Source organism: Papaver somniferum, chromosome 7 (assembly GCF_003573695.1).
Source record: "Papaver somniferum cultivar HN1 chromosome 7, ASM357369v1, whole genome shotgun sequence".
Lineage (NCBI taxonomy): Eukaryota > Viridiplantae > Streptophyta > Magnoliopsida > Ranunculales > Papaveraceae > Papaver > Papaver somniferum.
In genome coordinates, this window is record NC_039364.1 from 7,645,014 (window position 1) to 7,717,102 (window position 72,089).

Genomic DNA, 72,089 nt, shown 5'->3' on the forward strand with positions numbered 1-72,089 from the left:
GTGGAACTGTGGTTCTACCGCAGATTCGGAACTATTCAACATGTTTACTTCCTGTGGATAAAGAGATATACTCATATAAAGATCTTGTTAGCAATTCGGCGAACTATTCGCAAACAGGGACGATACCAATTGAACGATCCAACAGTCTGGATCTGATAAAACTTGTTTGTCTTATATGAAATGTTATCCCCAAATAATAATGGTATCCCTTTTATAAATCGTGTTAATCTCGTCTTCTAGATGAGTCATGAAAGGCAAAGCCCATCGGTACCATGAAAGGTAAATAACGAATTCGTATTATTGCATTAGACGGATTAACCACAAAAACAGTAAATACATTCATAGGCCTTACGGTAATATACTGGTGCTTTACAGCATTTTTGGTTAATATTATAAAATTGAGCTTAGAAAAATATAAAATAAACGTACGTCTACTTGGCCTGATCTGAAAATGTATCTAGACTTGTTTCACATCAATATTCATTTTGATTGGACGCATAAAGGTGAGGAAAAGTGGACGTTACCCATCTGCATCTAAGTATAAATGGGCTTGGAATCTTTGGACTGATAAGGGCACACGTCCGAAGAATTCATTTGGATGACAAACTGTAACACAATCATCTTATTTTGTTTTTGACAAGCACACTCTGCCCAGTGGGTGAAGGGAAATGAATTGAAAGGACTAGCGAGGATAGATATCATGTCATTATAACCATGTCAATGTTGAAGGATCCGTTGACATGGTTATCATTTTTCTACCAATTCTAACCGGCGATGAATTTAAAGCTAATAATTTGGTGATATGGTCCTCGTATAAAACTCTACATTCATATTAAAATTGAGAGTATTCTGAAATACGAAACTTCATCATCCACAAATTTTAATTTCGACCGTTAATCTAAACGGTCGATAATCAAAATGGTATATGGTATTCTTATACATCTCGGAATTCTCTCATTTTAGTTGGGAGTGTAGAGACTTATAAGAAGAATATGTCAACGGATAGAGAAAATGGTGCGATCCTATCCCAAATTTATACTAGTTTTATTCTTGTTATATCAGAATACAAATCGAATACTGTATTATATTTTCTTAGGAACTGGCTTGAATATGAATCTAGACTTGGTCTGCATGCCGATTCATTCTATGTCTTCATATTTTAATTTTTAATATTATGGTTTATAAATATAAATGAAATATGACAAAATTCAGTCTGGACAATATTGTATTCTGCATCAAGCCACGCAAAGTTAAGATATATAAAAACAAAAAAAAGAGAGAATAAAAAAAGAAAGAACAAAAGATCTTTAACATCAAGCCAAACAAAGTTGTTCAATAATCCCAGTAGCATTCCACGTTGTCAATCAGCTTGATCTAAAACCTCCATTCTAGAGGAAAAAGAACACCAAATGTGCCAGTTTACCAAATAAATAAACGAACAGAATACTGTATCCAATTGGTCTCAAATACTTTTATGTTCTCCTAAGAGCATCCACAGTGGGCGAGTATAACCAAATTTATGGGATGAGATCTTAACACAGTGGGACGGAGTAAAGATCAAATTTGGACCAAAGATCAAATTCCAGACCAAATATGGTCGCGACCAAATCCCAAATTCTGATATAGTCGGGCGTAAATTTAAAGTACGTTTGATGCTGGGCGTAACATAAATTTACGCTTGTTAACGGGCGGAGATTTAAATTACGCCCGATGAAAATTGAAATTAAATAAAAAAGAAAAAGAATGGGCGGACTTTTAAAGTCCGCCTGATGGAGTTTTACAAAAAACGGGCGGACTTATAAAGTCCGCCTGATGGAGTTTTACAAAAAACGGGCGGACTTTTAAAGTCCGCCTGATGGAATATAAATGGGGCGGACTTTTAAAGTCCGCCTAATGAAAAAAAAAAGGGGCGGACTTTTAAAGTCTGCCTGACGAAATTTTAATCCTGTACCGTTGCGTCACAACACGGACTAAACCCAAAATTTGGTCTTTTTTTTGATCTTTGATCTTTGGTTTTGATCGCACCACTGCAGTTGCCCTAAAACTGAATCCCAAAGAAAAATAATCATAGACCTCTTTCCTTTCTTACATTTGCGTCTCTGGAAACCATCCTTTTACATAAAGAAAGTTGGAGCATTGAAAAGGTGTTCATCGTTTAATCATACGATGAAAAGATAAAGCCCGCTATGTGGATGCCATGTTAATGCTAATGCAGTATCAAAATCCCCATTTCTTCTCAACTACTACTGCAAAAACCCTGAATCACAACTAAGAAAAGTTCAACTACCCACTCTGTCAACATATCCCAGTTACCAACATCATGTTCCAGATTTCCAACACCAACAAGCACTTGAAGCCAAAATACTAGTCAAATTCAGAGATGAGAATCAAAGTATAAAACCCTTTCAACAAAACTTTACCTCTGACAACTAAATTCAATGAGTTTTCACCAAAACTAGGGCCTTAATCTCAATCTTCACTTCCTAGAGACTCATTTTACCTCACCAGCACAGCATTGAGTTGATCAGCCTCCACAACTTGTATGTTCAAATAATAAGCAGTACAGCTATAGCCTATAGGACCTTGTAACACGGGACAGTATAACATCAAAAATCTGCTCAACAACAACAACAGAACACTAATCTCCTTTGTCAGAATCATAAAGATGCTCAGATGCAACGGTGTATCCCCAATTCAAGTTCCAAATCTAAAATTTCCCAAATTTCAATACAAACAAGCACTAAAAACCATCTAATACAGAAGAGTAATTCTAAGATACTCAGCAATTTGCAATATCTGACAAGTGCAGTGCTAATTTCGATATAAACTTTATTGAAAAGAAAACAGACAACAAATTTATTTGTTTATATGATATAATCAGACCATTCAGATATAAAAGAGGTATGATCCATAGACTCCGCAGGAACATCTACATGCCTAGATGGTTTTTCTTTCCCACCCACCAATCTAGCAGGATTACCAACAGCGGTAGTTCTTGCAGGCACATCAATTAGCACAACAGACCCAGCACCAATCTTAGCCCCCTCACCAATCTTAATATTTCCTAAAATTGTTGCTCCAGCACCAATCAACACCCCATCACTAATCTTCGGGTGCCTATCGCCACCCGATTTCCCCGTCCCACCTAGCGTTACATGATGCAAAATCGACACGTTATTGCCAATCACTGCCGTTTCTCCTACCACAACCCCAGTAGCATGATCAAACAATATCCCTTTCCCAATCTTTGCCGCAGGATGTATATCCACGGCAAAAACATCCGCAATCCTAGAGTGTAAGGCTAAGGCTAATGGGCGACGAGATTCAATCCATAATTTGTGTGCAACCCTATGTGCCTGACAAGCTAAAAAACCCTTGTAATTCAATAAACAATGGGAGTAAGATACACAAGCAGGGTCACGAGCGCGTACAGCTCTTAAATCGGCCACAGTTGCAGAACGTAAATCGGAATCGGTGGAGAACGAGTTCAAGAACAAATCATACTGAAGCGTTGATAACAAGGTTGAAGAACAGAGTTTTTGTTACCTAAATGGAATGACAATGATCTTTCAAGAGAAGAGTGTGAGAGGATGGTGGAGTACAACTGTACAAGTATGATGCCAAAGCAGGTTCCGGTTCTGCATCACGCCGTGCTTCTGCTTTGATTTGAGACCAAACCCATGTTTCATCTTCTAGTAATTCTGATGTTGCTGTTGTTATGATTGTAGGATGTGGTTGCTGCGGTGAAGGATAAAGGAGTTCACCGCCTGGCATGGTGGTGGCGTATGTTAGCAGAGGAAGATGATGATTTCAATGGTGGAGGAAAATGAAAGGATATGATGAGGTTCTTCTGGGTTTCTTCAATTTCCTGTAAGTACCCTTGAAATTTCTTACTTATTGCATTTATGACACGAAAAATCCTTGGGAGAAGGAATCTTCTGAATGGATTTAATGATCACATCGACGATTGTCCAAGCCCAATTTCTTCTTTATTTTTTAAATTTGTGGCCCAATTATTTAGATTTTTTTCTTCTTTTTTATAAATTTGTTTTCGGATTATTCAGTTAATAAATCATAATTAACTGTTGGGAGAGTTTATGTGTACGTCTGGATTTGTGGAGTCAAAGTTGGAAAAACAAATCCACGGAATATCTAATTGCGATGCCATTGTCGTCTAAATATATAATAAATCTAAGTCCCAGATAATTTTCAACATTCAGAAGTGACCAAAATTTTAATACCCTCTCCGTTCCATTTTAGATGATGTTTTAAGATTTCTATTTTGTTCCAGAATAGATGATGGTTTAGCTATTTTTTCCATATTCTCACTGATTTACATCCATGCTTTGGAATCACAACATAATATTTATTTTCTTAGAAATCAGTGAGAGGTAATTAATTCAATTTAAAACTTATATTCATTCCATATTTTTATGAGAATATATATTCTATCTTAAAATATTTGGTTTATCCCAAGTAAAATACTATGAGGTTTAAATTTTAAGGAAGTCATTAATGTGGGTAGATCTGGAAAAAATTTATTCTTTTAATGTTTCTTAATCTGCGTGAAAATCCCTACAACATCATCTAAAATGGAACGGAGGGAGTATCTATTAACAATGTTGATTTTGGACAATGTGTGATCCATAAAAAGCAATTTCATCATTTCCCTTTGCTTTCCTTTGGGAAGTGGAAGAGTTTTTTAAAACAATTAGGTATTATTGGATGCTTCAAAAAGAAAAATTAATTATTGGAGTTGACATGAAAATTTTTCTCACCTCATATGGTATGGATAAATGGAGGTAGTCATTCTTATTTATTAACAGGTTCTCAAAATTTATTTATATATATTTTTATAAAAAATTTATTAAATTTCTTTTTATCGTTATTTGTCTTTATAAAGCGAGTTTGTGCCCCTATTATTTCGAATCCCAATTCCACCACTGTGTCAGCTCTGTTAATTAACTTTTAAGAAAATCAACGAACATAGTAAAGGGAATTATTTTTAACCCCGCATATAAATTCACAATGCGTTAATTAATGAAATATCAGTATTATGAAATTAGCACATTATACCATTAGCTAGATAAAATTAACGGTAGATGGGAAAAGAGTTAGGAGCCAGTTGAAAAGCGGAGTCTTCTTACCCACTTACCAATACTTGACTCCACGCCCTTGAACCATACCAGCGTGATTCTCGTCAAAAAAATATACATACTTGTTGGTATTGTTAACTGTAGATTTGTATCTGTAAGCTAAGGTTTAACAACAACAAAAAGAACAAAAAAGAAGGCACAATTTCTTATTTAGAATCTACACACTCTTGTTTCATAGCATTGCAAGAGATTCTTTTTTTAGATAACAAGATAAGTCGATGGAGGGTCCGTTGAGACATGTTTGGGAAAATTTTGGGGTCCGGGGTACATTTGCTTAAAGGACACAGTCGTATGGTGCTCAGAATCCAGTATAAAAAAAACATAAATATATAAATGTACGGGCATAATAACTTACTAAATGTACAAAAATGTGTAGAATTGTGATATATTTTTTTTTATCCCATGCTTCAAAAAAAAAAATATTCTAAGCGTGGCCTATAATAGAATAATTGTTTAAGCTTTGTTGAAGCTCGCGTGGTTTTTTTTTTTTTTTTAAATACTGGATATGTGTGCTTGTTCCTCTGAGCAGAGCCGTCCTACTTGACAAGATCCGGTCCATATACCAATTTTATTGTGCCAATATGGCTCATTGGGTTCCACCCTCCCACATTATTCACGTGGAAAAGGGATTGTGAAATTAAGTAGCATTTCCACTCGTGGAAGTTCAACTATCTCCTTCTTACTCACAGGAAGAATTATGGAGATGGTGAATTGGACTTCATTGTAGAATACAATAAATTCCTTCGCATCTAGGTTTGATTAGTACAATTCTTGTCATTCACATAGTTTGATTAATATAATTATTGTCATTCACATAGTGTTATCCAATTGAGTTATTTTTGTTGTACATGGTAAACAAAGTTACGTAAAGTTGAGGCACCGCCAATGATGCACACATGGCTTCGAGTTATTTTTGTTGTACATGGCTTAAAGTACAATTACCAATGTTGAAAATAGGCGCTCTAAGTTTATACACTTTTAAAAGTACAATAATGTTTTTACTTCTTTGTTGTATGTTTAACGTACTATTTAGATGTTTGTGTTAGGGTTTATTACTCTCATTCTCTTACTGCCTCTCTCCCATTCCCTTGTCTCGAAAACCACCACAACAAATCATGGCTTGTGATGTTGATTATTATATTCCACAACTAGATGATACTCGCGGAATAATTTCTACTCTTATTTGTAAAAGAATATTAACATATATTGCTTATAGTTGAGAGGGGAAATCATTATGCTAGTATCTTCTTGTTGTTGTTTATGATGATCATCAACATCGGAAGCCATGATTTGTGGTGGTGGTTTTGAGACGGCGGAAGAGACTGGGATACATTAAAATAATGAGAGTAATAAACCCTAAAACACAGACTTTCAAATGGTAAGTTGAACAAATAACAAAGAAGTAAACATTATTACACTTTGTTTTGCATACCTGTATTTTCAACATTGCTTAGTGAAAGGTAACAATTTTCTTAGGGATGTAGAATCCAAAGATGTGGAATATTTTGGTCCGACCATAACAAACAAGGTCCACCGGGATGTAAGTGCTACCTTCACACTATAAAACATGTGGAGTACAAACAAGAGAGAGAAGTTCCTGTAACAAGAATTCAGCCTATATAAGCTTCATACTGCCATTAGGAAGACCCCCATTATCATCTTTGATACTGGATTCTGAGCACTCTCTCCATTCATTTTGGAAGAAAAAAAACCTTTGTTTTACCTCAGATAGCAATCAAAATGGGATGTAACAGAAAAAATAATAATATCATGCATATTGGGGGAGTAATAAGCACAAAACACCATTATTACAATCAAATCCGGTAGCCATTGTTCTTCATGAGAATGTACAATTACGTCATGCCGGAAGAAATCGTCCTTGATGTACTTGAAAAATTGTAACAATCGATTGAAACGCCTATAAGGCTATGAGAAATCTTTGATGGGTTTGAGAACACCATGAGAGCAATAATAAAATTGAAATACGAAAAACTTAAAGATCGCATTGAATAACGATGTTTTATTTAATAATATAATAAATATTTACTTATTACATCCAAATCTGATTGGAAGATCTGAATACTTGATGTAGTTTTTTAAGTGGTAAATAAAGTTCGTTCAACTCGGACTTGTGTAGACTCAATTTCATACTTAATAATAGAAAAAAATAAAAATAAAGAAAATATATACACAAGGATTGTCACAATGTCGAGAGATTACTGAGACTCAGGATTCCACCAAACCTCATACCATGTGGTTCAAAAAAATCAATTCTTAGAAAATTATAGCTCTTGCTTATTGACTCTAATTCTTTGCCAGGGTAGATTTTAAAAAGATTAACTGTAAATCACTAGCATGATGCATCAAAAGCACTTAGACCAAGCATACATCATCATACGACTTCACAACTAATTAAGAAAAATCATAAAACGATTAAATTAATGCAAAAAGTCATAAAAAGAATTAAATATAATTACCACACGTATGAAATATGGTTTCCTCCGTCATCCCAGTGTTGGGGTTTATCTCCTCATATTAATCATGATCTCAAAATATGTGTTTGTTGCTCAAAAGATGATTAAAAGAGTGAAAAGTAATAACACAGACTGTTTGCAACAATGTATTGGTGTTGCAAAACAGTTGTTACAATGGAACTGTTACAGAAAAACTGTTGCTTTGTCGCTGATTTTAAAACCCTAGAATAAGACTGCCCTGAACAGCTTAATGTTCTTCAGCTGTTAAACAACGACACTTTTCTGCGACTGTCTACCGAGGGTCAATGTTCTTCAGCTGTTCTTCTTCTTCAACAACAGCAGCAGTAGAAACAGAGTTTGGTAAAGCTCTGATTTCTTCTTCTCTGACTCTCCTTAGGTTCCCAAAATTTCGACACCCCTTCTATATGACCCAAGACATCTATTTATATCAAAAATACCGATTAAATCTCTCCCAAATCTTCCAAAATCTCTTTCCTTCTCTTCACGGCCAAGTTGCGACAATTTCTTTTTTTAGGATTTCTACGCGTTTCTGAGGTTTCCTTTTTATTCTAAACTCTTCCTTAGATAGATACAAATCTTTGGGAAGGTTTACAGCGTTTTAATCACTCTAAAAATCCCTAAAAAAGGTCATACACGTGACTTTTCATATTTTCTTGTTGTGAGAAAAATCCCTCGTTTGAGCCCAATCTAATCGATTTAAACACCCATATCAGATTCCTAGACCCATAAGGAGTCTATCCTATGAAAATCAGAGGTTTAATCGACCTCAAACTCCTCCAAATCACGATTTCCAAAACTGCTCTTTAACTACACTTTTTTCCCGCCAAAACCTGATTTTTGAATGTTGAAGATGGTTGCCCCTTATCCAGAGCAGGGGTGCGATTAGAAGATGCCTGAAAATGGGATGCCCCTTAGTAATTAGGTTATCCCTTATCCAAAGTGAGGGTCCCAATAGCAAATGTCCTCCCATGAACGCAAAAAACACTTTTCGAGCCAATTTCGCCGCAAAATCTTATTTTTCCAAAAACACCTACAAAGACATAAAAATCCAAAATAAATACAAAATCGAACACTAACAATATATACAATTGAGATTATATCAGACACAAAAATGTGTCTATCAATACTTCAAATAATATCCAACAGATTTGGAATACAATTTTAAAGAATCAAAGATTTAGAAAGATCTGTTGCAGAGAATTTTTTGGAAAAAACGGTTACGGGAGAGAAGAATGAGGATAGACAGGGGGCGAGAAGTCGGGTTTCTTTTTCGATTTATGTTCGGATGATGAGTTGGTAAAAATTACGCTAAGGTCTTGTATTTGAGGTCACTAGTTCGAATCCTTGTGTTAGTCGTTTTCAAAAATTTATTAGTTAGTGATTCAATAATTATGTTGGATGACTAGTTGGTAGAACAATATTCACACAACTTCATTGTTTTGGGTTGAAGTTTGTACTAGCTTTAAATTTGATGTGCGAATGAGATTAACAGATTTTTATGAAAAGGTTTGATGGGTAAAGTTACAACCCATCCTTTGCATCTTAAAATTGTATCTCTCTGTCTAATCTTATATTCCACTGAATATCTATTTTTTCTTGGAAATGATGAACGTGAGGAATTGAGCTTGTGACCTCATATAAGAGAATTAATGTAACGACCGATTGTGTTTTATAGATTTCTCATAGGCTTTTAACTAAATAATCAATTATGAGTGTTTTTAATTTGTATACCCGTATATAAGTTAAGAAAGATAAATCTTTGTATTTAATTTTAACCTATATACTGGTATACATGTTAACAACATCCGTAATTCCCATTTATGAGTGCAAAATTATAACAATTGTGAGTGGCTAAATGTACCATCATGTATACAGGGATTGTGATGTAACATCCGTAATTCCAACTTATGAATGCAAAATTGTGTTTTTTTTTAAGCATACATTTCATTTGATAGAAGATTAGGTTACAATTTGACATGGATATGTGGTGCCCACACAGTCATGAAAAATTACTTGATTAATACAAATCGGTATTGTCTGGTCTCAAATTTTGGATGCAAAATCATGTATATAAGGCTTGTTATACATATATCCAAAGCCAGTTCATAATAATTTTTTTGAAAAATCATATTTTATGTCAGTTTTTTTTTTTTTTGATGCCCTAAACTAGTGGTCCCTAGACTATATCCAAACTCCTTAAATTGGAGTGTGAATTTTAGCAATTACAGGGTTCGAACCCCTATCTCCGCAGTGGGAGGGGGCACACCAATCATCCGACCACTTGGTTGATCTGACTCATGTAAATTTGATTACTCTGATTCTTATTATTCACATATGTTTACATATTTTTACGAAACCTAACACATGCGCAACCTAAATGGCCTGGAGTTTCTTATTCGAAGTCCTTGTTATAAAATTTGATAATTTCATTGATCCTTCCATTTATATCATTCAAAATAGAAAAAAAAAGAATCTTAGATCAGAGTCAAAACAGGATATCGAGTTAGCCATATGTGCATCTCCAACAGTGGGTGCTACTAATCCTATATGGAGTTTTTATTTAGATCCTTATTTGTAGGGTTATATACATGTAGCAAAAAGAGTAACGTTTTTCTCATGAACCATCTCCAGCAGTGTGGGGTGTTAGTTTGAGGATTTGTTTTTTTGGGTAAAGATAAAAAAAGATTCATTTTTTCCTATTGGTTTAGAAAAATTAATTTAATGATAATAATTAAAAAAAATAATCAAAAAGATGACATGGAGGTCATTCTCAAGGTCTAAATAAAACTTTCTCTAAGACCTTCATATTTATTTTAACACCCTTCCTACTTTATAGGACCTACTGTTGGAGATGAATTTAATCTAAATGAGGGTCTAAAATCCTATGTGTTAAAAAAAAAAACTATCACCTTCTGTTGGAGATGCTCTAATAAAAGTACCACCAATTCATTGGTAGAGTTTATGTGTACGTCTGAGTTTGTGGAGTCTAAGTTTGACTAAAAAATCCCTAGAATATCTAATTCTGATGCATTTGTGTCCTAATTAATATAATTCATTTAAAACCATGGTCATTTTCACGTATTGTGTTTATGCTCAATCTTATTTTGCACCATGGTTGGTAATGGGGGTAATGGGGGTCATTTTCACGTATTGCGTTCATTTAAAACCATGCATTTGTGTCATTTAAAACCATGCATTTGTGACCAAAATTTTATTTTTTTACACATATTGCGTTTATGCTCAATCTTATTTTGCACCATGGTTGGTAATGGGGGTATCAGTTTATTAAAGAGGATACCAAAATTTATATGAAACAAAATATTTTTTATTTTGTTTTATATGGATTTTGGTATCCTTCCTAATAGGCTTTACCAGTCTTGATTTTCTACACAGTGGAACCATGAAATGCAATCTCATTATATTTTATTTGGTTTCTTCTGGAAATCGGAAGACTTTTTTATATTACCTGTTACAGAAAGTGGCCAATATTGAAGTTATCACGTTGCTTGGATTTCCTAGTTTAGTTTGTACATTTTTGTGCGTTAGTTTTGGGTTATTTTTGTTAATGTCTGTTGTGCAAGCTAAACAAAACCATATTAAGTTAAGCCGTTGTAAGTGATGCATATAAGTTCAAGGCTTTTCTTTTGTTTTATCAAGTTTAGTAGCCAAGCAAAATCCATCACTGTCTTGGTAAAATAGTGGTAGCTTTACAGAGGTAGACTTGAACTTATATATGTGTTTGTTCCCCGACTATCACCAATGCTGAGAATAGGTGCTACATCTCTATACATACTAGTGATGTAAACAAAGTGTAATAAGGTTTTATTTTTTTATTGTATGTTCAACATACTATTTAAACGTCAGTGTTAGGGTTTATTACTCTCATTCTTTTACTACCTTTCCGTCTCTTTCTTTGTCTAAAAGACTACATCATTGGCAACGAGATGATCATCTATTCATCAATCTAAAGAACACGCCATGGATGTGTTTCTTTTTAGTTTGAACTTGTCTAGTTAATATTGTTGGGAAGAAATTTCATCAATGTGATCTCATCCTTGTTACTACGAATTTTAATATTTTAAAGTAAAATGAAATGGAGAGGATTAATATTTTAAAGATTTTTTATTTTAATAATTTTAATATATATACTTGTATTTATATTTGACATGATTGCTAATGAGATTACTAGTTTATTAGGGAGAGTACCAAAATTCATGTAAGACAAAGCGTTTTCCAGTTTTTTTATATGGATTCGGTATTCTCCCTAGTAAATTTTCCCATTAAAATCCATAATATTCATGCCACTTAGATCCATGACCTCTGTATGTTTAATGGCATTCTACCCATTTTTCATATGCAGCATTGACCCGGTCTCTTTTTTTTTCACATGTATTCTAAGGGGCTGTTACATTAATAAAAGAGAATGTAAAAAGAAAAAATTATATAAGACAAACATTTATCAATTTGTCTTATATAAATTATGATACCCTCACAAGTAAACCGGTATCCCTCTAAGGGGTTGTTGATGATGCTTAGTTCTTAGTAATGATAGTTTTCGTGGAAAAATAAGAAGTTAAGGGTAGTTTTAGGCTTGAGTACGAAGTAGAAGTTAAGGGTAGTTTTAGACACTATCGATGATTTTTTTAGATGATTTATATAAATTCAAGTCTTATCTTTTGGTTGAGAATTACCAATCGGAGTCAACCTCTTTCTTGGCAAGACAATGGCTGAATAATACAGAGAAAGACTTAAATTTATACGTGTTTATTTTTTAAGTATTACCAATACTGAAAATAGGTGCTTCATGTTTATACATACTAGTGATGTAAACAAAATGTAATCATGTTCTTACTTCTTTGTTGTCTGTTCAACCTACTATTTAAACGTCTATGTGTTAGGGTTTATTATTTTCATTCTTTTACTGCCTATTCGTCTCTTCCTTAGTCTCAAAAATCACCGCCCCAAATCATGGCTTCTAATGTTGATGATCAGCAACAACAACTAGATGATACTCGCATATATAAAAATTTATACTCTCAAATGTAAAAGAATATTAATTACGTAAACAATAATAACATATACCACTTACAATTGAGAGGAGAAATCATTCTACCGGAATCTACTTTTTATTGTTTATCATGGTCATCAACATCGGAAGCCATGACTTGGGTGGTGGTTTTTGAGACAAAGAAAGAGACGGAGAGTCTGTAAAAGAGTGAGCTTAATAAATCCTAATAAAAAGATATTCAAATAGTAAGTTGAATAAATAACACTGAAGTAAACATTATTACGCTTTGTTTTGCACACCAGTGTTTATAAACATGGAGCATATATTTCCAGCATTTGTTAGTTATAGGTACCAATTAGCACAGGGGTGTAGAATCCAAAGATGAGCAGTGCTTTGTCTATTCCTAATATATGAAAAGAAAATTATAGTCAATCTCGATATATTTGGTTAGTCCAAAAAGACAGAGTTCATTGTGAAGGGCTCGGATCACCTGTCCCTTGTTTTCCTGTCTCTTCCTGTCCTGGCCAATTAGAATACGTCACTTGTTTCTGCTTGAATAATGTAAAATTAATAATTAACGGTGTTACTGCACAGTTGTCTTCTTCGTTTTCATAAGACGATTTGTTCGTATAGTTGATCTTCAGTAACTAAATAATCCAAGCAAGTATAGTTTTGTCTAACTCAATCCATAAATAATTAAATACACCTAACTAAATTGAAAATAATATGGATTATCAATTGTACTTCTCAGAAGTTCTGCTCCTGGTTTTAGAGGACTACACTTCTGCTCCTGATTTTAAAACTCTACAATAGAGTTACCCGCAATTGTAATGGTAGATTTGAGGGACCTTCTACTCCTAGATATGAAACTCTAACCCATTTTATTTTTAGTTTTGAGTTTTGAGTTTTTCTTATTTAAAATCAAAACAGATCCAAATGTTAATCATATCTCCATTAATTTCTTTCATCTTCGCCCCTTTTGGATTCCTGGTTCTTTTAACTCAAATGGATCTTCGATGAATTGAATTTTATTTTAGAATCGACCACTACCATCAACCAAGGTTCGTGGATCTGAACAAGTTTATGTTTCTTGATTTTTTTGTTCTGCCAAACCTTTGAAATTGTTACATTTAAATCCTTTATTTGAGATTTTGAGATATGTTTTTAAACTATATCAGAGACGAAGAGTCAAAAGACATAAGCTATCCAGATGTTTTTGTTATCAAAATAAAGACGCTAGATTAAATGCAATTATACCGTGAATCACTATTAAATTGGTATGGTGAAAAATAGGTGGCGCATCCTTATTAGTTGGGATAGGGAGAGATAGGGCGGTAGGAGACAGGAATCCGGAGCCCATTGTGAAAGTAGTGCTACCAATCACACTATAAAGCAGGTGGATTACAAATTAGAATACGAACTTCTCTCAACAGAGTTCGACCCACGTAAGCTCCACAATAACAATAAGGAGACTCCTACTTTCATCTAAAGTACTAGTTTTTGAGCAATCCTGTTACAGAATTTGGTCATCTCTTAAGAAGTCCATTCATTTTGGGAAGAAAAACTTTGGTTTTACCTCTGATAATAGTCAAAATAAGATGCCAATTTAGCAACACATAAAAGTATCATGCTCGTCGGGAGAGTTTATGTGCACATTTAAATGTGTGGGGAGTTAAAGTTTGAAGAGATCCGTTCGATATTTGATCCCCATGCAATAAGTTAAAATTGTTAGAATACGGGCATCCAACTCAAAATTTATTGGCGATGAGTGGAGAAGTCCTAAAAATTATAAACAGCAGGACCTTAAATAACCCACAGAATATGGGACTAATAATCTCAACACGCCCCTCACGCGTAGTCTCATAAGGTCTAACACGTTGACATAATAAATTGGGTGACGCGGAGCAAAAGCGTGGTCAATGACTCGCAAATAATCTGCTCTGATACCATGTTAAAGTCTGCGGGCATCCAACTCAAAATCAATTGGCTAAGAATGGAGAGGCCCTAAAGATCATAAACCACATGATCTTAAATAACCCACATAATGTGGGACTAATAATCTCAACAAAAATCACTTTCTTGGGACTCATATGTGGTCGGATTTTAAATTTCTATGACATGCGTATGGTTAATTGCACCCACCATGTTTTCATACAGAACATTGATCGATGAAAAACCATCTCTTCATTTCCTATTGTTTTCATGCACTCTCTCCACTTGCTTACATTTGGCTTCACCGCTTCATTGTACTAGGAAGTTTCCAGTTATCAAGGGTTTTTTCCGGAGTGTAAATAATACTCGAAAATACTCAGCCTGCCTATATCTGTCCGAGCCCTCCTGTATCCGAAGTATCCCAAAACCTATTATGGCCCGTCATGGGCCACCCGACCTGGCCTGGATTAATTTATTGGGCGGTCTCGGGCTTTGTAATTAATTATGATGTCCGACCTGATATCCGATCTGGTGCCCGAACTGAAAGCCTTCTATGTTCCATTAATCATTTAATATCCTCTTAAAAAGACTTAAAAGTTACCATTTTATAATCGGAAATGCTATTTGACTCCCTCTTTTCCACCTCTCTATTCACCTCCCTCCAATCTCAACCACACATCCAGATTTAGATTCACATTCAGGTACTGGTAGGGTTCACCATTTCCCAGATGTGGGGTTTAGATTGTAGGGAGGTGAATAGGGAGGTAGAAAAGAGTGAGCCAAATAGCACTGTCGGTTTTATAATTGTCAATTTTGTGTCAAGAAAAATAAAATGTACAATTATTTTTACTTATAATTAGCCTTTTCGAAATATTAATGGAAATAAATTTTCTTATTATAAAGTTTATTGTACTCTAATTAATTGTTTATTATAGGCTAAAATCAAAAGTTGTCATTGTAATTTAAATATAAAATAATACTTACACTTATGGTATGCAATGTTAGAAAGGAAAGGATATTGTATCAAATATAAATACATATAATACCATTCATTTGAAAATTTAAAGTTAAAAAAAAAAAAAATTCAAAATAGTGGCATGTCCAGCCCGATCTGGCCTGCCCGTATAAAAATCGGGCTTTGGGCGGTCTTTGGGTAGCAAATTATCTACTTTTACCCGGCCTGCCCGGCCTGAATTTGTTTAGGGGCTCAAAAATATTAAGCCTGGTCTGCCCGGCCTGTCTTAGTTTTTGGGCCGGGCGTCCTGGCATTCCCGAATCTACACCCTTAGTTTTTTCTACTTTTGTCTGGATGACTGGGCTATTTTGATTTAATTTTTAAATTTATAATCATATTTGTTACAAAAAAAAAATGGAGGAATTATGAGTGACTAGGTGTGTTAACATGGGTAGGCTTGTAATACTTTTTCTTATCCTAGTTTGTATTAGTTGCTTAGATCAAGGGTTATGGAATGAGTGTGTTTTGCACTCATTCACTGCCGAATCCAGTGAGAGATTGGGTGAAAGAGTGATTTTCGCACTATGGAATGAGTAGAAAATAGACTAAGAGGTTGATCATTAGCCTCTTAAAAGAAAAAAATTATCCGGGCGGCTTATTTTTAGCCGTTTTGGATATATTTAGAGTTTTTTTATTAATAAAACTAGTGTGAGATCCGTCTATATAGAGTTTTAATTAAAAAAAAAAGCTAAAAAAAATGCTTGAGAGGCAGATATTTAGCTGCTCAAGGTATATTTTTCCCGAACGGCTGACATTCAGCCGCTTAGTGAAGGTTTTTGACCACTCATTCGTCTCAATGAGTGTGCGAGTGAGTTTTGATGAATGCGTGAATGTTCTCACTCTATAGTAGCACCTAATTTGATCAAATCCAATGAAGCTCATTCATATTGAATGAGAACCCTCACTCCATAGCCCTTACTCTTAGGCTGATCTTATTATTGTCAGAAATGACATTTAATTAAATCCCTAAACACCTCCGTACTCTACTTCTTATCTTCTTCTCTTTTTCTTTTTTTTTTCTTTTTTTAATAGATAAAACAGGCTCACCCTGTGAGGTACATGTCTGAAAGTTTAGGATCAGCCATATTACACATATTTTCCAAAAGAGGAGAAACTGCACTTTCATCCCAGTAGTTACTTCTTATCTGAAGTGTCAATATATTCACCACTTATTAGTTCACTTCCCCCAAAAGGTTCACCAGTTTTCAAAATTTATATATTTTAGTAGATGATATGGACACTTAAGATGTAGAGGGGAATAGAGTGGTGTTCAGACATTTAAGTAACATCTCCGTATGATTATTCACTGAGATGTAATCACAGTTTTGAGGGGTCAAGTTAAAGCTTGAAAATAACAAGAATTGATTTGAAGCTCTTCTTAATGGGCATCACAATTGAATGGTCACAACTGCATTTTCCAAAACGACTCCGAGTCTATTCTCAAGTTCAACATCATTTTCCAAAGCGATTCTGAATCCATTCTCAAGTTGTTGACAAGAATGAATGTGAAAACGGGAAAATTTAGATTCATGATTAGCGAAGATTTTTGCTATAATGCTGACAATTGCATATATTTCTACTAAGGTTTTATCCTAAAATATAGATTTGATACAACTCAAGTAGCCTATATTTCTACTAGTTGTAATATATTTCGTATCACCAAATATTGAATAGGGAAAAATCTTAGAACCCTTTTAAACAATTTAGAATTCCAAATCTGGAATGCAACTATAATCAAATCTCTTCCTCGCTACAACGAGACATGAGAGGTTTTACGGAATGAATGAGGTTTAATCCTCCTTTCCGAAAGAAAAAAAAAATAACAAGAATAGTTCAATTTTAGATTACATATAAAATTGAGGTCACTTTAGGTCATTTTAGTAAGGTGGTGAACCAAAATTTTAACCCTTTACGACCAAATATATGTTATGTTTGCTCTCGATTTCACCTGTCGAAACTTAGTTAAAAACCCACATGTACAAATATCTCTGCCCTTGTTCCGTGTCTTCATTTTCCTTACGAATCGAAAATAGAAAAAAGAAAAAGAAAATAAATTAACCTCCTTAGTTTCTTTATTTCCTTGTGTAGCTCTTCACTTGTGTTGTTACGTTCTTAATTTATGGTTCTTTCAAATATGGAATTTCGATTATCTTCACCTAGTTGCAATTGAGAATCGTTATCCTCCCTAATAATCATATCTCTGTTAAAGGGCCCATGCTCATGGGTGTCCGGTCCATATTTGCTGTCTTTTGGTGTTCCCCTTTCCATGTATACATACGTATTATGTCCATGTAACTAATAGAACCCCGATCAATATTTGGTGTCTGTTTTCAATTGGTTGTACCAACTCGATCTCAACGTATTCATTTGGGGTTTAAAAGTACTTGTGAACCATTATCGCGTACTTGATATATTCTCCCCAAATTTGAATGTTCTGTAGGATGTAATCCACTTGCTCGACTATTAAAGAGTCGGTAGTTTCAAAAGATACGTTCAAATAAAATCACATGTATTCCAAATTTTTTGGAAGAACTCACAAAAAATTATATGAATCAGAAAATTTCCATTTATTTACTTCAACTATCTTTAGTAATATATTCAACCCAAAGTAAGTGGTTACATGTATAGTGAGATTCTCTTGGTCTGTTGAGATAATGAATATTCTCAAATTAACCTAGAAGTAGCAAAAGTGAAAATGGAAAGAACCTCGAAGTAATGAGGGTTAGACGTACTGACTCATATAAAGCATGTGAAAAGGGACACATATATCATGAGACAAAGATGTTTTTTTCCCCAGTAGTAATGACACCAAAGTACAGGTATCAACTGAATATGGGATGAAGCTAAAATGTAACTCTAGCTCCCATCATAAATGAAAGAGTTGTAAATACACCTGGTCATCGATGTTGGTATATACAATGTAATGTGTGTATCATAATAGCAACCAATTTCACATCAACTTTAATGACAAGAAGAACTTTTTCTGGCCAATTGACTATTTATTTGAATTTGATCTACTGTCTGCACGCTTATGGAATGAAAAGTACATCATTTCCACGAGACGTAAATCCTCTATAGCACTTGTCGGGATGAAAAATATATCACCCCACCATTATGCTTTTAAGTAATAAAGCATATCACTCATTTTACAAAGTCTCCAGTAAAACAGGATCGAGACTATCCTAATATGCAAATGGTAAACAATCCATATTACAAAGATAACAAGGTAAAATTTAGAAAAATATTCATACAAAATGCGGACCATTAAAGTGACTTATGGCTCTGGTGAATGTTTTGACATTTTGGACTAGTTATAGTTCCCAAGAAATTTGCGTTTAAAAACTCCTAGCACATATTACACAATAAAAAGTGCAAAGGCTCACCACCCTTATTAATGCTAGAGAATTTACATCAAAAGGACTTGATGAAGTTTAATAGGATCAATATAGAGCATCTTATACCCAATGGTCTTGCAGAGGCTACCATCAAAGGTTCTAGATGGTGCCTAAGGAATAGGTTATGCGTACCAACCTATCTTTTATTGCTTTGGGGATATGCAATATCACACGCATCTTACTTAATTCATTTTTAGAACCCAATATTAGTCAACCTTTTTTGCGTACCAGTTGGTAACTGGATTTAAGCCCAACATTCGTGTTCTTACGCATTTTTTTGGTTGCACTATGTACAAGCCATTACGACTTCACATCGTAATATGATGGGTCTTCAAAATTGTTAAGTAGTTATGTTGGAAATGAGTTCCCAACAATTATCCGCATTTTAAAACTTTCGACGGGAGATCTCTTACCGCTAGATTTGTGGGTTATCACTTTAATGAGACATTCTTCTCGTCGTTAGGGGGAGATAAGAAAAAGTATTTTCTAAGGGAACGACATGAATTGTTGTGGTGTCTTCCCACTATGTCTCATATTGATTCTTGTACTCCACAAATGTAAATGTTAAGTGATAAGGAATATTCGATTTTCAGAATGTACATTGATGTTGCTAAAGTGATGAGATCACACATACCAGCTGCAAAGTTACAAATCCTTAAAACGGGATATACACCATAGACTAAGGTGTTGCAACTACACTCAGCGGAAGTGTGGTTAAGGCCTTGGCTCCATAAAGGAAGTTGGAGAGACCACTTGGTTCGATCAATCCTCACCTAGAAAGGAAGTAGGTGAGTAAGGAACAACTTATTTATATCATCAGAAATCATCTCATAAGATTGTCTCTGAATATGTCCATGAGTCAAACTGGAGGACGCTCCGAAGTTTTAAATGATCCTAGAGAACAATGAAATCCTGACGGATTATGAGAATGCATTTGAGTCGATGGAAGGATCATGTGTGCACAACGATGATATAATCCATAAATAGTTGCTCCAGATGTAGATCACAATGAGATCAAACCATGTTTTATTTTGATTAATTTCAAATAAATAGCATATTTGGCCTATGCAATCCAGGCAGAATTTAGTTCTTTGACAAATATACAGGTATTTGGTGTGGTAGTGCTAACCAACCTAGTGTAAAGCCTGTGAGACATATGTGGTTATTGGTCATAAAGTGTAGTGAGAAGAATGAGGTTTTAAAGTATAAAGAATCACCTTGTGGCGCAAGGTTTCTCACAAACCCCTGGATCGCTTACTCTTTTGAACATCATAATATTCAGTTAATTAGTTTGCTTGGTAGTTTCAAACGAACTTGAAACATAGTAGATGTGGTTATATCTCTGGAGATTTAGACTCAAAGATATTTGCAAAAGTGCATGATGGCCTTTTTCTTCCAAAGTCGAATGACTTTAAACAATCAGGAGGATGTGGTATGCCCGTCTAAGTGACTATTTTATTGGGAAGGGATAAACAAGTAAGGTTTCATGCCATGCGTACTAAATAAGTTCATGATTCAGAATTATAACTACCTATGTCGACGGTATTGACATGATAAGTACTCTTAATAGAATAAGAGATCTTACAAGCTCTTTAAAATCTGAATTTGAGATGAAAATCCTGAGAAATCTCGATCTTATCTATGTTTTAAACTATAAGACCGAGCTTGTGGTATATTATTTCACTAGTTTGCATATGTCCATTATCAGGCAATTTAACAAGGACGTGCATGCTGCTAGCATTCCCATGATTAGTCGAGTTTCAAATGTACATAAATGACCAATTCGTCTAAAGGAAGATGACGAAATTGGGTCGGGAGATGAACTTTCCTTATCTAAGTATAATAGACACATTATTGTACTTAGCATAGTGTACTCGACCAAATGTTATATCCTCAATGAACTTGTTAGCTAGATATAGCTCAGCGCCAACACAACGTTATTGGAATGGTATATTGAATGCAATCATGTGCTTAAAGGTAACCATTGACATAAATTTGTTTTATCCATGCAAAGACATAAAAAGGAATGCTAATGAAAGTGCAATCCAAAGGTTGTTGATTATAAAGGAACAATAATCTCTTCTCCAACGAAAGTAATCAGGGGGAGATACGGTCGACTATTTTCAAGGTCATTACCGATATTCAGTACATGACGAAAGGAACAATATGTAATAACTCTGAAAGTAATCATGGGGAGATGCCGACATCAGGGGGAGGATCCAAGGATATGATGTCAACATATTTTACTTTGAAATTGAAGCTGTGTTGTACTCTTTTTCCCTTCGATCGAGAATAGTTTTTCCCAAAGGGTTTTGTCACTCGACAAGGTTTTTAGCGAGACAACACTAAAAACATCAAGCATGTTGAACGTTTCAGACATAAAGATCGCATTGATATTACTAAAATATCTGAATCAAAGAAATGAAACGCGATAGTCTGTTAAGCTACGTAACTTCCAGAATCAACAACAAGGTCTTATAAACATTCAAGTCACCAAAGTAAAGTGTGATAAACTCCTTTTGACTGCATTAGACATTAGGGGGAGCATCTGACGGTGTGTTGAACTATTTTCCTTCACCGAGTTTACTTTTTCCCACAGGGTTTTGTCACTCGGCAAGGTTTTTAATGAGACAACAAACACTGGGAAGTAATTTCCCAACTAAGGCTATTGTCTTTCCCACGAGGATTTTCTGCCTTAGGAGTTTTGAAGCAACTGGTCAACTTCAACGGAGCAAAGTGATCATCTGCAACATATCACCTTTATTTGCATTTGTAACGTTGTACTCTTTTCCCTTTGTCAAGTTTTTAATGAGGCAACATATTCGAGTCCAACTATGTTCTAAGTTTGCTTAATATTGTACTCTTTTTCTTTAGTTCAGGTTTTGTCCCTATGGGTTTTCCTAACGAAGTTTTAACAAGGCAATTAACTGATACTCACCAGTCTTTGAAAATCATATTGCATGTGATGAACTACATGTAAAGTACGAGATGGGTTTTCCTGACGAAGTTTTAACGAGGCAATTAACTTAGAATCATCGGTCTTTGAAGATCATATTGCATGTGATGAACTACATGTAAAGTACGGGACAAAATGTGAAGTACTACATGTGAAGAATTGTACCAAAGTTTTGTCCCACTGGGTTTTTTCTTGTCAAAGTTTTAATTAGGCAATTGATTCGGCACAAGTCATCAATGAGAACAACATTTGAAGAACTATATGTGAAGCACTATGTATAAAGTTTTGTTTTGTTATTGGACCGCACAAGGGGGAGTGTTATAGGGCCTACAACCCATGAATGTGCGGTCCAAATAGATTCCTAGGGTTGTATATAAAGGAAACTATGTAATGATTCTACTCTAATCCTCTAATAAGATTGTTCTTCTCCTTCGTCTTATCTTTCTCTGTTTCATTCTCTAATTCTCCTAAAACAATCTCAAATTTTATCTTAACAAAATAATATATCCATAATTAATTAATCAATGGAAATTTAGGTATTAATTTGGATAAAGGGTTTTTTATATTAGTTCATAATATCCAATTATTGTCTTTTTGGATATTCCGTTATTTGTGGAGATACCCCATATGGGTTCTTAATCACTAGTTTAACAAGATATGATCATGTAATCCGCCCCCCCTTTTGGTACTAATCCATGTAGATCAGTCTCTTCATTTCCTATTGGTTTTGCTCGGGGATGACCTTGGATTAAACAACTGTAGAAAGAGAATTTTCATGGATGAGCTATGATTATTTCAGGAGCGGTGTTAGATACGGGCAAGTGGAAACACTTATTTTTACTTGTCATCGAGTTTTCGAAACCTATTTATGCATATTTAAAAAAAATGTATTAAATTTTTTTTATTCATTGTTTATCCTTATTACAAAGTGAGATTATTTTTTTTCTACCTCTTTTTGCCTTTAATCCTAATTCCGCCACTGGATTAGCTCAGTAACAACAAAAATAAATTAAGAATATCATTTATTGTTTGAGTAGTTAATTAAGTTCTAAAAGTTATATCAGTGGCTGAGCCAAAATTAACGGTAGGAAGAGACAACTAAAGAATATCACCTCATAAGCAGGAAATGAAAAGACGGAAAAAAATTAGTTTTTAAAAAAATATATAACTAGGCTTTGGGGTCTAATTGGAGAGTGAAGACATAGCCCCTACTTGCTGATACCTATCACCGCCCGCCAGCTATGTTAGTAAGATATTTTGGCCAAATAATATACAAAATTCATATTTTTATTGGTTTTTCTGTTGGTTTTGATTGTTCTATGCACCAACAAAGCTTGGGTTTGAGCATCAATGATTTGTTATTATATAACCAAGGGTTTAGCCAAATGTTTCCCAACTTGCCAACTGATGGAGAATCAGGATGGGGAAGCCCAGCTTTCATCGATCATTATCTTGTAGGATATAACATGAACAGTCAAAAGCGAAAAAGAAAACCATTAAGGTAACAGATTACTATTGTAAGTGTTTAGCAAGGATAACTACTTAGATGATAGCAAATTATTATGCCATCTTAACATGGTGTTTTGTTTCTTTTTCTTCTGGATTTGGCTTGTCTAGCTCTGATTAAAATTACTAGACTCGTCTAAATCTTACTCAATTGATTTATTTTTTTAGTCAGTCAAGACTTAGTTGACTCGAATTATGTGAGTTGGTGGCTTGATCCCATGAATAAGTGGTACTTTGTTCCTTCACTCAAACGAGTCTGAGTCAGACATTAGGTCTTAGTCAGGTAGCGAGTTTGTTCGGAAAAAAAAACAAAAAACTATACAACAAACGGTCTGACTTCTGGCCCGCACCGAGTCAAGGGCCAAGACAGATCCATATCGCAAGTTAGATGCAAACAAAGTATTGTTTATAGCCCTGCGGCCTCATCAAAATTTCGAAACTACATTGAAATACTTGTCTCAATCAGATTTCCCTATTCCTCACTGGTTTTCTTTTTCTTTTGGTTGTTATGTTTTCCTTGCATGAGTAACCACGGTTCATGTCTTGGTCTTAAAACATGTGTCGTACTTCGCTAACAATATACATGACAATCAAGGTGAAGAAGAAACCAACAAGGAACCAGAAACAGACTAGTTGTAAAACAGTTGGCTACGATACGTTCTGCATACTTGGATTTACGAGAATAGGCTCGAATTATAGCAAAATTAGGAGGGACATTAAGTTGGCATAAATAACAGTTATATTCCTGATTATCGCACCATATTAAACATCATACCGACTATAATGTCGCAATGTACAAGCTCTTCCAACGACGGATATGCATTTCAGTGCATTTAGGTTGTGTAAGTATACAATATAACACCAAAAGGGACATCAGACAGTGATGAGATAAGGTCTGTTGGAATAGGTGTGCGTGCATTACACCTATTTTCTTCAGTTATGCTAAACTTGAATCATCAGTGACTAATGTTACTCCAGCTTTGATCGTCGCTGTTAATTTCATCTTCAATAGAACAGATCTTTCTGCTATTAATCTCTCCATGCATTGCTTCTATCATTGGCTTCCAGAGTCGAACACGTGCATTTATGAACCAATTAGAGACCTGATCAAACAACCAGAACCCAGGTTTGAAGGTAAAAGAATGAGTAAAACCTTCACATTTTTTTGAAATGATTGTAAGATTTTTGCTAAATTTTTGTTGTTTGAGTTGCAAGTACCTGGCTCCTTGTCAGTCCACTTCTTATTGAGAGCAAATGCTTTTCCGCGTCATTTGGGTACCTGAAACCAACCACGTACAACTGAGAAATTCATCTTCGGAACAAAGAACATTTGCTATCACCTATTGTGAAGGAATCAAGGAACTTACGGATGAAGGAAGTTCTGAAACATCCAAGCTCGCAGGACTGAAACAGATTTTTCTGGCAAGCCTCTTTGTGGCCTCCATAAATGATGACCTTTTCTCTTTAGCTGCTGCAGAGCCCATTGGTTTTGGATGAATGAAGACTCCAAAGATGGATCCTCCTTCACACTTTGACGGCTGAGACAGTCTTGGTTTATTAGTATTTGGTTGGCAATTCTGTCCCTCAGATTCTTGTACGCTGAAGAGACGGTATGAAGAGTAAAGCGAGTGTATATCTGCGCATCTAACTCTGTTGCAGCTCGGAATGCAGATATTACTGTATGGATTTCATCCATGCATTCATTGTATTTCCTGTCAACCTGCACAAGCAATAGAAATTACGTTCTTGAATATATCATAGCTGCAAATTCAGGGGGAAAAAACTAATTCATGGAACACGTACTAGTTGTAAGAGATTCAAAAGTTTATCTTTTCTGCTTTCAACTTCTCGCCTTTCCAAGGTGACAATTGGTTGATCCCTGCAGCTGCTTTCTACAGGAGGATAAGGGAACATCCCCTTCTTTCCCTTCTCAGTGTGGCAGTTTGAAGAACCTGATGTCTTTGCACCCATATTGGATCGTTCTGAAGATGTTTTCCCATTCTCGAAACCTCCAAGTGAAAAGCTTGCTACATCAGCCAGTATTTGTTGCAGTACTTGGAGATAATCTGATCCTGAGGATGATTCTTGAGAGACTGAAACCGGTCTATGTGTACCAGCATCAAGAGAAGGCTCCTCAAGCCTACAAGTTTGATCAGAACATCCAATTTCCCGAAAAGACCCCGAACAATTCATTTCTGAGGACCAATCTGGGATATTTGGTACATCAATTGTAGAAGGTTCAAAAGTTGTGCGACTGACATGATTTGTGGGCATATGGTAGTTATATGGATGCTGATCCACGCCTGAATTAGATGTTTCTTGCGAATTCCATCCCGTGGTGTATGAATTTCTCATGGAATGGTTATCAAATTCCCATCTACTATCCAGTTGACGAGGCCAACTTAAATCATTTTCCTGTGCCAAGAACTCTGGATCACTTCGCACCAAATTATGCCCAAAGTTCATATATGCATTACATGGCAATTGTGAAGTACCAATACCGCGATTGTTTGAAACAACAGAACTCAAATCTCCTGAATCCATTCCCGAGGACGAAGATATGCTCACTCCATTGAGGATTTCTTGACCGTTACTGCTTGTAGCATATGAAGCATCAGTCAAGGCTGTTCCTCGAAAAATTTGCTCTGGAGGATCCCTGTTACTAATCCCAATAGTATTTCTAGAAAGTGGTATATTTGGATCACTAATAGCACCAAAATTATCGATCCGAAGATTACATGTTGGTTCTCCCTGCAATGCTGAAACTGAAGAATATCTATCCATCATTTGGCTGAGGCTGTTAAAATCCATAGTATCTGTCTGAACTAGTGAACTTATATTGGACATGATTCCATCAATGAGCAAAGAATTTGGATCTGTATAGCCCGGAAAATTCACCCTTCCATCATCCATTATACCAGAAGATATTCTTGAATTGTGCAAAATTTAACTTGGCCAGAAGTTCTAAACTACCATGTAAGCTGTCCTGTACTAGCTTTTCGAGCTCATACAAAAAATTAAGTTCGCAGAATAGATCCAACTGTCATGTAACATTTACCTGAAAGATATAAAGACAGCAACAACTTCCATAACTTACATACAGTACCAGCTTCCATATCAAGCAACACAATGTAGGAAGTACTAACATATCACTCATAACTTTCTAAAGGGCTCATCCCTTGACATGGTCATATTCACACTTTCCTCACATTTTGGTGCTGTTTTTTTCGTTACACTGAAATAGTTATGCCAAGCAAGAGCATGCATCTAGACAGTAAGCTAAAAATATATGCAAATCATGATAGTGCAACTCAGAGTTCTAACACTGCAACTTCTTATTACATTCATGAAACACTCATTCCAAGTAAGCTAAAACTGTAAGCAATTTACTATAGAACAAACAGAACTAACAACAAAAGCCTACCAAAATCAGAATCATTATGAGCAGAGAACACCAACCCAAAATTCAAGGAAGAAAATCATAAATCTAATCAGTCAAGTGGTAAAGCAAGTCATGTACAGTGACAAACCTTGAATGCACAGCAGCAAACTAGTACCAGTAGCAGCAACAACCACTTAGAAGAATGAGTGAACTCCAAGAAGACCTGAAATTTGCAGCTGAAACTCAAAACCTAATCAATCACAAAAGCAAAGAAAAAGAATGAATTTAGTATTCAAACAAAGCTGAAGAAACCAATATTTATTCCACATTTTAAAGCCCCTTCTAATCAATCAATCAATCAAGTAACCAGAAATGGATAATTTCCATTTTTCCTTTTTTCATACACAGTGATTGACATCAAAAGTTAGACTTCACTTCAACGTTTCAAATCAAAAAACCTTAGTACTTTCAAGAACAGTGGAATCAACTATTTGAGAAATGAAAGATAAAGAACCTTAATTTCTAATTGGTAGTCATGTTCTGATGTTCCTTCCTCCAATAGTAATCACAAATCAAATCACCACAGAAAAAGAACATCCCATTTAGAAAGTCTAATCTTCATCTTTTCATGAACAGAGAAATTGGTTTGTCTTCAAAGAATTTCAAAATTTTAAGAAATTCTAAGAGAAACCCACAATTATAAACAGAAATTGAATCAAAAAAAGACAACCCAAGTAAAAACACCACTGAAAAGAATGAAAGAGAGAGGAGGAGGTTACTGTTGTTGAAGCAGAAGCACTCATTTTTGAAACAGGCTTTTGAGGACCCATCGTTTTCTGTATCAGATTTTGCTTTGTCTTCCTTCCTTCCTCTGTTTTTCGTACACTCTATGTAATGATTCAAAAAGCAAGTATCTGGAATCTTTTTATCTGCTAAAAAACCCCTGTTCATGGCAGATAATCAAAGAGTGAAGAAGACTTTACTTTATCTTTTCTCATCTCATTATCTCTTTTTGGGCTCTTTAGGATAATGGGTTTAGTAAAAAGATGAGTATGAGAAGACAAAATTCTTCAAATTTTGAGAACAGAGTAAAAAGAAAAAACAGAGTGTACTAATACTGAAACATTTTCAGAAATTATTGATGGATACTACTATTAGGTGATGAGTGAGCGGAGTGAATAAAATTGATGGAGAAAAACAAAATCTAGTAAAGAGATATAGTCTCTGATGATCTCATGAGTGAGAATTGCAGGAGGAGGGGGGTTTGGTTTGGTAGGTATAGGACTACTGATTGTGAAACAGAGTAGTGTCAGTTTTACCTGGAATGGAAGGGCTATGAGTCTACAAACATTATTTCTTTTCTTATATTATTGGACTTTGATATTATTGTTATTCAGATTGGTCTATCATTTTGAGAAAATGGCTCATTCTCACTGGTTTCTATAGCCTGTTTATAGCTAGAGCTAGTTATCATGCAGTGATGCAGCATACAAGAGAAGAGAATCAAGGAATCAAATGCTGCTGATGCTTTCAACTTTGAAAGGGTTCATCATTGTTATGATGACATAATTGGAATTTGGGTCTCATCTTTTGTTTATTATGAGTAAAAATGTAGTAGAATTGAATTTTGGGGATTTGAAAGATCACAATTCACAATGGTTTTGGGATTCTCAGTGGTTTATTCTATGCTCCAAAGCCAACCAGTTCTAGTTCAGTCCCTTTCAGCTCTATCCATTTCTTTTCCAATTTTTTAATTTTTTTATTATACTCAGAATCAAGGGTGTGAGCACATTCATGCCTCCTGGTGTGAGTGACCATCTAAAAGCCAATACCATATGGCAGCTCAGTTGCAATACATTCTAGCAAATGTTAAAATCAAACCAAATAAGTATCTAAACTGATCCCAGAGAAGACAATAGAGCTAGATATGCTTAAAATCCGACTAGTTAAAGAGAGGTTTTATAATCTGAACTGTGCTGCTGCCAACCGTAAGCAGATAAATAAATAAACTAAAGAGGTACTTAAATATTTGTGATCACAGATGTATCACTAAACTAATATAAAAATCTTTCATAACCTAAAAGTAGGATCAAGAGAACCTCAAATTCTTCTAACCACCTAACCCAACTCTACAAAACTTCCGTGGCAAATGTATGTGGTGGGTAGGTAGCCCACAAAACAAAGAGTTGGGTGTAAGATGAAATATGTGCGTCTATTTTCCACCCAATGAGGGAAAGAGACTGATATCACCAATAGATGGACCATCAGGTGATGATCTTGCATTGTTGTTGTTATGACCCCTACCACGGCCTCTGGTGGCACCACGATCACCTTCACCCCTGTCGCGTCGACCACCTCCAGATCTATAGTTTCTCCTTTCACCCTCAGCTGGTTTCAGGAACTCAATGATGCTAACAGACTGTCAAAAAACAGATAAGTTCCAGTCATATAAGTTATTATATCAACATGACAGATAACTATCTCGTAAGAGAACAGATGAGTAAAGAATATGTGAAAGGAGCATTCTGATTCTGTGGTCTGTCCATGGGACGTCGAGATGTATTAGGGTAGTCATGTTGGTGTCACTATGATTGGAAAACTGGGTTTATGTTGTGCCAATAAAGTCGCTGGATTAAAAAGGGTTATAACAAATACAACAGGGAGTACCTTTTTGACTTTCTCCTCACGATCACCATCTTCTCTTCGTTTTCCTGAATTCTTGTCAGAGCCCTAACAGAGCCAATGATGCATATCAGAAACCAAAATGAACCACTAAATAAGTAAAGGTGACAGCCACGCACGCATATCAGACAGCTCAACGAAGACAATCTTACCAGCTTGACGAAAATTTCTTCTTTTCCTTTCTTAAGCAGCTTCATAGACTCAAACGACTTGTCCAACTCAACTTTCCTCTCTTCAGCCTTCATTGCAACTAGAACTTTTCTCTTCTCTTCAAGTACCTTTTCATACTCCTCTAGAGTCATCTTCTACAAACAGGAAAGCAAAACAGCTGCATAATTTAGAATCAATGCTTATTTCCTCAGACAAATAACGGCTCTAGTATCTGGTAAACTTCACTGCTCGGCAGAGTGAGAAGAGTGAACAGAAAAATCAAAAAACATGCGAGTAGTAAAATATACACAGGAAAATGTGATCAACCAGGTACCTTTTCTTCCTCGGCTCTCCTGGCCTCTTCCTCAGCTTTCTTGGCCTCCTCCTCGGCTTTCTTGGAAGCTTCCTCCTCAGCTTTCTTGGCCTCCTCCTCAGCTTTCTTGGCCGCCGCCTCGGCTTTCTTGGTCTCGGCTTCCTTCTCCTCGTTAGTTTTGGACTCCTCCCAGTCATTAATTGCTTCAGATGCTGGTGCATCAATCTGCTCCACCTCATCAGAAATAATTTCCTTCATTTCCGCAACAAGGTCCTCATGTTTTCTGATCCATCAAACTCTCCTCATGTAAGTTTCTCCTCATGCATTCATAGTTTAAGACTAAAAAAAAAATCCAAAACGAGGATAAAGTATAAATTACGTTACTAATTGTTTTGAGTCCTACTACTAGAATCTAGAAACTTTCAAAGAAACAAAACAAAAAAAAAAATAAAACATAACTGAGTAAGCATATAAATTCACTATCAGTACTCTTTAAACAACCCAAACAAGACAATCTTACAGATTTAAAACAACAGTTTTGAGTGTATATCAGAAATATGTATAGAAAAAATAATTATGAAATAGAGAATGGACTTACTCTTCAGGCTGGTCATGGGCTGTTGCCGAGTTGCCGTGGGAATACTGCTTCCTCGAACCCCCCCACCTATTCCTGATTCTTCTATCACGATTTCCACCATCAAAAGGGTCACCCCATGTGTTTAGACCACCACGAATAGGCCTATATGGACCTGGTCCATGACGCATACCGTGCTCCCTATCAAAGGGGTTTCTTGAATCCTTCTCCAATTCTGAATCATTAGGTGTGTACCCATCAGAATTTTCATTGCTGTAAGAATTCCTACCACCAAAACCACTTCCACGTCCTCCCCTACCACGTCCAGTACCCCCACGTTCCCGATCTCGTGGCCCTGAATAACCTTCTCTCCTCTCCTTCACTGCAAGTGTAACACTGAACTATTAAAACATTCGTTCTACCTAACATTCATTTTAACAGCAGAACAAACATATTATTTGTAACAAACAGTACACACACAAGGCATTCTATCCAAACATAAGCTAAAACAAAATGCTAGTATTACATTAATTCAACAGCGCTAACCATTCATTCCCATCAATTTGATATTTTCAAACCCAAATTCTTACTAAACATAAGCTCATTAATTTTCAATTCTACGGCATTACGTACTACTAAGTAGATTCATATCCTCAAAACCCAGATTTCTCAGTAACACAATGCACTAATAGTTAATAAAACAATTTTATGTTATAAAACAACTAAAACAAATGCAAACCAAATAATACACAACCTAAAACAGAACCCAGATTTTTCAGTGACAAAATGACAATGTCCTACTAGCCAATTCATCTCTATCGATTAAAGTTAATAAAAAACAAAACACACACAACAGACGGTTTTCTAAACATTCTCGCAAAGCACAGATTATCTATGTGACATACTATATCAATTCATCAATTCAAAGACAGAAAGGCAGACACATCACTTATCAGCAGTACAACACTTTGAAGTCCTACATAGATGATTTATTCAATTATACTACAGAACATAAGGTTTCTCCACATTCTCAAGAAACCCCAGATTTTAAATCTCAAATTTCTTCTCAATACAGAGACAACAGAGCAAGTAATACCCTAATTACAACACTTTGCAGTCACCAAACATCCATTCATTCAAGTATATACAGCAGAGACATCACTATAGCAGCTTAAGAAAGTAATAGCAAGCAAAACACTAAATCGTTACTACATTTTACAAAATCATCCATTCATCTTATATACTACAGATCACCATGGCCAAAACGGCCAAACCCTTGCCCTAGAAATTTCAAGAAATCAAAACCCACAAAACCCTTATTTTAAAAATCTCAACAAAACAAAACCCAGAAAATCCTTACCCTGGAAATTTCAAGAAATCAAAACCCACGAAACCCTTACTTTAAAAATCTCAACAAAACAAAACCCACAAAATCCTTACCTTAGAAATGTCAAGAAATCAAAACCCATAAAACCTTGCTTGAAAAATTTCAACAAACCAAACCCACAAAACCCTAACCCTAGAAACTTCATAAAAACAAAACCCTAACCCTAGAATCACCATAAAGAAAAAAAAAATAAAGAGTTGGAGAAAACTGTTTATACCAGCATGTGAAGGAAACTTAGCAGCAGCAGAAACTTCATCAGCATCAGGAACAACAGATGATAACTTCTTAGATTTGATCTTTTGTTGAAGTAACTCAAGAAGTTGTGATGGATCTTCATTATCAACATCTCCTAAGAGATCAAAAGAGTTCATAGTCACCATTTTTGTTCGAATCAAACAAACATCACTAAAATACTTAGACTATGATAGCTTTGGAGTGATTTTGGTGATCTAGTTTTGTTTTAAATCCATCGACGGCAGCGGCGGTGGCTGTGGTGGTGTGATTTTGATAAAACCCTAGAAAATGTTTGGTGGTTGCGGCGGCGGAGGGTTTTGTTTTCTTGAGACTGTAGAAGAAAAATGTCAGAATAAAGATATTTATTTGTTGACGGTTGATATATGGTATGAGTTTGATAGATGGTACCTCTTTGCTAGATGGAAGTACTAGGGCACCACGTTTTAATGTTTTAGCCCAATATGCAAGCCCGGGTCGTATATGAATGACTACAAATAAAATTGTTGATAACCTAAAGCAAGTTTTATCGTGGAAAAATTATCAAATAACAAATACTTAAGCACGTATATTTATATTTTTCACGGAGGTTAATCCAATTCATGTTAAACGTAATTTTAAATAACGTTGGTAATGACTTGAGCATCATTTTAATGTTGATCGAATTGCCTTTTCAATTATTTTTCAATCTCACTTCTAAGAAATCTTGTTGCACGGCTTGGAAAAAGTGCATAAAACCTGTATTTTGTAGACAATATATTTAACATTTTCTACGTTCTAAGCTTGAAATATCATTAAACTTGTTCTTATAGTAGCGGCTGGACAAAAAAAAAGAGAGACAATGAAAAAATAACTAATTTGTGCCTTTGATTGTAGTGAGTTTTAAGTGTTAATATATTGTCTCACACTAAATGAAACATTTAAAATACATTTGAGATGAGAAAGAATTCATTTTCCATGAAAATTGAAATCCCAGCAAATCAAGTATAAAATACAGCTTGGTAATTTATTTTTGGTTATGAATCAAGTTTAGACCAACACAAGTTGACGTAATCTAAGATACCGTAGGGCAAAAAAAAAAAGATAGAAGAAACTGAGTGTTTTGGAAGAAAAAAAAGGTTTAAGAAAATTAAGATATTGGAGTAAACTATAAAGAATAACAGAATCATAAACTAATATACTATGTACTCTGATGGAAAATATGAAGAGTATAATGAAAGGTTTTCTTCCGGCATATAGATGGAAATCGCTGATTACTTTAACTCTTTAATTATCTATGCTTTTGGTGATTGTAATTAAGATAAATAGATCATTGAGTTCGACATAGTCGACTCTGTTATGTAACCAGATTTCAGTATTATTAATATAAATTGGGGTTTTATGAAAAGGAAAAAAATTACAACTTAATTTTCATCCAAAATTGTGGACAATTTATTGATCTCATCGGGTGATTTGATTCACCATGTGTTTGCAGATATGTGGTGTTTGGATGTACCGGCTTTGTTAGCTAGACACAGGTAAAGTAATTATTTTTCAAATTTGTTAATATATAACGTAGGTTTGTATGGTGTAAGTAATCTCATTTTGCTAGACTGAAAATTCGGGCCAGCGTTTTAATAATATAATCAAACAAACATATGTTTATTTGAAACGTGATACACTGGACGCCTAAAATGATTGTTGGCTCGAAAGACATGGTAGACTATAAAAGATTATACAAGAATACTTTTCTCTCTGCTTTTCCAAAATATTTTTTCCTTTCGAAAAAACCATCACAGGAATCCTAAACGCTTGAGTCTTTCCTGCTAAGTTAAGAGCGGATCTGAGCAGAAAAGAAAAACATATTGATTTCCTTCGTTACTAGATATTGCAATCTATTTATTTTTTGAAGTTCCGTTCTTGTTACTAGATATTGCAATCTATTTATTTTTTGAAGTTCTGTTATTGTTCAAATCAGTTTCTAGCCTGCTTAAATTTATCTTTTGGATTTAGTAATTGTTATTAAGATTTTTTTGTTAGTCTTGCTATTGATTTTAATCTTGTTTTATTGTAATCTATTCATTTTTTAAGTTTTGTTCATACTTACATCAGCTTCTATTGTAGGTTTAACAATCCATCCAAGGACATTTAACTTAGTTTTATGTATTAATTCTTGGCGTAAATAACGGTTTGTATTGGTTGTAACGGTAGAATTCTTTGGTCTATATGTGTGGAGAAATAATAATGTGGACGAGTGTTGCTTGAACTTTGTTGTAGACTTTTATGGTCATGTAAAATGTAATAAATCCAATTCAACTAGGTTATTATCTAATATATAAGGTTTGTTTCATTTCCTAAAAAATAAAGAAAATTAAACTATAAAGAATATCAAAATCATTTATTAATACAACGTACTATGATAGCGCTATCGATAAGTACGAATAAGCTTCTTAGGTGATTTAATGTCCTTTTCAGTTTCCGAATTCGTAAGGTCTAGTCTCTGGACACATACCAGCAAAGCATCTACAAAACAAATTTTAAAAATGAAAGCCAGATTCAGATATGGAAAAATCATAAATGTAAAAAACTAGGTATATGTTCTCCAAGATAATAGTTAATTTGGGAATTTAACTATTATGCCGGATTATTTTATTAATAATAATTAAATTTTATTAATAATAATTAAATTTTATTTTGCCAATAAATAAATAAATATGGAAAAACCATTTTTTGTATGGTGGGGGCGTAACAATTGAATGCCATAGGACCCTTTAACAGTCTATGATGTGAGAATTAATTTTTGTACAATTTTAGAACCCTTTTTATTTATCATTTTTTATTCTTAAAATAACATGGAAAATAGAAATCACCAGAAAACATACACCATTATCACATTTTTCTTACCGGAAAAAATACACGAAAGAGAGACATAAACGAGTTTTTAACAACAAATCTGAGAATCTTGATTAGTAATTTTGGTTTTGTTACATGAGATTTATTGTATTTGATGAGTAAATATTGCATTCCTACGAGCTGCGATGAGTTGTATCAGATGTCCTAATCTTAAAATGAGATACTTTGGCCAAACATGACTATATAGACGGACTATGAATCACAGATGGTCAGCTTTGTGAAGATGTGACAACTAAATCTCCGAAATTGTAAGATCATGAAATGGTTTAAGAGCAAGTAGGAAGTAAATAATGTGCTTTAATGGTCATAAAGGGACAACGTCTTCGTGTGTTTTAACATCTCAGTGTTTCACATAAACGAAACACCTAACACAAATTATATATGATTAAAACTTAATCTGCATAGAAATTGACACTTCCCTAAACAAAAGTTCGACACAAATCTTGTTTTAAGTTTAGGCTATCCGGTATAACTCATCGCAGATGGTAGCAACAAAACAAATTTCTAAGTCTGGTAAATATTTAATTGCTACCAGATTCGATGAGTTATACCGGATAGCCTAAAATTATTCTACCAGCTGGCCAAAGATGACTATATAAAAGGAATATAACTTGTGTTTTGTTGGAGTATGTTTTGTCTTTCTTTTGAAAGAAATATCATATGATTGAAAATTAATTTTTCATGAAAGTTGACACGTCCAAAAAGCCAAATTTATATAAAACATAATTGGTGATGATAATTTAGTTTTAGTAGCGAGACAAATTAAATTATATTGTTGTTCATGGTCGGTAAAGAAAATGGAAGTTGATTAACTTAAATCGGAATACTGGTTAGATGTCGGGAAAAAAAATGGGATGCTGGAGTAAACTACACAAATCATTTATTTGTAGGGGGACCTCACCAAGTTTAGATTCACAAAAAAAGCACGTTTATCAAATTTTGCTTTCGGAGACTTCACCGACAAAGGCCAAAGGAGTATTTTATTTCAACATATATCAAATGAGATGTTTACCAAATAAGACTTAGAAAATGATGAAATTCAGACATTCACTATTCCTTACCAAAAATTCTAAAAGCAACATATTGAATTTTTTTCCCACGGTTATATTCTTTTTACCCGCTACGCAAACTTTTCATAATGTTTTTTTTTTCCTCAAATGAGTCCTTTTAGAGCCCTGCTGACTGATCAAGGACGGGAAAAAAATTTGTCCTTGACCAGTCAAGGATGGGAGTGCACTCCTACTAGACTTATTTCGCACACTCGAATATAATACTGTGGAGTTAGTCAATTTTTGGAGCGCACTATTAGTACACTCCAAAATTTGTTTGTACTGCATTCCTCATGCAGTCATATACATCATCATTTCAAGGACATAAACGGTATTTTTGTTCATGTTTTTCCCTCTTGATCAGATGTTCTTTTTTTAGAATTGACTAAGACTCTTAGGGGACGAAGAATTTTATCCTTTTTTAATTCCCTTTTCGGTAAAAATCTTTTATCAAATCTGACACTTTTTAAATTGTATATTCTTAAAATAAAATAAAAAGTAGTTTTCTTTGTTCCATCTTATCAATTCATATTCTAAAAAATCTAAAGAGTAAAATGTTTTTACCGAAGTACTTCTTCAACAAATCGCCGAGATACATACGTGATGATCGCAAGAGTGTGAACCATGAAAGTCTTTGTTCCTCGTGGTTTACGAGTATTCCGGAACATTTGTCAAATGAATTGAAAAACGATTTCGATTTCAAATTTTGTGATAGATGGCGATCCTTAGTGAACACCAAAGTTTGAAAAAAATCAACCAGATAGATGATTCCAAAGTATATATGTTATATATATAACATGCTGGTTGTACGTAAATAAAGCTTAATTTATAGCAAGTTTTATGAATCTCGAATAACAAATACTTAGGCATGTATATTTATATTTTTTTCATCGACGTTAATCCAGTTCATGTTAGACGTAATTCCATATTACGTTGGTGATGATTTGAGAATCATTCCGATGTTTATCGAATTGCCTTATTCAATTGTTTCCAATCTCTCTTCTTAGAAATCTTGGTACTCGACTTGGGAAAAGTGTATGAGACTTATATTTTGTAGTCACTAGATTTAAAAGTTTCTACTATCTAAGTTTATAACTTAAATTTCATCATTAAACAGTAGCGGATCGACAGAAAACTGGGTGAACAATGAAGAAGTAACTAGTTTATGCCTTTGATTGTAGTGAGTTTTAAGTGTTAATGTATTGTCTGACATTAAGTGAAACATGTAATATATATTTGAGATGCAAAAAAATTCATTTTCCGTGAAAACTGACATTCCAGCAAACCAAGTATAAAAAGAGCTTGGTAATTTATTTTTGGTTGCGATTCAAGTTTAGACCAACACAAGCCGACCTAATCTAAGATGCTGCAGGAAAAAAACATGGAATAGAAACCGAGATAATTTTTTTTCCATTTTCTTTAGTGAAACTAAAGTGTTGAAGTAAACTATCAAGATTAATATAATCATAAACTAATATACTAAGTACTCGGATGGGATATATAAAGAGTACAATGAAAGGTTTTCTTCCAGCATAGAGTTGTTCGTCGCTGATTAATATTCATCCTAAACCGTGGACCATTTATTGATCTCATCGGGTGATTCAATTCAACATGTCTCTACAAATTTTTGGTGTTGGATGCAGCGGCTTTGTTAACTAGACAAGGATAAAATAATTATTGCTCAAGTTTATTTATAGCGTAACTTTGTACGGAACAAGTAGTATAATCAAACGAACATAGTAATCCAACAAACATATGCTTATTTAAAATTTGAGCCAATGTTTTAATAATATAATCCAACAAACATATGCTTATTTAAAATATGAAACACTGGCCACCCAAAATGATTGATGAATTATCTTGAAAGATATAGTAAGTCGTAAAATAGTATAAAACAAAAATTTTCTCTCTGTTTTCTGAATTTTTTTCTTATTTTCTCCATCACAGAAATCCTAGTTGCTTCAGGCTATCCTTCTCAGATGCTCAGATCTGGTCATTTGGAGCGGTTCTAAACAGAATTAACCATCTAAAACTCTTTTGTTACTACATAATTATTTTTTAAAGTTTTGTTCTTGTTTTGAATCATATTTTAGCCAAGGTTTTTTTTTTCGTTTTGATTTAGTACTTGTTTTTAAGATTTTTTCTAGTCTTGCTATTGATTTTAATCTTGTTTCTTCTGCAATATATTTCATTTTTGAAGTTTCATTCTTACTTAAACCAGTTTCTAACCTAGGTCCATTTTCTCATTTTTATTTGGTACTTGTTTTTAGGACTTTCAGGCTTATCAACCTAAAACAGTATAACCCTTATAAAATAATAGAGTCGGGACCGGAAAAATTTATCAATTTATCGCGATATTAAATAATCGCATAAATTAATAATTATTAAATTATGTATTAATTAGTTTATAAAAATATTTTTTAATTCTAAAAAATAATCAACAAAATGAACCAATACACCTTATTCTACTGGAAATTATTTTTGTCGTTGTAAGATTCGTTCAATGGATGACACTGTATCAAAGAATCCAAGTGAAGCGTTAGATAATAAAGGAACTAGAGAATTACAAAATCTAATCAATGAATTGAATTATCACAGTGGAATGGATGTTGAATTTCTTTAAACTATCCTCAAAAGGATATTATTTCAGATTTATTGACTGGCGAAGAAATAATTGGGAGTGTCATGGGAAAAGATGAAAGTGATGATGTGGAAGTCGAAGATGAAAGTGTAGTTACAGAGCCACCTTCCCGTAAACAATCTATCAAGATCCATGGAAAAACTTTTTTGTTTATGGTGGGGCACAACAATTAAATGCCATAAGAGCCATTTTCAATTTATCAGTTTTTGTCAAGTTTTGAAAATCGATTTATTTATCATTTTTGATTGCTAACAGCATGGAAAATATAACTTATTAGAAAATATTAAATTTAGCTAACCAAGAGAAATATACGAAAAAGAGTCACATACGAGCCTTCACAACAAACCTGAGGATTTTGATTAGTAGTGTTAGTTTTATCACTATAGGTTTATTACATTTGATGAGTACATATTACATTGTTACCAGCTGCGATGAGTTACACCGGATGGATTAAACTTAAAATGAGATATGTCATCTAAACATAACAATACAATTCGTCAGCGTTGTGAAGCCTACATGGAAATTAAATCTCCTAAATTAATATAAAATCACAAAATGGTTTAAGATCTGAATTGTTCATGTATTTTAGAATGTTAGTGTTTCACAAAAACGAAAGTCATAGAACACGCAACACAAATTTTGTATGATTAAAACTTAATTTTCCATGGAAATTGACACTTCCCAAATAAACCAAACGAAAGACAGAATACGAATGCTACATGATTAAGGATAAATTTGTCGTGAAAATTGACTCTTCCCAACTAGTATAAGAAGACATAGCTGGTGATGACAATTTATTTCTAGTAACAAGATAGATTAAGTTGAATACAAGCTAACTTAAACCGGAGTACTGGGTATATTTTGGGAAAGAAAAAGAGATGTTGGAGTAAACTACACAAGTCATTTATACATGGAAGTATTAAAACAAGTTTAGATTAAAGAAAAAAGAACACATTTTTCACATATATCAAATGAACTGTTTACCAAATACGATTTAAAAAAATGGTGATATCCCGATATTTACTATTCCTTATCAGAAATTCTAAAAGCATTATTTTGGACTTTTTACAGCATTTTTACACTTTTTTCACCCTACTAAAAAAATTATCATAACGTTTTTTCTCAAATGAATCCCCTTAAAGTCATGTTGATTGATTAAGGACGGGAAAAAGTCATGCTTGACCAGTCAAATGAGTCCAGTTGACCGGTCAAGGACGGGAGTCAGTAGACTCATGCTGCACACTCAAATATATATAGTATCGTTGATTTAGTGAATTTTTGGGGCGCACTATTAGTGTACTCCAAAATTTGATTTAGTACTACAATCTTCATGTAGTCATATAAGTCATCATTTCAGAGACATGAACGGTATCCTTGGTCATGTTTTACCCTTTAGGTCATATGTTCCTGTTTTAAAATTGACTAGAATTCTCGGAAGACAGAGAATTTAACCTTTTTTTAAGTCTTTTTACGGAAAAATCCCTTATCGAATCTAACACTTTTTAATAGAATTATTCTTAAAATAAAGTAAAATAATTATTTTGTTGTTGTTTCATTTTATGAGTTCATATTACAACAATATCTGAGAAAGATACATGATAGATCATAAGAATCCGAACATGAAAAGTTTTGTTACTCGTGATTTACTAGTGCTCGGAAACATTTGTCAAACAAATTGAAGAACGATTTCGATTTCAAACATTTATCCCGAGACTCCCAATGCTCATGTACATTGTGCATAAAAAAGGGAAAAAAGTGTCGGAATGGAGATATTTATTATTCGACAGTTTATACATGGTATGAGTCTAGAGTTCCTAGATGGTATGAGTTAAACCCTTTTTGCCAGACGGAAACTTTTGCGCACCGTGTTTTAGTTACGACCCGTTTAGTCTAGAGCCTAGAAGTTATTTTTAATTTTTGGTATTGACTTTGTAAACACTATATAGAAGTAGAAACATTTTTTTTCCTGATAATATACAAACACCCTCTAATGCCATTCAAACTAATTTTGATACTCAATCATGTTAAAAAGTTATTATATACTATAATATCTATAAATAGATTTTTTAGAAGTTAAAAAGAAATAAGTTAATTTAGACATAAAATTTCAGAATGACTTTTAGAAGCAAAAAAAGTCAAAATTTATGTGAAGCAAAATATTTTTTGCTCGTAACTTCTACTTCTAATATCCAAACGCCCTTTTGATAATTTATCTGAAATATCGACTTAATTTAACTATATACCATTATACACCCGATTTGTCTGTTTATAAAGTTAAGTGAGCAACTAAATTTCTGAAACTAATATCTTACACCAGCAAAAACAAAAGTTAATGACCGTAATTTTCTAACTTTACATCATAAGAAACAAAATCTAATGGCTCTGATTTCCCAACTTTCTAACGTTGAACCACTTCAAAAGGTTTTATTCTAAGTGCTCCTTAATAGAACTCGGAGAGCAATAAAATAAAACCCTCACCATGCACGAATTAACCAATGCACTTGAGTGGATACGATGTTGAAGTCTTTGTGTATGTTAAGGAAAATTCCTATGGCAATCAATATACATGATTTTTTTCCAAGCAAGGTGATGGTCAAACACGATTTTGTATTATGGGAAAAGTAGTGGGTGAAGGGTGATGAAACACGCGGACCAAAACAACTCGCCAGCGGGTGATCGAAACACACGGCGGGCGCACAAGACCCGCGGGGGATCTAAAGAAATCACCAATGGGTAAAATTCTAACGACTCTTTTCTCAATGGCTAAGACTTTCAAATGCTATAAATCCTTCATTTGAATTCATTTTCACTCACACCACTCCACTCTCTTCTTCATATTCTTCTAAATAAAATCTTGCTAAAAAATGAGCAATCTGGTAAGAGTTGTCGTCAACAGTTTGAGGCATAAAAGAGAAGCAAAACATGAAAAAATACCGAGGCCTGCCACATATATAGATTTTAATCAGAATCGTGAAGCATAATTTGCTTTGGTGTGAAATATGTTTTTTTTTTTTTTTTTTTTTTTTTTTTTTTAATGTTGAAAAGTATGTATTGTTTGTAAAAACATTATGATGAGTATACTGTAGTATTTTCATCATTATCATACATGTTTACAATTGGTTTCTCATCACTACAGTTGGATGATGAAATGTTGAATTTTAGGGTTAACGATATATTTGAGCCTCTATGATAATAGTTTCAAGTTTGTTATCAATGGGATTGAGTACTTCATATATAATCGACCATATATGTGAACTTTTGTTAACCATGACCTAGTCAACCCAATGAACCTAGCGTTGACCAAACAATTTATAGGGTTTTAACTAAACGAACTCGATTCGAATTTGACCTTCTGGACTCAGAAGTACTTGAGCGCCATTAAAATGTCTCTGGTAAAAAGTTAATTGTGTATACAAGGGCTGTACTTTTATCATTTTGTTAGAGCACTGCTCGGTCGAACTCGCTAGCGTTGCTATCTCAAGCTTGTTTGTCAAGTTTAGTTGCCAAAACTATAAGTCTTGATTTCTAGTATACTTATAGCTAAGTCTCGGACTATGGTAGAAAGTTTAGTTGAGCTCTAGACTCCACGACGTTCATCATACAAAGACGAAGAACTACTTAAGGAACTGGTGGAACTTCATCGACTAAAAGGTATGTGGAGACTTGAACTTATCTATCACTCAAAAGTCTATCTACTCTATCTCCTATCTTGAGATAAAAGTCGTATTGCTATATAAACTTCGATTATACACATTTGATATTTCGAGCCGAGTTTATCTCTCTTATATATTTATCGAAATATGTGTTGGTAAGTGATAGACACATTTTTGTGACCGAATTGTCCTCAATTTTCAGTATTGTTGGTACTCGATTTTCTACTTATTATGGTGTTTTATGTGTTTGTAGGTATTTTTGGAAAATAAACATTTTTGGAACATTCGGCTCGAAAAGTTGGTATAGGCACCTGGAGGACACATGTTATTCGGACTCTCAATTTTGGATAAGGGCACCCCAGGGAGCCAGCTGCTAATCGCACCCCATCACTGGTTAAGGGGACTCCATCTTCTTCCTTGATTGAAAAGAAAAATTGGCGGGAAATTTGGTGTCAACGGTAAAACATTTATTATCTTTAAGATAAGAATATCTTCTTGCCTTATAAACATGAAGTTCTGAAGAAAAAGGAAGTTATCTTGTATTAAACAAGAAAGACATCCTTAGAAGATTTTATCTTGGATTTTATTCTGCGAATTAAAGAAGATATGTGTTTAGTAAAGAAATATATAGAATAAAGAGAAGGAAAAAATTCTGAAGATATTTTTAATTAAAAAGAAGAAGATTTTGCAGTTATGGAAGAATATATTTGAGTGATATGTATCTGTGTGTATAAATAGAGAGCTAGAGAGCACATTTGAGGGCAGTTTGGGAGAGAAAAGAAAATCATTGCTTTAATAATTTTCTCACATTTTCATCATTTGTAAACCACTTTGTGAGCCATGAATAAATATTTTAAGTGTGTTTTCGACGTGATGAGCTAATCCCCAACACTGGGACGATGGAGGAAGACGAGTGTCATAAATGGGTAAAATTTTTAATTCTTTTTAAGATTTTTTGCATTAATTTTAATTGAAATATGATTTGAATTAATTGGTTGTCATTTAATTTGATGAAGTATGCTTAGCTTAAATGTTTTGATACATCATGCTTAGGATTTACAACTAATCTTTTGAGAATCTACCTTGGCAAAATCAGAGTCCATGTTAATTTTATTTATTGAGCTTTAATTGTTGAGAATAAATAAATCGAACCCTATGTTATGAATTCGACGAAATCGTAGTCCCAATAACTCTTTTCATCTTGTGACAATATTTTGTATATATTTTTCTTTTATTTTAGTTTATTAATTCTTAAAATCAATCTCATCAAGTCCGAGTGAACGACAACCTTCTTACCATTATATAAAATTCGATGAACTTTTTTGCGCCTCCGAAAAGAATTTGTTTATAGATTTTTAGGTTTTATTTTATTTGTTCTTTTTTACGCGTTTTGGTATTTTTGTTTGCTTTCAGATTTGGATCTAAGCTAAAGGAAAAGCCCAAAAAGGAAAGAAAAGAGAAATCCAAAAAGAGTGAAGAAGAAGATTTTGTAAATAATTTTATTTTTATTTTTTTAGAAACTGTAAGATATTTTTGTAATATTTTATTTTTGGAAATTTTTTTATTCTTTTCTTTTGGACATTGAACATTGGACTTTATTTTTAAAACCCTACGGAAGGGTAGTTTTAAATAAACTGTTTGCAGAGAAGGACGCCGATTACGATATCGCCTCGGCCCCTCGGGTTCGTACATGACATAGAAATCGTGGCCCGAGTAGACTTCAACGGTTCATCCCCCGTCTGGAACGGGAGGTAAGAATTCTAAACACCCGTGAATCTCCTGTCAACGGGTTTACTGGATGATTTCGTATGCATATATGTTGAGGACCTGAAATCGGATTTAATTGTCTAGTAAAGGGCAAGGCCTGGCCAAATCAAGATAAGGACTCGGATTTCATCACTGTTTCCTTCTTGCCCGACTTAGCAACACGTAACCTACACGAACCTAAACCTTAAAATTTGGACTAGAACGAGACCGATAGGGTAACGAGCTTATTAGGAAAGTCGTTCGAAAAATATTGGTTACTCTTTTGAGCATACTTTGAAGTTCATGATGGTTACTGTGAGTTGAATACGCCGCCTTGTAACGCCGGTGAGGCCTTGGGTATCAAAGCTCCACTGAGCTTCCCTCGTCTCTATTCAACTTACTTTAACTCGGATTGATTCCAGAGAGGTTTGCTCATATTGTAACGAATTCCTTTTCGAAAGAATATAAGCTAGTCTAGAAACAGTCTAAGTGGAGCCATCATGCTTTTTTTTTTCTAGATAAAATAGGCTTGTTGTGGTCGAGTCAGCATTGTTTGTGCTTGTTTAGAATTTCCTTGCAGTTAGGATGTCGAACTGGTATAGCCAATACAATGATTATCCAACTGAACAACATGGACATTACTCTTTTTATGATCATAGTGTGAATAATGGTTGGGAACGCCAACCTTTTCAAGGTTTTGGGTCATACCATGGTGAGTCCAATTACTATCCACACGTGCATCGGTCATACGAGCAAGAAGATTATAATACTAGTTCTTCGTCTTTAGAGGATACAATCAAACTATTGAAAAGTAGTCATTTTTATGATCCTTCAGTTCCTATTCCTTCTTTAGAAGAGTCTCTCAGGAATTTAGCTGAGTCATCACGTAAGTTAGCTGAATCGACATACAAATTAGATGAGGTGAACAACGTAGTTATGGACGAAAGAACTGCAGCAACGACTGAATCTTCTTTGGAAGATATCCTCAATAGGTTAAGTGAAAACTTAGATCCAACTAGAGCTGGCAAACGGGCGGGACGGGGCTGGCATGTGACCAACGAGCGAGTTACGGGTTAATACAAGCCTAAACTTGCGGGTTGAAATTCTTCACGGGTGGTCATTTATCTGACACGCGCCCGTCCCAGGTAAAGCTTTCGGGTTCACGGGTGCTCACGGGTTAACTGGTTTTTGTTGAGTCAACTCGCCAGAAATCGAAAATTACATAAACAGAAATTGAAAAATACATATACATCCAACAAAACTATTATAGTACATGCATTTCAAACAATAGCAAACCCCGATTCCATGTTCATCTTCGTCTGCAGATCTGTAGACAACCACCGGTAGCAACAGCTTCACCGATTAACTGGCTGTGGACGAGGCAATGAAACTTTCCTAGAATTCAGCCAGACTCGAGTTTAAATCAGTACACTTGAAACCCATTCTTCCTTGTTCATCTAAATTTCATCTTTAATTAGTTTTCAAAGCAAACCATCTAACCCAAAATCCATGTCATAATTGCCGTGTGATGTGGAATAGAGTAGAGTATACAAGCTCCTCTGTGTGGAGTCCTTACAAGCAGTTGAAGTGCATGCGGTGGTATTACCATTGCAGGCTTAATCATTCATTTAGGACCTCAATTCTTGCGGAGTATATATATCAATTGAATACAGAGCTTCTCAATTTCCATCATTAGTTCTTTGCAATATGCATCAAACCCCTTCCTCGTGACATCTGAGAGATTGATCAAGAAATTAAGAGATATAATCTCGATTAGACATGATAAGTTAGAGAATTAAATCAAATTGCGTTGTTCGTGGTGCGTTGAACATTTAAAGTAGATTTTGACCTAACTTGAAGCAATCGATCGAGAACAGACTCAACTCAGAAATGCAAATGGATAAACATCAAACCAAATCAATGGGTAATACAGATTAAAGCGCCCTATTTTTGAATATGATGAGTTACTTCCAATCAAAATTAAAGATAGAACAGTTTTAGATCTTAAAATAATAAAGTGTTTCTTTTTGAAATTTTTTATCGATTAACTAACGAGATTGCAATCAAGTTAGGATGCTAGAGTGGGAAAGACTTATCTTTCCAACCGTGATTTCACTTGAACCCAATTTCAGTAACACCAATATCAATTCCACCAACACAAATCCCTAACTTTCATTTTCTGCCATCTTCAATTACGTCTGCAAACCACATACAACCACCATGAACAACACCCATGGAACTCATCTCCAGTTCCGTCTCAATTTGATGTCAGCAGCTTGGAGAAGAACAAATTTCAGATCCCCTTTTCTCTTCATCAGATAGAAACAAAGCTACATGGTTAGGAAATAACAATTCCTAGAAGAAGAAAATAAAGAAGAAAACAAATAGGAAGACACGTAACAAGCTACGTGTTTCACAGTACGGGGAATGGAATTACGGGTTTACGGGCCAGCCGCGGGTTTCACAGTACGGGTCGGGTTAACCCGTTTCTTCACAAGCCACTAATTATACAACCCGTGCCCGTCTTGTTTAGTTACCATCCGGGACGGGTGCGGGTTTTCACGGGACGGGACGGGCCAACCCGCGGGTTTTGGCTTGGTTTGCTAGCTCTAGATCCAACACTTAGGGAGCTTTCTTTAGAAGAGACCCTTGAGAGGATAGTTGAGTCGACACGTAGACTTGAGTTAGAGATGAACGAAAGTATTGCTCGAAATGACTTGAATTTCCAATATAGTGTATACAATAATACCCTTGAAAATGAGGATAGTTATTTGTCTAATCAAGATATCGAGGTTATAATTGGTGACACTCCTTGTGTAGATGAGGTTCAGCCATTTCCACGTTATGATAATGATGAGTATGATATGGACAATGTTGATGAAGAATCTGAAGTATTTAGGCATGGTGATTAGGAATTTGTTACTCCTATTGAGCTTGATAATGATAATGATATTTATGGTTCAAATCCTGATAATTTTAGTTATTATCCACCTATTCAAAAGGACGGTGATTTAACTAGAGATAATACCGTCTTAGACGAAGTTGTACTTCCTTTTGATTATGAAGCCAATGATGGTTTAGAGGAACGAGTTTATTTTGAGTCTATCGATTTAGAAAAAACAGTCTTAGACAAAGAAAGTGAACTCGTAAAAATGAGTAGAAGAATCAATTGACCATTTTCAGGAATCTAATGATTTAGAAATTAGGGAAATTGTGACTAGTCTACCTAGAGACACTGAAAACTGTAAGTTTGAAGGTGATTATCACTTTCTTGGTGCCTTACCTTTAACTCTTAGAAATCTCCCTCGTGTAGGACTTGACATTTGTGCCTCAACCATCTTACAAGATTATCTTCATACACTTTTTTCTGAACCTAGTTATGTCCATAAGAGAGCTCAGTTGTTAGAAACCCATCCTCTGGTTGATGTGGTTAACCCAGGCTATGATACCAAGATTGACTTTGTTTTCCCACCAAAAACTTTTATTCCAATTGTGGGAACGTTTGAATTTGAAATGTGTCAGTTATTGAGTTTTGAGACTAAACCTAATTACTTTAGGAGATTAGGGTCGACACATTTGTTTAAGGAACACCACCACTCTCATTGTGGTCAAATGTGTGAATCAAATCTGATTGACTTAGAGGATCCCCAGTTATTCAGGTTATTATTATGTGCTTCTAAGTTTGTATTTGAGTTTTTCCAGACTCTAGAACCTGAACATTCGGATCTAACTTATGAGGAAATGCAACCCATGGAAATATTTTATCTAGACCCTGTTATAGAACCTGAACCTGAACCACAACTAGATGTAATTGACTTAAACAGGAAACTAGACAAGTTTGTGCTTTATTTTTTAATTTTCTTGGCATGTTGCAGATTCCTTTTACTTGTGACAGCTCTTTTTGATCCAGATAACCCACAGTTATTCCGGCTACTTATATATGATTCTATGAGATGGTTAATTCCTTTCGATGTCTGGCTGAAGACTTTAAACTTAGCACTTCTTGGGAGGTAACCCAATCTCATGCAATACGGTAATATCTTTCCTTAACTTTTTTGCTTCAAATGGTAACAATTTCTCCTTGTTCATATGCTTTTAATTTTATCTTTAGAACATTGAGGACAATGTAGTTGCAATAAATAAACTCCAGAGCCTATAAATTTATGTTTATTAAGGATGACACTAACCAATCTAAGTGGATGGAAGCATCTTGGTTATAGGAGTTGAGGAACCAATCTGATTAGATGGAAACATCTAAAAAGTCTATTCATAAAAGCACAGAGCTCAGGTGTTATAATTAAAAAAAAACATGGTAGTTTCGCCATATCTCATTGAATCCTTTTCACCTTCTGTTTTTATTTTCTTATAAGTGATTGGGTGAAATAAAGTGATTGAGATACAAAAAAAAAGAGACCAGACTATCAGACCAACCGGAATAAATTCAATAAAGTCGATCACTGGATCCCTTGTATGTGCCAATTGTGTTGACCTAGAGTTAGGATTATCACCCGCTGGTTCCCTTGTATATGCCAGCTGTGTTGATATTAGTCAGACCGGTATCTCAGTCCATTAGGATAGGTTCACCGTAGTCAACATCAAAACCATCTATGTTTTTCTCTACATCCATCTTCTTAATCTTTCCATGTGATTGTTTGACTCCGGTTATGATGTACAGAAACTATCTGAGTAGCGCTCTGTCACTTATATGAATTTTAGTATGCTTGAGTGCAAACTCGTGTACAACAATTGGAATTTCGCATCAGGGTACTTCCTCCTGTAGTCAATGAGAGTATGCCAACCAAGGAGATTCTTTAGTGCCTTTAAAGGTTTTGCATAGATAGCTAGGGTCCGGAGTAAAGGTTTTGTGGGTACACCTCTGGTAAACCCTCCGGAGACAACACTCCGCCGCTAGGGCCACCTAGCGGTTTAACGGCTTGCTGCACGTGCTAAGTGTAGTTATTTTTATTTTTCTAGATTAGATTTGCTCGAGGACTAGCAAATAATAAGTTTGGGGGTATTCGATAGACACATTTTTGTGACCGAATTGTCCTCAATTTTCAGTATTGTTGGTACTCAATTTTCTACTTATTATGGTGTTTTATGTGTTTGTAGGTATTTTTGGAAAATAAACATTTTTGGAACATTCGGCTCGAAAATTTGGTATAGGCATCTTGATGACACATGTTATTCAGACTCTCAATTTTGGATAAGGGGGACCCCAGGGATCCAGCTGCTAATCGCACCCCATCACTGGTTAAGGGGACTCCATCTTCTTCCTTGATTGAAAAGAAAAATTGGCGGGAAATTTGGTGTCAACGGTAAAACATTTATTATCTTTAAGATAAGAATATCTTCTTTCCTTATAAACATGAAGTTCTGAAGAAAAATGAAGTTATCTTGTATTAAACAAGAAAGACATCCTTAGAAGATTTTATCTTGGATTTTATTCTACGAATTAAAGAAGATATAAAATAAATAGAACGAAAAAATTCTGAAGATATTTTTAATTAAAAATAAGAAGATTTTGGAGTTATGGAAGAATATATTTGAGTGATGTGTATTTGTATGTATAAATAGAGAGCTAGAGAGCACATTTGAGGGCGGTTTGGGAGAGAAAAGAAAATCACTGCTTTAATAATTTTCTCACATTTTCATCATCTGTAAACCACTTTTTGAGCCATGAATAAATATTTTAAGTATGTTTTCGACGTGATGAGCTAATCCCCAACACTGGGACGACGGAGGAAGACGAGTGTCATACATGGGTAAAATTTTTAATTCTTTTTAAGACTTTTGCATTAATATTAATTGAAATATGATTTGAATTAATTGGTTGTCATTTAATTTTATGAAGTATGCTTAACTTAAATGTTTTGATACATCATGCTTAGGATTTACAACTAATCTTTTGAGAATCTACCTTGGCAAAATCAGAGTCCATGTTAATTTAATTTATTGAGCTTTAATTGTTGAGAATAAATAAATCGAACCATATGTTATGAATTCGACGAAATCGTAGTCCCAGTAACTCTCTTCATCTTGTGATAGTATTTTGTATATATTTTTCTTTTATTTTAGTTTATTAATTCTTAAAATCAATCTCATCAAGTCCGAGTGAACGACAACCTTCTTACCATTATATAAAATTCGATCATCAATCTTTCTCTTTGGCCAAGTTCATCTTTACTAGTGACGAAAGTCATGTTGATCATTTCAATATCTTGAAAATCGCTTTGATGAAAAATAGTGTGTGAATAACTACTATATATAACATCCTCTAAGAATGTTTCAATGATTGAAATGAGAGTTTAGAATATATAACCTTGAATGGATATAAACATTGTATGTGAATTCATACTTGTATATGTCCATAATCCTTGAACCAAAGTATGCGTACTTTGCTGCTCAGGATAACCAGAACTAAATTACGCCTACTTCTACGCGTACTGTCGGAAGTTCCCGTCCCGCGAATTTCTGCTAGAGTTTTTGAACTGAAAACAAACTTAGTACGGGTACTTAAGTATGCGCACCGGTATGCATACTTGAATGGGTTTTCTAAAAACGGTTTATTCGTGAACTTAAACTTATATAAACTAAGGAATGCATATTTTCAAACCGTGGCTATAAAGTTCATGAATTGATTCGAGTGAATCAAAATCGATTTTGCTTCGATTGTGTCTTGTATACTTCTATGAGATCTAAGAAATTGAACAACTATCTAACTAGTTCTTTTGAGTCATTTGAACTAGTTATGGTGAAGATGAATATGGTTGATGTGAAAGTGCTCATATGGCTAACCATTTGGTTAACTATTGTTGAACCAACTAGGTGTACACGTTTGGGTGCGGTTACACAAACCTAAATGAACATGCATTTCATTTGTGTATAACAATCTAAGTTCGATCTAACGGTTGAAAGATATTATCTTGAATCTAATCAGGTTTTCATCGAACGGTGAATGTTGAATGCGTTGTTAACAAGGTAACTTAGATTGCAAACCCTGATTTGAAGACTATATAAAGGAGAACTCTAGCAACTGGGAAACCTAATCCCCGCACCTCCTGTGTGATACTAGTTGTATAAGCTAGAGTCGATTCTACTTTAACCTTAGGTTTCTATAGAGACCCTATAGGTCAACGTCTTGAAGAATTCATTGGGATTGTGAAGCCATACCCAACTATTTTCTTTGCAGTTGCGTGATCTGATCTTGTTGTTTCTATCGTGTTTGAGTACAATCGTAAGATTGGCTTGAGATTAATTTCTCCGATAGGCAAGATAGAAAGCAGTCACAAACATCTTCTTCTCATCGTTTGTGATTCCACAATATCTTGTTTCGCTAGTCGATTAAGATTATTCTGAGGTGATTGATAATTCTAGGCTGTTCTTCCGGAATATAAGTATGGTTTATCAATTGGTTCATGTTCACCTTGATTTATCAAAAGACGTAACAAAACTCGTAGGTATTTCTGTGGGATACATATTTATCTAATCCTGTAGACTTTTCTGTGTGATACAGATTTGTTTATTAAAGTCTTCGACTTTGGGTCGTAGCAACTCTTAGTTGTGGGTGAAATCATCTAAGGGAATCAAATGCGTAGTATCCTGCTGGGATCAGAGTTGTAAGGAGCGCAATTGTACCTTGGATCAGTGTGAGATTGATTGGGGTTCAACTACAGTCCAGACCGAAGTTAGTTTGTAGTAGGCTAGTGTCTGTAGCGGCGTAATACAGTGTGTGTTCAATCTGGACTAGGTCCCGGGGTTTTCCTGCATTTGCAGTTTCCTAGTTAACAAAACTTCTGGTGTCTGTGTTATTTCTTTTCCACATTATATTTTGTTATATAATTGAAATATCACAGGTTGTGCGTTGAATCAATGAATTGGGAAATCCTACTTTTGGTTGTTGATTGAAATTGATTGATCCTTGAACATTGGTCTTTGGTACGTTTCAAGTTAATTTCTCTTGTATTCAATTAGACTCACAGATTTCTATTTTCTTGAGTAAGTATTGAATCAAGAAATTGAGATATAACTCTTTGATATAATTTTTGTTAAGATTGAGTCTGACTGTCTAGTTGATTCTCATAAAAGTATATTGGAGTTAGTCCATACAGATTGCTAAGAGAATTATTGGGTGAGGTTGTGATACCCCCACTTTTTCACATTTCTTAATAGCATTGAAAATAAAAATCTCCAGAAAAAATACACTATTATCAGATTTTAACATACACGTACACCATTATCAAATTTTACTTACCGAGAAAAATACACAAAAGAGAGACACAGACGAGCCTCCATCAACAAACCTAGGCATTTTGATTAGGAATTTCAGATTTCTCTCTCAAGGTTATTAGTGAATATTACAGTTTACCAGCGGTGATGAGTTATACTGGATGGCCTAAACTTAAAATGAGATATTTCGGGGTACATGACTATAATCTGCATTATAAACGAACTATTTTGTTTCACAGCCGATCAGCTTTGTAAAGTCGACATGACAGCTAAACCCTAAAATTAATAAAATCATAAAATGGTTTAAGAGCCAGCAAGAAGTGACTAATTTGCTTTAATGGTCGTAAGGAGTCGAAGTCTTCATGTGTCTTTTAACTTAGTGTTTCACATAAACGAAACAGGCGACACAAATTTTATATGATTGAAAACTAATTTACCATGAAAATTAACACTTCCCAAAAAGGCCAAGCTGGTATAAAACATAACCAGTGATGCCAATTTGCTTTTATTATCTAAATAGGTTAAATTGAACACGAGCTAACCTAAACCGGATTACTGCGCCAATATTGGGAACGAAAGTGAGATGTTGGAGAAAACTGCATAGGTCATTTATCAATACAAGGTAGGTTGATGGAACTCAACTGGTTTAAGTTGATATTCATATGTTTTAGTCAAATTTATTAATGCTTATGGGAATTCTCGATTAGCATTCAAAACGAAATTTGGATTCGGAAAAATGAGCGCATTCATTAAATTTTGTTTTTGGAGATTTCGCCAACAAACCCCCAAGATTAGTATTTTATTTTAACATTTATCATATCAAACGCTTCAAAAAAAATATTTTTTTAAAAATTGTTGTGATATGGAAGACAAAGAACAAAAGATACAAAATATAGGGAAGAAGAAGGGAGAAATTCTATTCATCAATCTGTGTTTACAAAAGTTTGGGACTCTATTTATAGAGTTTACATACTTGGTGCCCAAGTAATGAGGTCCTACTAAAGTGAGCATCTACCTAATAAACTTCCGTTATAACACCCCCCCTAGATGACCACTGTATCCAAGCTATTTCCTCATTAAAACCTTGTCAGGAAAATCCAAAGGGACAAAACCTGATCGGAGGGAAAAGAGTACAATAATGATAAAACTCAGAACAGAGTTGGACATGCATATGTTGCCTCGTTAAAACCTTGACAAGGAAAACCCAGCGGGACAAAACCTTGACGAAGGAAAAAGAGTACAACTAGATAGTCCAGTAAAATACCTTTTCCTAGGATGCTCCCCCTGATAAGTACTTCAGTTAAATCTTGGCTTCCAAATCTTAGAGTCGAAACTTCCCAATTTCAATAAACGAATTTCTTGAATTGTGGAGAAAAAAATTCTGTAGTGAGAAATCTGCCAGTTGATGAAGTCTTCTTTTGTGTTAGTCTTCTACTGGTAGTGTTCTCGAGTTTTCACGCTTCTTTAAATACATTGAGGACTTGCTTCTTGGATTGCTAGCTTCTCGAAGATGAGTTTCAGAAGTAGTTGATGTAATTTCTTCAACAAAGTGCCAATATTTAGTTACAGTTGCATAGGTGAACAAAAGTTGTGATCATACCATATATGGATTAAAATAATATCCAAATTCATAGGAGACTGTGGTCTAACACAATGACCTATTTAATGGTGGGAATCCACCAAATAACCAAAATTGGATATAACTCCCCCTTGGATGACCACCATGTTAAATAATTTGTCTCACTAAAACCTTGCCATTAAAAACCCAATGAGAAAAAATATACGGACTAAGGAAAAAGAGTACAATATCAACATGTTGAAAGAAAATTAAAATAAATGTCATATGTCCTCGTTAAAACCTTGTCAGGAAAACCACATGGGACAAAACTTGAAACGAAGGAAAAAAGAGTACAACTTTTGAAGATTTATGGATGCTAACTCAACTATATGAGTATTACAGAAAATGAGTATCAAAATCATAACTCTAGTCTATCTCAAAGACGAGTTTAAGCTAGCATAATTCTAACTGCAGATTTAAGAAAGAAAAATAATAGAATTTATGCGGCTAAAGTGTGGATTTTAGTGTTTTTAAGGACTCCTCAAGAGACCTATAACGTTGAAATCATCAACTAATTAATCCGGATTTTTGGTTTATACCAAATTTCTAAAAACACATAAAGGATTGTTAGAACCTAACACAATCGAGTCAGGTGGCTGTCTGAATATAATTTGAATCCTACAAGGATTACAAATTTTAATATGTTCCCAATCACATTTCTTATGTAAATGCAATATCAGTCCTTCACTACCACGCCAAAAAGCATCATACATAGGGAACAAAAATTTATTGAATCAATCCTCGGGTTTGAGAAGAAAAGAAACCCTCAAATCGTTTATAAAACAAACTTATTTCTCTTGTAACGCATTATGACTACACCAACCTGTAAGTAATAGGCTTGTCAATTTTAAGGTGTTAAGTCTTGGATCCGAAATTGCATTAATAGAGAAATTAATCCAACCTAACTTGGATTGTAAGCCAACCAATCACATATGTCGATATTTCTTTGCAGAGGGGTTCAAAACCACCATCATTTATTTCAGTAGCTACTTTAAATGAATATTCGACCATATTTAAATTTTCACGATCCCACAAAATTTTCCAGTGTATGCATATCTTGAAAAAAATTCAATCAACTGGTACCAGCGCCCGCCGGCATTATAATCTCATCATTATCAAGTGAGAAGATATTAAATTTGAGAACGTGAATCATAATTTGGTAGACTCAATTGGAGAATTACCTATAGCTTCTTATAGAACGCTACTTATCTGCTACATGTGACTGGATTTCCTCTTAAGAGGTAAAAGCTTATATAAAAGCAAAATGCGAAATTTCACGCCAATCATATAGTGACCGCCTTAATCGATTTGATCGTGATGGGAGAAAAATTGATATAACACTTAAGTTAATGAACACCAACTTCTAGTGGTGTATAGTCCCCCCATGATTATGGCGGAAATATTTTCGTCTCATATACGAAAGAAAATCATAAAGTATTATCCGATTTACTCAAGGACATATACTCATAATAATTACTGGACGATTGATATTGACTTCAAGAGTCAAAAATAAAATAGTATTGCAGTCTACTTGACATACAAAATTGAACATCACCCATGAATTTAGTTTGTTAAAAGCATACAATATATGCAACCAAAACTCCAAATCTCCAGTGACCTATAAGGCCGACGAGATATCCATTCACCTAAGAATGCAATTATGGACACATTATTTCATCAAAATAATTTAACTTTAAGATCAATATAGTCATTACAAAAACGAACGAGATAGGCTAACAAGCCGGGTCCGCACCCTTTGATCTTTAGTGTCCAATTCCAACTACAAGTGGAACAATTGAATTTTTTTGGAGATTTTAACCATGAGGAAAAATTGCTCAATATCCTATCCCTTAAGAATGCAACAATTTTTATTCACTGGTATTTGCAATTAGTTTAAACCATAATAACAATATAGAAAAATCCATTTCTAATTGGTTTAAATGGTTCTTTTGATAAAAATAAAGAAACCATTATTGTTATTCTTTGTAGAGAAAAATCTACTTTTTGGTTGATGAATATTTCATTGAAAAAATAGAAATCAATAACCAAATTTGGCTAAGAGTTCTTAGAATGCCAATTTTTACATCTCGTTGTAGAGAATTCATTTGAAAAACCAATACCATTTGGTTTGTACAATTAACGAATTGTATCGATAAATAAAGGATGTTGTCATTTTCATCACTGCATATGGAAAATCCATCTGATGTCTGACGGATGGTTTCTTGTAAATAAATAGAAACCAAAAATAAAAATCGCATGATCTAAATCTAATGGATAAAGATACCAAATTTAACTGGCCGTAGGTTTTTCAACCATGCATGTGATTCATTACTGTAAAAGTAGTCAAGTTACGACATCACCAACATTTAGTGATTACAGTTTCATTAGGATAATAGAAACCGTAAACCATCAATTGATGGATTTTATTTTTCCTTCTCTAAAAAAAATTAGAGAAGAAAGGATATTAAACATATCCGGTGAATATATAACAATAAAAAAAAAAAAACGGCAAATATATAACGAAAATAAAGATGAAAAAGTGAAGTATAAGTTTGGCGTATATATAAGCCCATTAATATATGAGAGCGTTCACGGATCACGAAAAGCACCAACCGAGATGGTGTTTGTATACAGCCGTAAAGAGATGGTTAACATCATAATTTCTTTGAGATTGTACTGTACCTTGCAACAAATCCAATGGAAACATAATCAGAATCCCATTAATAAATTATTGAAAAAAAAATCAATTTAAAAGATTAGATATGGATGGTAATTAATCTTCCTTGCTCGTATTGGTGGAACAACATGCATGATAACGTGTTGTGATATGGAAGACAGAGAACAAAAGACACAAAATAGAGGGAAGAAGAAGGAAGAAATTCTATTCATCAATCCGTGTTTACAAAGATTTGGGACTCTATTTATAGAGTTTACATACTTGGAGCCCAAGTAATGGGATTCCACTAAAGTGAGCATCTACCTAATAAACTTCCGTTTATAACAAAAATAAAATTTATCATATCTAACGCTTTCAAAATCTGAACATTTATCAAATCTAACACTTTCAAAATCAAATATTTTAAAAATAAAATAAAATAATTCATTTTTTTAATGGTTTATGTATTCATTTTTGAGAAATTTGAAGAGTGAAATGTTTTTATAAAAGTTCTTCTTCGACAAATCGACGAGTATGATACATGACGATTGTAAGAATATGAAAGATAAAAAGTTTTATTACTTGTGGTTTACAAGTGTTTGGGAAAATTTTCCAACTGAATTAAATAACGATTTCAATTTCAAATGTTGTGATAGATGACGACGATTCCAAACCAGACATAAAGATCATTCTGAAACCATTGCTACGGCCAATCTGGTTGTTAAGCGAAAATCTGTCCTCATGGCAGGCCTTGAGAATTTGTTGTACCGAAGTCGAATTCCAAAACGATGCCCTGTAAACGTTTGTATAAGTTCATCTAAAAGGAAGGAAAAAAAATAACGTGCTTGCATATATATATATAAAACAAAAACAAATCCATAATATGAAGCCTAAAATACATAAATTACATACACAATACAATTAAGCAATTGATCATGCTTCAAAATAAAAACTAATCACTTTATTAAAGGTTAATCAAAATAACATGTAAATGCCCTAAAGATATTAATATAGCCATGAAAAATAATCTCCAGGTTGACTTTAAGATAAATAATTGGGTTGTTAGACCGTTACTCTCGAATGAAACGCTTGGAGCATCTACGATGCTAGGGATGGAGGTCATAAAAAAATATTCCACCTAAGATTTAAGACTTTTTTCATCAAATTCAATCGTCAATGCAATGGCCAAGGGCCTTGAAAATTGTGACATGCTTATGCGGGGGGTGGAAGAGAAAGTCTAAATAAAACCTTCTCCGTAACCTTGGGTCTAAGACCACATCATCATTATGTTTCTATGTTAATTTAAAAGTTATTAGATAAAACCTTAAGGATTGGAGATGATTTTTATCCTCACGTTTTTAGGGGCCACTCAAAAAGATTTAGGGGCCAACAATAAAACAAAAAAGGTCACCCAAAGGGAAAATGTAGCCAGCCCTTATCTCGCGTAATTCGTAATGGCGAAATTACCCTTATATATTCGGAGGATATGATAACATTGTTATCCTCCGATTGCAATCGGAACCCAAAATATTTCCCAGACTTCCGATTGTGGTCGGTGCAGTATTTCTTGGTTCGTGTTTTGGATTCAGCGTTAATCGGGAGTTAAATATATTAAAAAACCTACCGATTATAAGTTGCCGCAAATTCAAATTTTGAAAGCTACCATAATCGGTAGATATGCTAAATCCAATACCTACCGATTATTGGTTTCTCCACATTCAACTTTCGTCAAATTAGCCGTTGGAGTTTTTGGGAAAAACAAAAAGAGCCGTTGGACCCTAAACCTATATGAAGAAACTCATATCTATCACCCCAATTGCACCAAACTCTTTCCTCTCTTCAGTTTTAATTTTCATAAAAAAAAACATGGATATTGCTTTTGCCGAAGAAGAAGATTGTGCTATTTATAGAGCGTGGGTTGTGGTAACTACTCATGATCGTGTTCACAAGCTCCACAAATCGGAATCCGAAGAGAACCGTATCTTAATGGTATTTGATGCCTTAGATGGTAATCGAATTCGAAGATCATCCAATGACATTAAGATGAGAAAGAATGCGCTCGATAAGGAGATTGACAAACTTGAAGATGAGGAACGGTTTGTTAGGAACGCTTTTCCTTGGTAGACGTATGAAAAACGAGTAAGTATCTCTGTAACTCCAACTCACATTAACAAAAATTAGTACTAACTTGTTACTCATTCGTAATTTCAGAGAAATCTTGCGGATCGCCGGTATGTGGACCTCTACGGGAAACGATTTGAACATGAAGGATGCTACAAAATCAAGAGGGACAATTTCTATGGTCACTGGAAGTTATGATCTGTTTTAATACTTTTATGGTCAAATAGGAGTATGGATTTAGGTGCTTTTGACGAAATTGTAAGGTTAAAGCCGTTTGAATTTTATGTAATGGATATAATCGGAGTATTATTAATATAAAAACTAGTCGATTATACGAAATCGGTAGATTATTTTGTTAAACAAACTACCGATTGTAATATTCGGTTATGTTATGAGTCAACTTTCTTTCCGATTATGGTGTTGTTTGGTTCCGATTGTAATATTCGGTTAGAATAAACGAAAGGGTAATAAAAACTAAACTTCCGATTATGGTTTGTTTTGAACTTGTAATATTCGGAGGATAGGTTTTTTGTAAAGTTCCGAATGTACGATGGCCCAAAAATCAGAATTTGGGAAAAACTGATACTTTTCAAACTTTGAAATTGAAATAATCGGAAGTTAAACAGTTACCCAAACTTCCGAATATGGGCTGTCTAACCTTCTATATTGGCCCTTGGAACCACCTAGAGCCATGGCGTGGTTTTTTTGAACTTGTAATATTCGGAGGATATTTTTGTAAAGTTCCGAATGTACGATGGCCCAAAAATCAGAATTTGGAAAAACTTATACTTTTCAAATTTTGTTGAAATAATCGGAGTTAAATTAGTTACCAAAACTTCCGAATATGGGATGTCTAACCTTCAATATTGGCCCTTGGAACCACCTGGAGCCATGGCGTGGTTTGTTTTGAACTTGTGATATTCGGAGGAATTTTTTGTAAAGTTCCGAATGTACGATGGCCCAAAAATCAGAATTTGGAAAAACTTATACTTTTCAAATTTTGTCTTTGAAATAATCGGAAGTTAAATTAGTTACCAAAACTTCCGAATATGGGATGTCTAACCTTCAATATTGGCCCTTGGAACCACCTGGAGCCATGGCGTGGTTTTTTTGAACTTGTGATATTCGGAGGATATTTTTTGTAAAGTTCCGAATGTACGATGGCCCAAAAATCAGAATTTGGAAAAACTTATACTTTTCAAATTTTGTCTTTGAAATAATCGGAAGTTAAAGTTACCAAAACTTCCGAATATGGGTGTCTAACCTTCAATATTGGCCCTTGGAACCACCTGGAGCCATGGCGTGGTTTGTTTTGAACTTGTGATATTCGGAGGATATTTTTTGTAAAGTTCCGAATGTACGATGGCCCAAAAATCAGAATTTGGAAAAACTTATACTTTTCAAATTTTGTCTTTGAAATAATCGGAAGTTAAATTAGTTACCAAAACTTCCGAATATGGGATGTCTAACCTTCAATATTGGCCCTTGGAACCACCTGGAGCCATGGCGTGGTTTGTTTTGAACTGTGATATTCGGAGGATATTTTTTGTAAAGTTCCGAATGTACGATGGCCCAAAAATCAGAATTTGGAAAAACTTATACTTTTCAAATTTTGTTGAAATAATCGGAAGTTAAATTAGTTACCAAAACTTCCGAATATGGGCTGTCTAACCTTCAATTGGCCCTTGGAACCACCTGGAGCCATGGCGTGGTTTGTTTTGAACTTGTGATATTCGGAGGATATTTTTTGTAAAGTTCCGAATGTACGATGGCCCAAAAATCAGAATTTGGAAAAACTTATACTTTTCAAATTTTGTCTTTGAAATAATCGGAAGTTAAATTAGTTACCAAAACTTCCGAATATGGGTGTCTAACCTTCAATATTGGCCCTTGGAACCACCTGGAGCCATGGCGTGGTTTGTTTTGAACTTGTGATATTCGGAGGATATTTTTTTAAAGTTCCGAATGTACGATGGCCCAAAAATCAGAATTTGGAAAAACAAAATTTTGTCTTTGAAATAATCGGAAGTTAAATTAGTTACCAAAACTTCCGAATATACCACACAAATCATTGTCATTTGAACTTGTCTAACTTAGTTACCCAAACAAATTTCCGAATGTACAACAAAAATCATTGTCATTTATCTGCTCTTCTTTACTTTACGACCGTGACTACCTCCCAGTCCTGCACGACCACGGGTTTGAGCACCTTCAGTTGGAGCAGCTTCAGTTGGAGCAGCTTCAGCGCTCGATGAAGCTCGAGTTCTTTTACCCGTCTTTGATACTGCCACCTTGGGCTGATGCCTCTTCGTGACTTTCTCCCCAAACTGGGCAGCATAATCTTCGTTATCCATATTATCAACTAGATCTCTAGCCTCTTTGATCTTCTCAGCTGGCATGGGATCTCCGCTCTTCAGCATGCAGTTAACATTTTGGAAACACGCTTGAACCTATTCACCTGTTTTTTATACGTAATGACATAACATCAAACGGTAATTACCTAAGATTTATAGGAATAATATAAAATGAACAAAAATATAAGAACACGCACCAGTCTATCATAACCAGCTGGTTTGTCTTTGATGCTGACAATTATAACTTGAACCCGCCGCAGTAGTGTTGGATTTGATTTCACGGATAACCAAAGGATGTGATACCTTGTTATACCAACTCATATAGTCTGGAGAATTTTCATCACCTCGGTGGTTCGTCTACCAGTGTCGATAATGAAGTCATTCCTCTTATCCCAGTTATCAAGAACAGTAGGTGGGCCTGTGTGAACAATCGTGAGATTATCACCACTAGAAGACACAACTCCAACTCCAATTTGTAGTAATCCCCCATTTTCTCCAGAGGTTGATGTTGTATATACCCGTGTTGTCGCATCACCCTAGAGGGGTTATACATCACATATCCTGTGGGGTGCCACAATGGTCCAAAATAAAGGGACAAGTCCGACCGAACATTTATATGCCCACTGCTCGATCTTCCTTGTATGGATCAAAGCATACGTCGAGGCCTTCAATTGGTCCAAAATCTCCCTCATGCGAATCAACTGCTGCTCTTTTGTCCTAGAACGGTTGTCTTCAAATATATACTTTGTTCCTCTAGGAGTACCTTTGCACCACCCCGGGTTCTCTCCGGCCAACTTCAGGATAGGGAAGTGGTCATAGATCCATGCCTATATACATAAGAAACCAAGTTTTAGTAAATAGATTGTGTATATTCGGTAGTAATTTCCAAACATAATTTCCGATTATATATAATCGGAAACAAAACTGAGTACCTATCCACCGAATACCAACATTCGAAATAGATATGGATCATTTCCTACCGAATATGCGTCATTTGGAGTTCAGTAACCTATAGTTTTTCTGGCCTGTATATTCGGTCTAATATCAAAAAATATTTCCGATTATATATAATCGGAAAAAACTAAGTACCTAGCCACCGAATAACAACATTCGGAAAATAAGATGGATCAATTCCTACCGAATATGCGTCATTTGGAGTTCAGTAACCTAGTTTTTCTGGCCTGTATATTCGGTTCTAATATCAAAAAATATTTCCGATTATATATAATCGGAAAAAAAATAAGTACCTACCACCGAAAAAACATTCGGAAAAAAGATGGATCAATTCCTACCGAATAACTTTGGAGTTATGATTTGGAGTTATGATATGCATATGTATTGTCTACCGAATAACTATAGAGTGAGTTATAGAGTTAAAGAAAAAACCTGCAATAGAGCCATTCCCGGCAACTTGGCAGGTTCCTAGCCTCGAGCCTTTCTCAACTCTTCCATCAAGAATGCTAGGCATGCCGTGCCCCAAGAATAGTCACCGACTTCATGGAGAGGATCCAAAAGTTGTATAAGGTTGGCGTCGATCCGGTTGCCAGAAGTATTGGGGAATATGACACATCCCAATACACAAAGGAGATATGCGGTGGCAGCGTGGTTCACTTGCTCATCAGTTAACGTTCCATTCTTTTCCTTCTCCAAGGTGCCTCGAACATATTCATCAAAGCTGTAATGTTGATCTGTCTTGTTCTAACTTGCATGCCTCCTAAACTCTGCTGTTGTTGTCTCTTCATCCCAACCTAAGCACTTGTTAGTTAGAGAATAAAGTTGTGCCCAACTTAACTGCTTTGTGTAGTTAAACTTCACAGCTGTGCCTTGGTCGGGAAGGTTAAGAATCTGCACAACATCATCCGGGGTGATCGTCATCTCCCCAAACGGCATATGGAAAGTATCGGTCTCAGGATACATTCTCTCCACGAACGCCGATATGGCCACACGATCATGTTCCAACAATGAATTCTCGGCGGCATTAGCTAACCCCGAGTTGGCAACAATTGTCTTGAACCTTTCACATTCACCGGATAAAGGCCACGCAAGCATTTTTGTTGGTGCGGCGGTAGGTTTGAGTAGACGGACCGCATCTTGATGATCCTATTAAAGTACATAAAAAATCCTTAATACAAGTATTACGATATAACACATAGACAATACATTAATAAAAAATAGTAATTTTATTACCTCGGTTTCATATATTCTCTGGCCCATGAGTCTTTGTATCCAAATAGCAATTTTCCTCCATCCGCTGGTAGTCCAAGGATTGTGCCTGCTGGAATACCCTTCTTCTTCAAGTGCTGAGGGACAAGATGTGATGCTTTCTTAGCAATATCCTTCCTTACAACATCTTTTCCTTTTTTGGCTTTTTGGGTACCACTTGGTTGTCCTTCTTCTTCTACTCTTGCCACTGGATCAACTGGTTCAACCCTTGGTCCTGCACTTTGTTGAGCGGCTTGTTCAACACTTGGTCGCACCCCTTGTTCACTGCCTTGTTGTTCAACAGTTGGTTGCACTCCTTGTTGACTGCTTTGTTCTTGTTCGCTTTGTTGAGAACCTTAATTATCTTTGGCACTCCTTTCCCTCCTAGCACTAGCTGTCACTTTCTTCCTCCCTTCTCGACTTTGTCTAAACAACAAAGAAAGGAAAAATATTTACAAACTATACAATCGGAAGACAAAGTATGGAAATATAACCCGAATGTACACATTCGGACGTAAGAAGACACATATTGTTCCCGAATACAAAACAATCGGAAGCTAACTAAACATATTTGCAACCGAATATACATCAATTGGAGTTCAGAAGCTGTAAATTTTTCTAACTACACAATCGGAAGACAAAGTGCACATCTATAACCCGAATGTACAAATTCGGAAGTAAGAAGACACATATTTTTTCCGAATGAAAAACAATCGGAATATAACTAAACATGTTTACAACCGAATATTCATCAACTGGAGTTCAGAAACTCTAAAATTTTATCCTACACAATCGGAGGTATAAAACATTATATTGTCTTTCGAATAAATACTGGCCCAAAAATGGGATTTTTCCTATATCAGAAATTTTGAGATTTTTTCAATATATACATTCGGTAGTGAGTGTTCTTCCGAATACTTTGTGTCTACTTAAATATATTCCGTAGCCAAAAAATTCATTAAACTACCGATTATTAGCAGTTTGTATCCAGGAAGATATGGCCACCAATATTCGTCAGATAATCATCAAATCTTTCTCCCGAATACTGTCGATGTTCTTGAAAAATGAAGAACACGACTACATTCGGAAGTAAATGAGCATGCATATCGTCCGAATCTGGATAAATAACCGAAAACCCTAGAAATTTTTTTTCTCGATTCGAAGAATTAAAGCGAAATATACCCCAAAAATGATAGATTCTTACCTAATTGGGTCCATTTGAAGTTGACGAAGTGTTTGAGTCTCGGAATCGCCACCACCGACTACATTGCCGGGTATTTCTTCTTTGCGTTCTTCGCGTTCTTCTTCATTTGCAGCAAGAATTTCTTTATTTCTTGCTAAAATTCCAATGTTTGGATCGATACCCCGAGCAACATTTTTGGTTCTAGGTCTGTGGGTTTCATTTCTCTTATCCATTGTTTTATAATCGAATCGACGATGTTTTAATTTTACGATTCGCGGCGATGTTTCGGTTGAACGAGGAAATTTTTTTTTTCTTCCACAATCGGAAGATATGAAACTGGAAGAAGAAGAGTTGAAATGAGTAGAATTTTTTTGATTTGGTTTTTATACGGTTTTACCAGAAGGGCATTTATGTAACTTCAATATCATATAGGGTACCCCTTAACTAGAGTCTTTGGCTGGGTAAAAATTGATGGCCCCTAAATCCTTTTGGGTGTCCCCTAAAAACGCCAGGATTTTTATGTTAAAAGGTCTTAACTTTATTTGTTTTGTCCATATGTGAATGACTTCCTTAAAAACTGTGATATTTAGACCTCCAAATAGGATGACTTTCACTCCTAGCATTGGAAATGCTCTTAGAGCATCTCCAACAGAGTGTAGATTTATTTATTTTTAGTGACACATTGGATTTTAGAGCCCCGTTTGGCATAAATTCATCTCCAATAGTAGGGTCCTACAAGTTAGCAGGGACCAATTATTAAATACGAAGGTGTTCAAGAAAGTGTTATCTACACCTTCGATTGCACCTCCACGTCATGTTTTTAACTAATTTTAATTTAATTTTAATAATTGAAATTCTCACTGTTGGAGATGGTATTTTAGACATGAGGGTCCTATATTTATTCTATGTATATACCCCTTGCACCTTCTCTTGGAGATGCTCTTTGTAGTATTCAACAAATTCAAATTAAATTTCCGATTTTCAGTTTAAGTATTCTTTATCAGTGGGTCTAGATAGACACCTCCCAAACAAACATCGAAAAATGAAAATCTAACTTGAAAAAGGAGGAAAAAACATTTTTTTCCGAGTATGGTGGCTCTCAGTTGAATGTTATACGACCTGAAATTACCCTATATGAGAATCAGTTTTCATAGAATTTTAAAACTCAGTGTATTTATCATTGTTATTTTTTATAGCGTGGAAAACAAAGGGCACCTAAATTATACACCATTAGCAAACTTTGCCGGGATAATTAGCCAAAGAGAGACACACATACGAGTCACGGCTTTCAACAACAAACCGAGAGATGTTGATAGATAATTTCCATTTTAAAAACAAAACTAGTGACAAAACCCCTAGGTGAACAAACTAGTGATAAGAAAAAACCGGTCATATTATTTTTAATAAATAAAAACCGTTTCAAACAAAACTGGGACAAAAACCCCAATTCAAATAAAATTTTTAAAATTTAGTTTTTATTTGATTTCTAAATTCCAAAACTGACCTTCCGTATATAAAAACATTTTTCAAAGGAAAGTTTGGCGAAAGAAAACAGTAAAAACAATATTTGTTCTCTCTGAATCCAAACAAATCAGATACTAGTCTAATTACGATTCTTCTTTCCTAGTTTTCTTCGTTTTTTTCAGTTCCATATCTCGTTTAAATTCAAAGATTCGTCATCGTCTTCTCCCAATTTCAATTCAAAGATTCAGAGAGCAATTTTAGGTTTGATTGAAGAACCGGAAGAGAAGCTACAAGTTTTGAGATCTGTTTATTCGAGATACGTAGAAGAATCAAATTCGGTTGTTTATTCGAAAAGAGAAGATAAACATAGTTGTTTTATTCGAGATCTGGTTGCAATTCAGTTTAGCTGAAATCATATTTCCGCTTTTCAAGTTGAAATTGAATCTCGAATTGAAGAATCCATCTGAACAATCAATCAACTTCGTGTTGATCATCTTCGTCTTCGTATTAATCTTCGTCTTCAAGGAATCAATCAACTTTTCAGGTATTCAATTCTCTTTTTTGTGTTGATTTTTGATTTTGTTTGTGTGAATTTGCTAGTCACTCTTGTCGAATAAACTGAATTGATGTTAGCATATGATTTTTTATGTTTGTGGATGTTCTTATGAAGGATTCCATCTCTTTGGAACTGTTTTTCAAAAAAAAAATTGTTGTTGATATTCACATCTGGTGAAACTGTTTTTGGTTTCATCATTTTGTTCTGTAGATTATGGATTCTGTTCTCGCACTTGTATGTCACAAAGAAGATTGTTTAACTCTTCGTATTGGCCTCCAAGAGTCTTTTGCTAATTTGAAGACTAGTATATGCTCAAGTTGGTGTGAATTCTCTCCTCCTTCTATGGAAATTTTTGATTTTGTTTGTGTGAATTTGCTAGTCACTCTTGTCGAATAAACTGAATTGATGTTAGCATATGATTTTTTATGTTTGTGTTGATGTTCTTATGAAGGATTCCATCTCTTTGGAACTGTTTTTCAAAAAAAAAATTGTTGTTGATATTCACATCTGGTGAAACTGTTTTTGGTTTCATCATTTTGTTCTGTAGATTATGGATTCTGTTCTCGCACTTGTATGTCACAAAGAAGATTGTTTAACTCTTCGTATTGGCCTCCAAGAGTCTTTTGCTAATTTGAAGACTAGTATATGCTCAAGTTGGTGTGAATTCTCTCCTCCTTCTATGGAAATTTTTCACATGGTTGATGATCAGCAAAAGGTCATTCATTCTGATTTTGATCTTCAATGTTTGGCTCTATTTAGTATGTATAATAAAGAAGGGATTATGGAGTTACTCGTAAGTCACAAAGCTGAGAGTTCTGGTTCAATAAGTTCAGGAATTATAGCTTTTGATGACCAGCCACAAAGTTCTGGAATTATACCTTTTGAGAAGCCACGGATTGATTATGATGTTCCAGATAAAATTAAGGAACCGTTGAAGTCTGCTCACTGGTTACATCTTTTTCAAGGAGTTGAACAGTTGTTTCCGGGAGGTGTTGAACAAGTTCGTTGTGATTTACAGAAGTATCACGCAGCAGCTGGTTATGAATACATGGTATATAGGAATGAGAAGTTGAGGATTGGTGCACGTTGTGCTAATAAGAACAAAGAGGAGAAATGTGACTGGCATTTATATGCTGTGTCTGTTGATGGTGTTGTAGGAAGTCCTTTTATTATCAAGGAACTAAATAATCAGCATACTTGTGTTGGTGGATTTGTTAACATGCCACGGATATCGAAGAAACTAGTTAGTAGCTTGATTATTGATGAAATTAAACAGGATCCTAATAAGAAAACTAAGCATATTATGGAATTTTACGAGAGACTTCGGCTTTGACATTAGTCGTTATTATGCATACGCAGGTAAGAAGCATGCACTGAATACTTCATGGGGAGAGAACGAGAAATCTTTTATGTTCTTGAACTGGTATAAAAACAAGTTGATTGAAACCAATCCTGGTTCTCACGTGGTTTTGGAAGTTGAAGAAGGGACCATAATTTCAGAGGATGTTTATCTGTTTTGAAGCTTGTAGTCGTGGATTCAATTTCTGTCGTCCTGTATTATTCGTTGATGCGGCTCACTTGAAAAGCAAGTACCTTGGTCATATGATGGCAGCAACAGGTCTAACCGGAAATGATGGTAAGGTTTTTATCATTTTTTTATGTTGGTTTCATCATTTTTTTATGTTGGTTTCATCATTTTTTATGTTTGGTTTTCATCGCATCTTATGCTTGTGTTATGCTTTCTGTTCATGTTACAGAAATCTTCCCTCTTGCTTATGGTGTGGTTTCATCGGAGAATGAAGCGAACTGGAAATGGTTTTTGGATAATTTGAAGAAAGTCCTTTCTCCTTTGCGACCAAAGCTTACTTTTGTGAGTGATCGAGGTATTGGATTGGTAACACAAATTCCTATTGTTTTTCCTGAGGCTTTTCATGGTTGGTGCTACTGGCATATGGAATGCAATATCAATACATGCTTACCAAAGAGTTGCAAAGTTTATAACAAATATGTATTGGGACTGTTTAAGAAATGTGCGTATGCTTCTACTCATAAAGAATTTTCAGAGAATTGGGATAAGTTGAGGAAGGTTCAAAATCAGAAGTTACAAGACTATCTAAGTAGAGCTCCTCTTGATAAATGGGCAAGTTTTTTCTTCAAGGGTCGACGATATGGTAGGTTGTGTTCAAATATTGCTGAGAGTTTCAATGGTTCGGTCGTTGAAGAGAGAGAGAAGCCTATAGCCATCATGGTTGATGAGATCAGGGTGAAGCTAATGGACCAAATGTGTAAACGTCGCGAGGACTCTGCTAACTTAATGAAATGGCGTCAAACTCTATGTCCAGAATATGAAGCTCTACTCCACGACAACAAGATGCATGGATGTAACTACCAAGTCACCAAGTCGTCGGAATATGTGTTTGAAGTTCATGCTTCATTAACACAGACTGTCAATTTGAAAAGAAGAACATGTTCTTGCAACCGTTGGCGTATTGACGGTTTCCCGTGTGCCCATGCTGTCCGTTGCATCATGGTGAATGGAGAAGATCCTTACAATTATGTTGAGCACTACTTTACAGTAAAGTTCTACCGAGAATCGTATAAACATGCAATCAATCCTGTTCCCACAGTCGAAAAGCCCGTGACAGTGTCGCCGAAATCGATGGTTTTTGGTCCGAATAATGGACCACAACCAGGACGTCCATCGAAGAAGAAGAGGATTCCTAATACAGGTTCAGTTGCCAATAAGAAGATGAGAACCTGTGGTTCCTGCAAGGTTTTGACCACCCATAATAAACGGACATGCCCTTCTCGTCAGATTTCATGAGAACTTGTAGTCATTTCGACTAGACTACAATATGTGGTTCCTGCAAGTCATCGAATTTTACTCTTAGTTTCGTTTGCTAGACTACAATATGTTTTTACTATTTCATATTTTTGTTTTAGAAGTTAATATGCTGCAGGTGTTTTCATTTTATTTTTGTCTAAGAATAATAAGTTTGATTAAGTTTAAGTTTTTCAGAATTTTTACAGGCCTTTATAGTTTGGTGTAACCGAATCAGGTTTCATCATTTTTTTGATGAAACCAGAAAGGGTTTCATCTTATTTTGGTGGAACCATTGTTTTACTGTCACTTTTTCTTCTATATTTTTTGACAACACAGTAGATGATGTTTTGTCTACTGTTTATTGGTGCCGCAAATATATGACACATCATTTATGGATAGTTTTTATAAAAATGAGACATCATATTTCTGTAGACATAAGCTTTTAAGGAAATACAACTGAAATAGCACGAAATCGTTTTTTATATAAACTGTAACCATTTCACAAGTACTTTAAACTTCAACTAAAACTTGAATCTGCAAGGAGAACTGTATGTCAAGGAGTATCATCATTACAATAACCATTTCAAAAGTAATTTAAAATTCAACTAAAACTGAATGTTCAATAGGACGGGCACGACATGCGAGTATTATTCTATATTGTCAAGGAGTATCTTCAACGCCAACTTTGGTCTCATATTATGCACCTTTTCTCGTATATCATCTGTAGACATGTTTCCTTTCAAGAGGCTCTTCATGTAATAGCAAACATGCAGGCCACAATCGTTCCTGAAAAACCAAAACAATGTCTCAATTGTTACAAAGTGACTAGCTGAGAGTGTTCTGATATTAGTATCTATATGTAAAGCATTCGGTTACAAGTGATGTAATGATTTCAAGCATATGCATATGTGAACTATAAACTTCCAAACATAACTTACCCTATTTGTTCACAACATGTAGGGTTGTGCAAAGAGTATGTTGTTGGCTGACTTGCCTGCTGATCACAGGGGAGCTTTGCGTCGTGCTGTGCAAATGCTGATACTATACGTTGTTTCATGCTTTCAGCACTTTTTCTGCATTCCTCTCCCGTGGAAGCCAAGGAGTTGTAGTGATAAAATTCCCCGGTTTCAAAATCAAAAGAAAGCAATGTCCAATGGTTTACATCTCCAAGTGATGTCAGCAACGGAACGAACAAAAACCGCACGCTATAATCCATTTTGTCGATGAAGCCTTCTATTACAGCACCACATTTCTTTCCTAATGAGTGACATGTCTGAAACAAAATACCAGATAAAAGCTCCTTAATTAGTTACAGACATGCAAGTTTGATGAAACCAAACTTTGTTCCATCAAAATTAACCATATAAACAACATCATTTTTTGTTTTCCACAACTATTTTTTATGCCAAAAAATTTACATTAAAGAATTTCGGAGTAAACTTACATAGGCAAATGTGCTTATAAACACAGCTCTCTGGTACTTTGGAGAACCATCTTGTTTCAACTCATTTTTTTTGATGTTGTTTTGCAGCTTCAAAATGTAGAACTCTATAATGTCTCCTGCGACGTCACCCTCTCTCATCAAATTATCCATCATCTTCCCCGATATATGTAATTGAAGATTTAAATGCTCCCACGCCGTTGACCTGTTAATTTTATTTTTTAAAAAGCTAGTCAATGATGGATAAAAAAAGGAGAAACAATGCATAACTTGGAACAAAATTTTGATGAAACCAGTCTTGGTTACATCAGTTATTTCCCAATTACCTTTCATTGTTCTTTCTGAAAAAAGTGGTCACGAGGGGTTTCTCATTTCTGTTGAGTACTTTCAAGATCTTCAAGTTATCAACTGGTTTCAACTTCACCCCCTGTACTTCCTGCACCTTCTTGTTCTCCTTGCACTTACGAGCTGTAACCTTCTTTTTTTCACACTGGTGTTGTAATCCTGCATTCTGATAGGTGGAACCAAATTCCTTCTGTCTTCCCTCATTCTTGTAACCATGTTACTCATCCTTTGCGCAGCACTGAGTTCTCCCTGTCCTTTCTCTTGACTGTCACACTGCGACAGTCCTAAATCAAATCCAGGTTGTTCATTCTCTAACTCAAGTAAATCATTCGCCATCTTTACAGCTGGGTAGTAGTATACGCTTCCAACATTTGGCTTTGACGACGAACAACCTTTCTTATTGTATTCGTATTCCATTTTCCTGATAACATCTTCATCAATTACAAATTGAGTTTCGTTTTCTTCTTGTTCAATAATTTGCTTCGACGAAGAATCTTTGCTCATTTCAGATTCCACCCGCTCTGCCACCTTGATATCCTCAACGGTATTTGGAGTCAACTCAGTACCCTCTCCTTCTTGTTCATCATTGGTGACTGGCATCGACGAAGAATCTTTGCTCATTTCAGATTCCACCCGCTCTGCCACCTTGATATCCTCAACGGTATTTGGAGTCAACTCAGTACCCTCTCCTTCTTGTTCATCATTGGTGACTGGCATCGACGAAGAAGCTTTGCTCATTTCAGATTCCACCCGCTCTGCCACCTTGATATCCTCAACGGTATTTGGAGTCAACTCAGTACCCTCTCCTTCTTGTTCATCATTGGTGACTGGCATCGATGAAGTAGCTTTCTCCATTTCAGATTCAACCCGCTCTGCCACCTTGATATCCTCGATATTATTTGGAGTCAACTCAGTACCATCTCCTTCTTGTTC

The 72,089-nt window shown here is 34.9% G+C and overlaps 2 protein-coding genes and 1 pseudogene across 3 annotated transcripts; all 3 read right to left on the reverse strand.

The window, feature by feature from the left end:
• Positions 1-2,620: 2,620 nt before the first annotated feature.
• On the reverse strand, positions 2,621-4,236 carry LOC113295094 (annotated as a pseudogene).
• A 19,974-nt stretch (positions 4,237-24,210) lies between these two features.
• LOC113300547 lies at positions 24,211-27,865 on the reverse strand. The gene is made up of 6 exons (XM_026549754.1): positions 27,625-27,865; positions 26,994-27,095; positions 25,267-26,521; positions 24,831-25,183; positions 24,682-24,742; positions 24,211-24,566 (listed from the first exon to the last, which is right to left on the reverse strand). The coding sequence occupies exons 3-6, from the start codon at positions 26,374-26,376 to the stop codon at positions 24,420-24,422; spliced, it is 1,671 nt and encodes a 556-aa protein (XP_026405539.1). The 5' UTR covers positions 26,377-26,521; positions 26,994-27,095; positions 27,625-27,865; the 3' UTR covers positions 24,211-24,419.
• Positions 27,866-28,753: 888 nt separating this feature from the next.
• Positions 28,754-32,531, reverse strand: LOC113295096 (RGG repeats nuclear RNA binding protein C-like). Of its 2 annotated transcripts, none has more exons than XM_026543452.1 (6): positions 32,169-32,531; positions 30,589-30,946; positions 30,012-30,273; positions 29,680-29,829; positions 29,513-29,575; positions 28,754-29,264 (listed from the first exon to the last, which is right to left on the reverse strand). In XM_026543452.1, the coding sequence occupies exons 1-6, from the start codon at positions 32,329-32,331 to the stop codon at positions 29,058-29,060; spliced, it is 1,203 nt and encodes a 400-aa protein (XP_026399237.1). In that variant the 5' UTR covers positions 32,332-32,531; the 3' UTR covers positions 28,754-29,057. The 2 variants fall into 2 exon arrangements, with proteins under 2 accessions (XP_026399237.1, XP_026399236.1); XM_026543451.1 differs by having other exon boundaries at positions 29,680-29,832; positions 32,169-32,530.
• Between the last annotated feature and the right edge of the window lie 39,558 nt (positions 32,532-72,089).

Coding starts and splice junctions, on each gene's coding strand:
- LOC113300547 (XM_026549754.1), bottom strand. CDS start 26,376: ATGGATGATGGAAGGGTGAATTTTCCGGGCTATACAGATCCAAATTCT. Junction 25,184..25,266: donor TTTTGAATCTCTTACAACTA/GTACGTGTTCCA, acceptor TTGCTTGTGCAG/GTTGACAGGAAATACAATGA. Junction 24,743..24,830: donor TTTCAGAACTTCCTTCATCC/GTAAGTTCCTTG, acceptor GGTTGGTTTCAG/GTACCCAAATGACGCGGAAA.
- LOC113295096 (XM_026543451.1), bottom strand. CDS start 32,331: ATGGTGACTATGAACTCTTTTGATCTCTTAGGAGATGTTGATAATGAA. Junction 30,947..32,168: donor TAAGTTTCCTTCACATGCTG/GTATAAACAGTT, acceptor TTACACTTGCAG/TGAAGGAGAGGAGAGAAGGT. Junction 29,833..30,011: donor GGAGAGCCGAGGAAGAAAAG/GTACCTGGTTGA, acceptor TCCTGTTTGTAG/AAGATGACTCTAGAGGAGTA.